Here is a 72089-nt window from a genome sequence, read left to right as displayed (position 1 = left end):
ATACTTTCCAGGCTCTTGTGAACAAGGCCATTAATGCAGAGACAGCTCAACTCACTTACGAGGAGTCTCGTAAGCACAACCGTGATCTGGGTTCTTCCTCCCGCTCTGGCTCTCATAAGCGACGGATTTGGATTCCGAACTCAGCTCTTCCACCTGGATATGCACCGAGGCCATCCAATGTGGCGCCTCACCCAACTCAGCAACGTGCTCCACCCAGGCCTATTAGTGGACCGCTTGCCAATGTAGGTCCATGTCATACCTTAGGAACTTGCTTCACCTGCGGAGAACCAGGACACTATGCACGTGACTGCCCTCAGTCCAGTTATACTCCACCCCAGTCTGAGAGGCCTGTTGGCCGTGAGAAGCCATCAGGCAAGATGATCGGTACCAAGCCAGCCACCACTGAACGAGTATGTGTGCACCACGTCTCAGCTACAGAAGCTCAAGATGACCCGACGTCGTATTGGGAACACTTCTTGTCAATTGTCACCCAGCTTCAGTTCTGTTCGATACTGGAGCATCTCACTCCTTCATATCCGAAGGCTATGCTCAGTTGCATGACATGTCATTTTGTGATATGCCGACTCCACTAATAATCCAGACTCCTGGTTCCAAATGGCAAACCTCCAAGGTAAGCCATGGTAATGAAATCCTTGTTGACAGACATGTATTCCTTGCTTCTTTGATATCTCTCAAGTCTTCAGACATTAACATCATCTTGGGCATGGACTGGATGACAGCTCATCATGCCAAGATCGATTGTTACACCAAATCTGTCCAACTTACACATCCATCTGGCAAAATAGTCACTGTCTCTACTAGAGTTGCAAGGCGTCAACTCTATTCTCTTAATGCCAGCCCTCTTCCAGACCTTGCAGATATTCCGGTAGTCCGTGACTTCCCGGATGTCTTTCCAGAAGAACTGCCAGGTGTCCCACCTGACAGAGATGTAGAGTTTGTCATAGAACTTATCCCAGGAACTGTTCCAATCTCTAGGAGACCATACAAGATGGCACCTTTGGAGTTAGCCGAGCTTAAGAAACAGCTTGATGAGTCCTTGCAAAAGGGTTTCATCTGTCCCAGTTCTTCTCCTTGGGCTTGTCCTGTCCTCTTCGTCAAGAAGCAGGATGGTACGGATCGGATGGTTGTAGATTATCGCCCCGTTAATGTGGTCACGATAAAGAACAAGTATCCGCTCCCCAGGATCAATGACTTGTATGATCAGCTCGCTGGATCCTCAGTCTTTTCCAAGATGGATTTGAGGTTAGGCTACCACCAAATCAAAATCAGAAATGGGGACATCCCCAAAACGACCTTTGTCACTCGTTATGGTCAATACGAGTACACCGTGATGTCTTTCGGCCTAACCAATGCTCCAGCTACTTTCTCCCGCTTGATGAACTCGATCTTCATGGAGTACTTAGATAAGTTCGCCATGCTTTACCTCGATGATATTCTTATTTACTCGAAGAACGAGGAAGAGCATGCTGAACATCTTAGACTTGTGTTAGGAAAACTCAGAGAGTGCCGCCTTTATGCCAAGTTCTACAAGTGTGAATTTTGGTTGCCAGAAGTGACCTATCTGGGCCACGTGATCTCTGGTAAGGGCATTGCTGTCAATCCCGAGAGAGTCAAAGCCGTTCTCGATTGGACTCCACCCGAAACGGTCAAACAAGTTAGGAGTTTCCTTGGTCGCCGCTTCGTTGAAAACTTCTCCAAAGTGGCCAAACCCCTCACGGAACTTCTCAAGAAAGATAAAAGGTTTGAGTGGACCCCACAGTGTGAGCATAGTTTTCAGGAACTGAAAAGACGCCTGACTTCTGCGCCCATACTCATGCCACCGGATTTCACTAAAGACTTTGTTATCTATTGCGATGCTTCGCGTCAAGGACTAGGTTGCATTCTTATGCAGGATCGTCATGTGATTGCCTATGCCTCTCGACAGTTGCATCCACATGAGGAAAATTATCCTACACATGATCTGGAGCTTGCAGCCGTAGTCTATGCACTTAAGACCTGGCGACATTACCTTCTTGGTAACCGTTGCGAAATCTACACTGACCATCAGAGTCTCAAGTATATCTTCACCCAACCGGATCTGAATCTCAGACAGAGGCGTTGGTTGGAGTTGATCTCGGATTACGACTTAGGAATCACCTACACCCCAGGCAAAGCCAATGTCATGGCTGATGCTCTAAGTCGTAAATCCTATTGCAACAACCTCATGTTGAAACAATGTCAACCACCCCTCCATGAGGAATTCTGTAATCTTAACCTTCACATAGCTCCTCATGGTTCCCTTTCTACCTTGGTGGCGAAACCTACCCTTACGAATCAGATCATAGAGGCTCAGAAGCATGATACGGGAATTTCCCGAATCAAGAAAAATATTCCCAAGGGAGTTGCCAACTGTTTCTCTATGGATGAACGAGGTGTTGGGTTCCCAAATGTCAACAGATGCAGCAACTGATCCTTAAGGAGGCCCATGAATCCCCTCTCACGATTCATCCCGGTAGTACAAAGATGTATCAGGACCTACGCCAGAGGTTCTGGTGGACTAGGATGAAGAGATAAATCGCTCAGTATATTCCCAACTGTGACGTTTGTCGTCGCGTTAAGGCAGAGCATCAGAGACCTGCTGGCACCCTTCAACCTTTAGCTATTCCCGAGTGGAAATGGGACAAAGTTGGTATGGACTTCATCACCGGCTTTCCCAGGACCAAGAAAGGAAATAATGCTATCTTCGTAGTCATTGACCGTCTTTCCAAAGTGGCTCACTTCCTACCTGTTCGAGAGAGTATCACTGCTAGTTAGCTCGCTGACTTATATATCTCCCGAATAGTGTCACTCCATGGTGTTCCACTGGAGATCAATTCAGACCGTGGCAGTCTTTTCACCTCTCATTTCTGGGAAAGTTTCCAGAATGCCATGGGAACCCATCTTTCTTTCAGTACCGCTTTCCACCCTCAGTCAAGTGGTCAGGTGGAAAGGGTCAACCAAATTCTCGAAGACATGCTTAGAGCTTGTGTTATCTCATTCGGTATGGATTGGGAGAAGTGTCTTCCTTTCGCCGAGTTTTCTTATAACAATAGCTATCAATCCAATCTTAAGAAAGCTCCTTTTGAGATTCTCTATGGAAGAAGATGTCGAACACCTTTGAACTCGTCAGAAACCGGCGAAAGACAATTCTTTGGACCGGATATGATCTAGGAGGCAGAAGAGCTAGTTCGCATCATTCGTGGGAATTTGAAAACAGCCCAATCTCGTCAAAAGAGCCAGTATGACCATCGTTATAAGGAAGTGGCTTATGAAGTTGGCGACAAGGCTTACCTTTGGGTTACTCCTTTGAAGGGTACCCATCGTTTCGGTATCAAGGGCAAGTTGGCTCCTCGTGACATTGGTCCTTTTCGCATTCTCGCTAAACGAGGAGAGGTTGCCTACCAGTTGGAACTACCCCCACATCTTTCTCGAGTTCATGATGTCTTCCACGTCTCTCAACTCAGGCGTTGCTTCTCGGATCCCATCCGCTGAGTGGACCACGAAATGCTTGATCTCCAAGATAACCTCACTTATCGAGAGTACCCCGTTCGCATTCTGGATCAAGCAGAGTGTGTCACTCGACATCATAACATCAAGTTTCTCAAGGTTCAGTGGTCTCATCATTCCGAGAGAGAAGCTACTTGGGAGCGAGAAGATCGTCTTCGACTTGAGTACCCCGCTTTCTTTCCGCCAACTCCTGAATCTCGGGACGAGATTCTTCCGAGTGGGGGCGAGTTGTCACATCCCTGGTTCTGGTATGACCTAGACTAGCTAGTCATTTGTGCATCATATTTAAATTCCATTTAAATTTTGAAATGGGGATTTGTGAAACCCTCATAACTCATTTCTGGAAATGACCCAAATAAAAAGTGCTCCAAAAAGGGCCAAGAAAATGTTCATGTTGCTCTCTGAAAATGTTGGTCAGAGGTAAAATTCAAACCAATAATTTTAGGAGCCCATAAATATTCATTTTGGCCTTTTGGAATTAATACAATAATTATTTGCCTTGGATATATATATATATATGTGATATATTTTATATATGTCCAAAAATTCCGATTTTTGCTGAAGGGCTTTGGAATAACCCCTTAGGTCCTTGCAAAAATTGTCACAAGAAAATAAAATGATTTAGTATTTTACTAAATTAGAACAAATGCCAGAAAAATAGAAAAGAAAACAAAAAAAGGGAAAACACTTCCCTGGGCCTTACCTGAGGCCTGGCTGTTACAGCCCAGCTGGCCAGCCCACCAGGGGCAGCCCCGTCTTCTACCTCTTGCCAGTATGCAGAGGAGAAGCTGGGCACGACGCACGCGCGCGGCCACCGCGCGCCACCTCCACCCTGCCTGGCTGTCCTCCCGTCGCTTGGACCTCCCTCGCGTCACCACGCACCCCTGGACCTCTCTCACCCTCTCCCGCGCTCCTCCCCTCCTCTGATTTCTCTTCCCCGCAGCGCCACCGAGCGCAGCCGACGCCACCGCTCGCCGTTGCCGCGGCCACTGCCTCCCCCTCGCCCCCTGGACATGCCCAGGAGCTCCACGACGTCGTCTTCGTCATCTCCACCGAGCCAAGCGAGCCGGGGCGCGCCATAGCGACGTCATCACCATCGTCTTCAACCTCTCGGCCGCCGAGATCGCCGGCGCCCGTCCGTCGTCTCCGACTCGTCCCCGAGCCCGCTGACCATCCCGTTGCCTCCGCTGTGAGATTCTGCGTCTGTTCTCCCTCTTCCCGAGCTCGTTTACGCCCCGCAGCCATCGCCCCCTTGTCGACCGAACCGCACCGCCGCCCGAGCTCGGCAGCGGCAACGCTCCGGTGACCATTTGGTCCCAGACGCGTGTCCACCGAGCTTGCTACCCTGCTCTAAGCCTCGCTAGCGCCTCCCCTTGCCCGCGTGCACCCCGCAACACCAACTCCACGCGCACCCGAGCTCCGCCCGCCGCACTCGTCGTCGCCGGCGCCACTACGGCCGCTCCCCGGCCGCGCCACCACCACGACTGGATGCGTACGAGTGTCCGCATCCCGTAGCTGCACTCCGCGTGCCAAATGGCCCCCTGTAGGCAGAACCCGCAGCGCACCGCCGCGTTCGGACTCGCCGGCGGCTAACCGCCGGCGACCGCTGACCTTTGACCGGCGTGGGTTGACCCCACAGCCAAGTTTGACCTCCCCCCTCTCTCTCACTGACTTGCAGGCCCCGCCCGACTAATTACTATAGTTAGCACTAATTAAGTAACTAGGTTAGCTACTACAGTCACTGACTAGTGGGCCCTGCCCAGTTAGTTAGGACTAACTAACTTAGTTAGTTGACTGGGTCACTGACCAGTGGGACCCACTGGTCAGGTTTGACCTGGTCAGCCCCATTGAATCGCTTACGTCATGCTGACGTAGAGCTGACGCAATAATTGTTTTCTGTAATTATTTTAACTCGGGAAATTCCAGAATATTGCCTAAACTTCAAAAAATCATAATAATTCAACCGTAGCTCAGAATGAAATAATTTATATATGAAAAATTATCAGAAAAATGCAAGGAATCCATTTATGTCAGTTACATGCATGAAAAACCAACTTATACATGCTGTATAAGTGAAAACATAATATGGGCATTTTAAATGCTTCACTTTGAATTTGCATTTGAATCTTTGATTCAAATGGGCTTCAACCAATTGGTAGCAACTTGCATTAGCCCAAACACTAGCATTTGCACATGTCATGTTCATGCATCATTTTGTTGCATTTGTTTGTGTGTTGATCGCCGGCACCGTTTCTTCTCGATAGGTTCCACTCCGAAAGGTGTTCCCGAGTACCTGTCAGAGGAGCCGTACCCCTTCGTCGTTCTATCAGGCAAGCAACCCCCCTTGAGCATTTCGATAAATCCCACTCTCTCGCTCCTGCTCCTTATACTGCATTAGGACAACAATGATTCAAACTGCTACTTTCTGCTGCGGTAGTTGAACCCATTCCACTGCATGACCTGTCATTGCCATAGTAAATAGTTGAAACCCACTAGCATGAGTAGGAGTTGCTTGAGCCTTGATGCGCCTACTCATCCATGCTTGATTTCTTTATGCCAGCTATGCTTAGAGTTGTGTCAGGTCTGATTCATCGGGAATGAATCGGAGTGGTGAACATGTCCTACCGATAAAGGCTAAGTGTGTGAACACGTTTTGGTAAAGGTAGCGATGAGAGGCCATGTAGGAGTACATGGTGGGTTGTCTCATTGGAACCGTCCCTAAGCACTGAGTTCTGTGTATGTTATCCAAGTCCAGTTACTACCACACATTGGGTTCCAGTCATCCGGCCCCTCTAGGCTTATTAATCCACTTGATCTCTGTCCAGGAGTTGCAACTAGTTTCTGACGTTTGTAGGTAGTGCTACTTGTCTACCAAGTGGTGTCCGACAGGACGGGCTTGGGACAGACTAGGCACCGTGGCACGGTGTACCAAGTGGCACCCGGATGGTGGGCTTGGGAACCCTGCACACATCGTTTGGGGCCGTACTAGAGACTTCGGCCGAAACTCCTTGCGGATGGAACTCGAATAGGCGATAAACCTGGACGAGAGACTTGTGTGGTTAGTCAGGTCGTGGCCGACACCCTCGCCCGGCTTCCGCTTGAAGGTTGCCGAGGTACATGACGTGTACAGGGCGACAAGTGGCGAGAGCGTGTGTGAAGAAGTACACCCCTGCAGGTTTAACATTATCTATTCGAATAGTCGTGTTCCTCGGATATGGAAACTTGGAGGACTTATGTAGTACATAGACAACTTGAAGTGGATACTCTAAAATATGCAAGATAAGCGTGAGTGCTATGTATGGCCTTCTCGTAGGGAGACGGGAACGAATCCATGGTGGAGTATGGATATGGTGAATATGTGGACTCGTGTGCGTCTTCTTACCTCAAAGAAGTTTCTGATACTCGTTGTATAGGTTAGCCACTGAGTCAAAGCTGGCTTGCTGTTGTTAAAACTCCACCCCCCCCCTTTGTTGATAATGTTGCATATGTAGATAGTTCTCATGTAAGACTTGCTAAGTACCTTCGTACTCACGTTTGCTTATTTATGTTTTGCAGTTGGTTACACTAGTGACTTCGACGAGTAGCTTGTATCCCAGCTACGATCTTGTACCCTTGGGAGGGTCGTGTTTAGTCAAGCTTCTTAGTCTTTTCCTTTTGTAGTTGTCTGTACTCAGACATGTAATGCTTCCGTTGCTTGTATACTCTGAATGATGGGTCATGAGACCCCCGTTTGTATTGAATGCTATGTGGCTCTTCTGGGCCTTTATCTATATGAGTTTGAGTTATGTTGTGATGCCATGTTGTACAGCACATACTTGCATGTTATGCGTACGTGTAACGTGTATTGCTATGTGTGGGATCTGACAACCTAGTTGTTTACCTCTGGTAGCCTCTCTTATGGGGAAATGTAGTCTTGTGCTTCCATGAGCCATAGTAGTCCGCTACAGCCCGGTTCACCGGAGTCCTGCTAGCCCAGCACTACTGCTCCGAAACACTTGAGTGGCCGGCATGTGATTCACTTCGTTCCTGTGTCTCTCCCTTCGGGGAAATGTCACGCGGTGACATCCGGAGTCCTGCCTAGCCTGCTACAGCCCGGGTTCCCGGAGTCCTGTTAGCCCAGTGCTACAGCCCGGATTCATACGCTGTTGACCGACATGCTCGAGGTTGATTCATGTATGCATGTCCCTATAAGTTAGTGCTACTTTGGGTTCACGACTAGTCATGTCGGCCCGGGTTCTCTGTCATATGGATGCTAGCGACACGATCATATACGTGAGCCAAAAGGCGCAAACGGTCCCGGGCCAGGTAAGGTGGCACCCGTGGGAATACCGTGCGTGAGGCCGCAAAGTGATAGGAAGTGTTACATGCTAGATCGGTGTGACTTAGGATCGGGGTCCCGACACACATGTACTAAGTTTCCGGTTAATACAATTCTAGCATGAATAATAAACATTTATCATGATATAAGGAAATATAAATAACAACTTTATTATTGCCTCTAGGGCATATTTCCTTCAGCGCGCCCCCCCTTTCTTCTCCTCTTCCTCTCCCTTCCCTCTTTCCCCCCTCTGGAAAAGGAAAGGGAGTCCAACTAGGATTGGGAGTCCTAGTTGGACTCCCCCCTTTGGCGCGCCCCCTAGGCCGGCCGCCTCCTCCCCTCCTCCTTTATATACGGGGGCGGGGGGCACCCCAAAGGCACTCCAAGATTTGTCTTAGCCGTGTGCGGTGCCCTCCTCCATAGTTAATTACCACCTCGGTCATATTGTCGTAGTGCTTAGGCGAAGCCTTGCGCAGATCACATCACCAACACCGTCGCCATGCCGTCGTGCTGACGGAACTCTCCCTCGACCCTCTACTGAATCAAGAGCTCAAGGGACGTCATCGTGCTGAACGTGTGCTGAACACGGAGGTGTCGTACGTTCGGTACTTGAATCGGTGGGATCGCGAAGATGTTCGACTACATCAACCGCGTTACATAACACTTCCCCCTTCGGTCTACGAGGGTACGTGGAAACACTCTCCCGTCTCGTTGCTATGCTTCTCCTAGATAGATCTTGCGTGATCATAGGAATTTTTTTGAATTACTACGTTCCCCAACAACTACACCTACCTATCATTGCTTTAAATAGCCATTCCAAGTAAATTGTCTTTGTCTGGCCCAATCTTTTGTTTTCTAGTTTTCTATTCTTCTTGTAATGGCTGAAAATAAATAAATCGATGCTATCCAAAAAAAAACCAAAAAAGGGAATCAAACAAATAAAGTTCAAAGCGCAAAGTTCTAAAGCAGCTACTACAAGAAGAATGGGGATAAACTTGTCTTTCCATTCTTCAAACTCTGAAAACAACCTCCCAAAATAAGGCTTCACAAGCTTGCCAGTTTTTACCAAAATAAGGGCATGGTAATCATTGCCTATCTATTTTACTTTTATGTTGTGTCATCACCTTCCTAGAGCACCTACTCAGAGAGCACAGTTAACATTCTTAGTTTAACATGCACATTGTCTAAGTAACATCGGGTGATGCATGAGTGTGATGCTCTATGCTAAATCATAATGTCTAGTCACTGCTTGAACTTCTTCGGTGTCTTGCATTTATGTTTTGCTTCACCAAAGACTACCGGGATACCATGTTGTCATATTGCATCATGTTCATTCTTCTCATGTTGGTGTTTGATATGCTTTATATAACTTGCTAGTTGATTGAAATATTATCATGAGAGAACTTAGTTGTTAAAAAATTTTATTCATGTGATTACGCTCATAGGATAGATGTAAAGTGATCATGGACCAAATTTCTATGCATACACCAAATAAAAGTATTTGTAAATGATTTCTTTGCCGCGTCACCTTATCAACTGAGTTGCTTTAGGACAAGCAATAAGCTAAGCTTTGGGGAGCTGATACGTCTCAAGCGTATCTAACTTTTGAAGCATTTTTGCTACGTTTTTGTCCTCTAACTTGCATAATTTGAATAAAAACTACTCCAGACTGACGCCGTTTCCAGCAAGTTTCCAATGGTGTTATATTTTGTTTTAAAAAGGTGTCCAATAAATTGAGAAAAACATAGGAAATTTTTCCGGGAGAAAAGAGATACAAAGCCAGAAGATGGAGCCACGGGTGCCCCGCGGCTCCAAATGGCTAGACCACATGAGAAGGGGTGGCAGGAGCCCACAAAACCTCCGCTGCACTGCCTCTCGACACCTATATTTTTCTTTTAACTTGAAAAACTTCGATATATTTTTTTTGTAGAATTTTTCACGATACATAGCCGCTGCCAAAATAGTTCACCTTCTTGGAGGGCTGTCTGGAGGATGATCTGGCCTCCAGAGAGTGGGATTCTTTGTCATCATCATCACGATCATGATTTCCCCACACATGTGAGTAATTTCTTTTTAGTCGCATGGGGTGGATTGGAACTGGATGAGATCTCTTAATAGACGCGGAGTTTGATAGTGTCATCCCTATTACCCTGTATGTTCCGAGACAGATATTGCGATGACTTTGCTATACTTAATACTTGACACTAGGGCCCGATTGGCGTGATTTCAGATCTGGACAAGACAAGGGGACTGGCAACCCCCTTGCCAAGTTTGGTGCAAGCATTTGTATCATGTTTGTGTGCAGGTGTTGTTTACATTGTTAGCGTGGTGACTCCTGCTGGTTTGATAATCTTGATTCTTAACTGAGGAAAATACTTTATACGGTTGTGCTACATCACCTTTCCTCTTCGGGGAATCCAACAACTCTTGCAGGAGTAGCATCATTCCATAATCCAACTACAATCATTACATCACTTTTGCTACTAATAAATTCTCCCGAGCAAGAATTTGCTTCCAGGTGTGGTTGAATTAATAACTCAATTTTTAAGGCTTATAAATATTGTTAGAATCCTCTTGTGTTTAATCAATAAATTTGGGTTATAATACTTTCTTCGTAGACTGTCGCGATCCCCTAAACTTGTGGGTTATCACTTCCTCCCCAAGAGCATCGATTAAATGTATGGACCGTCCTCCAAAGGGCCAAGTGAAGCTCAATGTAGATGCATGCTTCGATGTGTATTTCCTCCGTGGCTCTCTGGTCGAGGATTGTTATAGGGAATGATAAAGGTGAGATGGCTGTGGCAGGAAATAAGAAGCTTGACTCGTGCTCGGATGTTCTAACCACGAAGACTATGACGCTCTGTGTTGGCATTACGCAGCATTATTGGCAGGATATAACTGACTAATTGTCAACTCATATAACCTAGAGGTAATCGAGATGATGAAATATGATGTTTTAAAAATAGAGCAGCAACGGTCTTTGCGGATTGCTAACCGATGGCATGCGAGTTTGTTATCTCATCTTTTGAACATTGCCCAAGGTAGGCTAACTGAATTGGTGAAATCAGCATTCAACAAGGTCTACTTTCTGTAGTGAATGGTTTGCTGAGGCCCCTTTATAAAGGTTGTAACTCTATCACTAGTTAATGAAGTGGTTTTAGTGTCAAAAAGAAAAACTCCGCACACATTGTTGTGTTTTTTTTTCAGAGTTTTTTAGGATGTGTTTTCTCTCAGATTACACTCATCATCTGAAAAGTCCACGAAAGGCCCATCTTACTTTTGTTGTTTGCTCAGCGAGTTGAGGTGGAAGAAAGCACTAACACCCATTGCACACATTTTTTATGAGAAACTTGCACCCCTTTATTCACATATCAAGTTCATATGGGATACAAACACCATCAGGTGGATTTGACAGCCACACCAAGCATCCACACCCATCTCGGAGAGAACTCCAAGCCATCATGTGAGCTTGCATATTCTATCCTCTTCTTTCATGTCAAGAGATAGTTTCATCAAATGATTCAGAGCCAAAATTTCATGCACTATTTGACCATATGAACCTCCAATACCTTCCTGTATTGAGTTGATAGCACTCAGGCAATCACTCGCCACACATGCTCATCCTACCAGAAGATCATTTGCCAGAGATAAAGCCTCTCAGTAGGCAAGTGCCCCAAGAGTCTCCGAATCCGTAATATCTTCAAAATTAATGGTCAAAGCTCCTTCAACCATATCATTGTGATTGCATGCAACGACCACAACGCCTCCTTTCTCATCATTCTTTCCCCGTTGCCACATCAACGTTAAATTTACCCATCCCGTGGGGGCCGAATCCAGACAAAAGCATGAGAAGATGCATGATCACTAGCAGCCGTAGGGATGGTCGCTGATGGTTGGTTCTTTGGCTTGTCCGCCAATTGAAGATCAACGATGAAGCTCTCAACAGAACAACAGGTAGACAACAATGATTGATAGATATGCTCATATATAGCTTTCCTTCGCACATGTCTGATCGCCCATAGCGTAACAAACACCTTGATCAATAGATTATGAGGCATATTTTCTATCAACATGAATATCCGGTCCTTCGATTTTATTTCTTGTGCATGAGCCACCACCTCTGCAATGCAACCTCCTTTGAAGATAAGGCCCACACACATTTAGACATGGTACACTCAAGCATCAAATGTTTCCACTAATCCTTATGTCCACATACTACACACTCGTCATTCTCTGTCATGTTCATGTGACGCAGCACGTCATCCGTGGAGATAGAATGTTTGAATGATAGCCACAAGAACACACTGCTCTTTGAAGGTACAGTAACCTGCCATATTGAGGTCCATTGTTTCCTATTTTTTCCCATTAGAGCTCGATGCTGAGCCATCAAGCCAAGATTTCCTAGTTACCTTAGTGTTGACTAGGACATATGCTTGTGCGTTGCAACGGGAAAATAAATTGGCGTGCATGTGCTAGCACGACAACCCATGCTTCGCTAGGCCAAAATGCATACCAGCAACACGACATCCGAACAATGACATGGAGTTGCCAAGGTTTAGACAAAAAAAATACATTCTCCGTACAATTTATGCCTCTAGTTAATAATCGGCGCACGGCATCGCACACAAAATCCTTGCTATCTTTGTAGCCCTAAAATTCTTCCTTCCTTTAACTTTAAAAATACTCATAGTGTCATGCAACGTTTCTTTTCTTGAAAGTTCCGACCCACACACACAATCCTTCCTAGTAAGTTCTTTATTTTAGCCCACACGTCCCTCTTTGCAGGGTGCACCACGTCCTAAATTTGTGTCTTCCCCTCAAAAAAATCCATCGTGTCTTTTATCATGAGTTTAATCGCCCTCTCGTCCGTTGTCATCTTCCCTTTTTCTAGGTGTCTTGTTGATATTACAGCCAACTTCCTAACCTATATAAATGGGTGGGAATCGTCTTAAAGGAGCAAGGAAGGATTATTTCACATAAAATATTGATGTTTTGCAGCGTATTGGACTGGAGATTATGTTTTTCTCATGTGGCTCGCGGCCAGAAAAGCCTAGCAACAATTATTAGATGCTCAAATAGGCCCAGCAATTTGATTAAAAAAAGGCATGCAAGTAGCCTTTAGTACTGTTTAGAAAGGCAGGTAAGTCTGAAAGGAGAGGTCATTGTCTTGATAAGAAAAAAAATAGAAATATAGGTTGTCTGCTTAGTTTCCTTAACACGTACGCTTAATTTCCTTTCCATGTACATCACGTCACGGTTTCTTTTCGTTTGCACATGTATATTCGTCAAACGAAAAATGGACCTTACCAAAAACAAATTATTGTACATGAAAATACTTAGAACGGGACGAAACAAAGCAAAACCAAACCAAAAATACTTATTTCCTTTAATAGTAGGTATAGATATAGATATAGATATAGATTAACATCATGTATGTAGAGCGGACTGAGAAAACTCCCTTGTTATCAAAATGCCATGACAAGAAATCCCCTTGCCTCCTAGTGCTCAGAGGGATGTTCTGATAGTCTAAATATCCATAGGAAGGAAAAGATTCCTGCAACTTTTCTATACCCCATGTCGATGTCGTGGAGTTTATAAAATTTTCCGTCCGCGGGTTCGTATCTTCTCACATAACAATCTGTTTATTGAGTCCATGTTTCGTTGTATCCCTTCCATCTGGCAATGCGCTCCAAATCCGTGACGGACTAGGGCCCAGGCTAGCCGAAAGGAAATCACCTTTGGTCTTCACAAAATTGCACTTAGACTTTTAAGATGGTGCAAAATACGCGAGGCCGAACTGGCTAACAAAGCTAACTTGAACATGAACTTCTATGTAACTCTAAAATCCAATTCCTTCCCACGCTACCAGCAGGTAGTTCGTTACCCTTCTTTACTCCCCCATCAGAATACCCCGCAATAAGGAATTGATGTGCGGCGCAATCCTCCGGGTAATCGGAAACAAGACATGGAGAATGCCCGGATTGCTTGTGCGACTCATCTAATGAAGACACCCTTCCAAAATCCGTTTTTAGACATTTGAATTTCCCGTTTTTAGAGCAACTTCAATGAAGCGACCCATTTCGTTCGCCGTCGTCCGTTTGGGTTGGCACAGACAGAAAAATCGGCCTAGCACGCCGACCCAAACAAACGCGCGTCCGCTTTTCGTCCGTCTGCCGACCCATTCCTGGCCCATTTTTGAGCCGGATTTGTGTCGGCGCGGACACAAGATGGACGCGCGCACGCTCGCCCTCTCTCCTCCCCGAGCCCGCTGGTCGTTGGCATAATGGCCTTTTCCCATCCAACAGCACACCCTCGCCCGCCTGCTTCGTCGCCGACGCCACCGGCCTTTTTTCTGATAGAAAAATGATACATAGATAGTTCTAGTATAGACAGATAAAAGAAAAGAACAACTACTCGTCGTTTTTCGACTCCGACTCGGTAATGTCCTCCTCCGACATCTGAATGTAGGCCCTCTGAGTCCCAGGACGACGCTTCTCCTAGCTTCAGGTTCAATTGAGCGGCCTGCTTCCGCGCACACTTGTCCTCCCGATAGGCGGCTCGCTCCGTCCTCCTTTGCTTGTAGAACTGGCGTTCGTCGAAGATGTCCTGCGGGAAGCGTTCGCACCACACCACCATGGCTTTCACGTCCATCTCGGCGATGGCGAGGCGACGCTGCCGCCTCCGGTGGTCACGACGGTCCTCGTCCGTGAAAAGCCGCGGGAGAGGCGCGAGATCCTGCGCTCGCTGGCTCGACACGTCGGGAAAATTCATCTCCCGACGAGGCCTCAGGAAGCGCCACGCCGTCGCGTCATGCGCGCGGGCCACCTCCTCTATGGTGTCGAAGGTGCCGAGAATGAGGCGTTTCTCGCCAAACCAGATCTCGGAGGAGAAGGCGCCGGAGCGGTGCTCGCGGACTCCGTGAAAATCCGAAACGCCCAGGCGGCGCATCGACATGGTGGCGCAGAGCCGGCGAGGCTAGTGAGAGGGGGCGAGACGAGTGGGCGGCAGACGGTGTGGAGGGAGCACCTTGCCGGCCGCGGCGCGCCAAAACCAGCGTGCCGGAGCGTCAAAACCAGCGCGCGCTAGGCCAATTTTCCCCCGCTCGCGCGAACCTTTCCCGCGCATTGGAGCGTCAAAACCAGGGCGACGACATGGCCGCTGGCATGATCTATGCACATGCGGTCATGAAATGGATCGGCGTGTTGGGTGCACTGCCGATCCAAATCTAAAAGAAGACGGACGCCGGACGGGCGGCTGACCCAAACGAACAAAAAACAGACAAAAACGCCGTCCGTTTAAGTCAGGCCCGTTGGAGTTGCTCTTAAGGATATCTTTAACCTCTTACGCAGGACATTGGGACAGCCTTTACTCAAAGAAGATCGATTCTTTATCCAGATTTATTCTCCGACCACAAACATTTCAGTACTGGTGAAAGACCTACTATTTTTTACTGTACACACGTGTGCCCGCTCGCTGTGCCATTGCCTAGCAGCAGCAGCAGCAGCACCCACCCATCTCTTCTTGGCTGGGCCTGCGACGCAGCGACGCAGCGGCCTGGTGGAAAAGCGCACCCAGCCGGGCCCCGCGCCCCGAGATTCCAAAACGGAAAGGAAGGATCGACCGAGACAGCAGTTGAAAGAAGAAGTTTGGCTTTAGTACTACCCCACAAAAAAAGAAAAGAAAAAAGCATCTGAAAGAAGAAAGAGTCGAATCCGCACGACGCCGGCGGCGGCGATGAGGCCACCACCTCGGGGTGGGTGCGGGGAATTTTCCTCGCCTTTCCCTTCCCCTCCCTTTCCGTTCAATTCCTCCCCTTTTCCCCCCCTCCCTCCCTCCCTCTCCCTTTCCCTCTCGCCCGCGCCGCTGTCTCCCTCTCCTCCGCACGCGCTCCGCCTCTCCGCCCCGCTCCTTGGGGAGGCCCAAAGGGCGTGCCCGCCGCGCTCAACTCCCGCCCGCGCCAAGCGCCAGCACCTCCTTCTCCCCTGCCTGCCATTGGGAGCACCAGCGTCGGCCGGCAGCCGCCCCTGTTCCCCCCCACCAGCTGCGGGCGCGATCAGATCTTTCTAGAGGTACGTTTTTTAATGGCACGAACGGCTCCCTAGATCTTCTGGAATTCCCCCTTTTTTTTTACTATTGCTGCCATGCCAAGATCTCGTGGGTTCCCCGTGGTTCTTTACTGACCGAACCAATCTCTGCGCCTCCTATTCTTTTTTTTTCTGTCTCTGTGCAGAGCCGGCGCCGGGATGGCCAGACTAATGGGCGGCTCTGCTGGCTTCCATGTGCAGGGGGCACACATGCAGGCGTCTCGCCCGCCTTCTCTGTCCTTCAGAACCTGCGCCCAGCTCGAGATCTCCAGGTGAAGTTGCAGCCCTTTCTCACAGGGTCAAGCTGCATGTCACAAATTTTTGCTGTAATAATAAGTAATTCCATGGCCTGCCGCCGTCTAAATTGTAAGCATATATGACCTGGGGTCATGTCTGCCATGATCATTCAGTTTGGTGAGATGTTCACCTTCATCTTTCTTTTTCGATGATTTTTTTTGTCTTCATGAGTATTTTTTTAAGCCAATGTTGAATTTTCTAATGGATCCATCTAAGAAATTGAAAACCTGCTAAAACCTACCAGTTGGTTGCTTGTTGAAACCGCAAGCTTTTGGTGATAAATCCTGAAATGCCGGTCTTCATTGTTTAAGCTGATGACAGCATGTTGGTTATGCTGCAGACTTTGCGCTATCCCTCGTTCCATGGGCGTGAAGGCTGTCAGTGCTTCCCAACAGCATATTAGGCACAGGTTCAGCTCCATCAGAGCCTCTGCCCTCCCATGCATGCAGGATGACACCACGAGGTACTTCGATTTCGTGGTCATCGGCAGTGGTGTCGCTGGCCTAAGGTATGCCCTGGAAGTCTCGAAGCACGGGTCTGTTGCTATCATCACCAAAGCAGAGCCTCATGAGAGCAACACCAACTATGCGCAAGGCGGCGTCAGTGCCGTTCTGTGCCCCAAGGATTCTGTTGAAAGCCATATGCAAGACACAATTGTTGCAGGGGCTTATCTCTGCGACGAGGAGACCGTCAGGGTGAGTTTAGCCTCCGTGTCACAAGCGCTGTGGTTGCTTCTAGTGGATCCTTGCCTGTTATTGGTTCATAACTCTTGGTTGCTAACACCTGTCTTGTCTTTCAGATAGTATGCACAGAAGGTCCTGAGCGTGTCAAGGAGCTAATAGCCATGGGTGCTTCATTTGACCATGGTGAAGATGGCAGGCTGCACCTTGCAAGGGAAGGTGGACATTCTCACAACAGAATCGTCCATTCTGCCGATATGACTGGAAAAGAGATTGAAAGAGCGCTGCTTCAAGCGGTTGAAAATGATGAGAACATATCTGTGTTCGGCCACCACTTCGCCATTGATCTGTTGACCTGTCAGGTTGGTGTTTGTGGTTCGTATGCCAATCATTTGCTGATTCGATGTGTTGCCTCTTTTCGCATTTTCAAACCTTGTGTACTCTAAAGTTCTGTACAAGTCCTAAAGTTGACTGGATGCCAATTTTTGGGGATTGGTCATTTACCATTTATGGCTGAATAGCCATTCCCACCTTTTCCTCGTAGTGACTTAAACAAGCAACAAAATCATGGAATGAGACTTAAACAAGCAACAAAATCATGGAATGAAATAGTTAGTAGCTAAAAGAAGACTGAAGAGTCTTGTCGTTAAACTGTTCTGTTTACAGGAAACAGACTAGAAAGTGATAAGGCACCAATGATAGGTGTCCTGATGTTGTCAGCTTACAAATGTTTGTTGATAGTGACCTCTTAAAAATGCAACCTTTAAATGTTTCACCTAGTGCTAAATTTGCAGGTCACTTTTTTCTATTTTTACACGTGCTGGACTTTTGATTGACAAGCTGGACCTAATTTTTTCTTTTATTTCCACTTTTGATTCCTTTGGTTTCAAACACATCCAACTTCATGGATTTTGTTACTCGAGTTACCCCTGGAGCCAAATAACAATTCATGTTCAATAAATGTGTTTGATATATGTACCACGCCCAACCCGCACCTCCTATTAGAGTTTCCACACAAAGCACAATGATTAAAATGGAGTGTTTTACTGCAGAATAATGGTGAAATCTTTTGTTATGGAGTGGATTCATTGGACACCAAAGCTCAAAAGGTACATCAACTGTAATTCTTACATCCAACCTAGTATCTTTGTCTTCTACTCTTATACTGTTTATCATTTTCAATTTACTCACTTTTTCTACCAAAGATTACTTCCATTTATATCACTTGGGTCTTATCATCTTTCTTTGTATCCAGGTAGTCCGTTTCATCTCAAAAGTAACATTGCTTGCGTCCGGAGGAGCTGGCCATATATACCCCACAACAACCAATCCACCGGTATTTCAAGCACCCAGTCTCCGTTATCTTTTAATATGTTGGATTCTTTTATGCGTGTTTGTTTATCTTTTGTCTCACATTACACCATATGTTTTGAATGCCATATTAAAAGATAATTGCGACATGTCCTCTGATTTATCTTTCATATGAAATAGGTTGTCAAATGCTCATAACTCTCCTAATACTCATTAAATCTTAATGTTTCAGGTGGCTACTGGGGATGGAATCGCAATGTGCCATCGCGCTCAGGCTGTGATATCCAATATGGAGTGAGTTTTCCTTTACTCTAAGATATATTTAATCCCTTGTTCACTGAAGTACTCACTCATGCTTCCCTGATTAATGTTGAACCAGTAGCAACATGTTGATCTCAGTTCCTTTAATTTTCCTTACTCAATTTTGCAACTTTTGCTTGTATCCGAAATTCTGGAGTTGCATACTAAAACATCATTATTTCGCAATGACAGGTTTGTGCAATTCCATCCAACTGCACTATCAGACGAAGGCCTTCCAATAAAGCCAGCTAAAATAAGAGATAATGCATTTCTTGTAACAGAAGCAGTCAGAGGAGATGGAGGAATTCTTTACAACCAATCCATGGAGAGATTTATGCCTTTATACGACGACCGTGCCGAGTTGGCACCAAGGGATGTGGTTGCAAGAAGCATAGATGATCAACTGAAGAAACGTGGAGAGAAGTATGTTCTCTTGGACATCAGCCACAAGCCAAGGGAGAAAATTCTTGCTCATTTTCCAAACATTGCAGCTGAATGCCTGCGGCACGGTCTGGACATCACACAGCAGCCCATACCTGTCGTCCCTGCAGCTCATTACATGTGCGGTGGTGTTCGGGCTGGGTTGCAAGGGGAGACGAGTGTGAAAGGCTTGTATGTCGCTGGTGAGGTTGCTTGCACTGGATTGCACGGTGCTAATCGTCTTGCAAGCAACTCATTGCTGGAAGCATTGGTATTCGCTCAGAGAGCCGTGCAGCCCTCTATCGACCACATGGTGGATGCGGATGCTGACCCTTGTCTCGCGGAGAAATGGGCACGCCCTATGCTCTCTGTCTCCATTAAGGACAATGTACTGTCTGACATCATTGAGAGGACAAAGAAGACCAGGATGGAGCTGCAATCCATAATGTGGGAGTACGTCGGTATAGTGCGGTCGACGAACCGGCTGAAGAATGCAGAATGGAAGATTGGTGATCTAGAGTCAGAGTGGGAGGAATTCTTATTCAGGAGGGGCTGGAAGCCTGCCACAGTGGGGATCGAGGCCTGCGAAATGAGGAACCTCTTCTGCTGCGCAAAGCTGGTTGTGAAGAGCGCGCTTGCGAGGCGGGAGAGCCGTGGCCTGCACTTCACTGAGGACTTCCCTTACCTGGAGGAGAGCAAGAGGAAGCCTACAGTGATCTTCCCTACTGCTATCCAAGAGCTAACATGGAGTTCAAAGCCATTGCAGAGGCAGCTGCAGTGCAAATAGTTGCCACGCCCATATCATGGAGTTTTGGGGCGTGAAGATTCATTAATTTATTAAAATTACTGAATTAGGCTGAAGTAGCCTTTTAATCTTGCAGTATACTAATCCAGCAAAGCTGGAGTTGTAATTGATTCTTCAGTTATAATTAGTCTGAAGTAGCCTGTTGTATCAATGTACTTGCTTATTTTACCATTCACATCAGCTTCAGGTGTTGTAACTTGTCAGGTGTGGCTGGGATCATGTTCTAATATTTCAGATGTATAGGACTGCAGATGATTTGTACTTTATTCCTACGCCCATTTAATAATATACTCCCTAAATATAAGCAGCTAATATGTATATAGACGTATTCAAACTTGATACTGGTTGCTAATATGTCTATAAGCAGCTAATATGTATATAGACGTATTCAAACTTGATACTGGTTGGTAATGTGTATATAGATGTATAAGCAGCTAATATGTATATAGACGCCCATTTAATAATACTCCCATTCAAACTTGATACTGGCTGCTAATATGTATATAGATGTATTTTAGAGTGTAGATTCACTCATTTTGCTCTGTATGTAGTCCGTATTAGAATCTTTAAAAAGGCTTATATTTAGGAACGGGGGGAGTATAAAACTATTGAAGTTGCTTAAGACCGTGTTTATCCAAAACATAGTACACTCTTGAACGACTAGGAGTACTTCAATAATATATCATTACTGGAATATGCTAGCACCTGCTGATGATGACAGATGAAATCAAGAATATGCTAGCACCTGCAATACAAATAAAATAAATAATTCAGCATTGATACCTCCTTGCAGAGATTGAAGAACTTGACAAGTCATGCGATGTGATGTCGGGAAAGCAAGGTTATTTCATGCAAACAGAAAAGAAAACTCTGAAAAGCTTATGACATTTTAGGAACAGTCTGTATTAAACAACCACACTTGGAAGCCCTGAAAACCTATTTAAGCATCGTGAAAGAAAACAAGTGATAAAGGATGTCCATTCATATAGCTGGCATAAGGAATAAATATAGAACTTAAAAAAAAACTCCAGGATAAAATGGCATATCCCTTCTACTTTTTGACCTCTTCTTTGCTTTGTTGCTACAAGTACCCAGCCATCGACTGGTCATTTGCCCGATTATTGGCACATCGACTGGTCATGTTGTCCTCAGTGCTCAGAGCCAGACAGGTTTTTAACAGCGAATGCAAAACACATGCGGTAAGTATGCCAAACATGAACTGAAATGATACATACAGGCATAAGCACTAATACGGTATCATCATCACAGCCAGGTGCTACCAGGAAGCACTCGGCTAATAATATCTTCATAGTAACAATTTGGCGCAATACTAAAGCTTCATGCTCAATGGTCAATTGCAGTGTTTGGACTTCAGAAATCATTTAGGGCAGGAAAGTGAAATTGTTCTGTTCTCTTTCCCTTCGAAAGAATGACCATGAGAGAATAGATTTTTTTTTGAAACTATGACATTTTTTATAGCAAATTCGAAAACTATATAACCTAATGTGTTATTTGCAAAACTATGATCCGGCCCGTCGGCCTCTTTTAGGCCGAAGACCAACTTTTCGGTCAGTACTAGGCCGAAGTAGACTCTTCGATCTCCTAATGGCCGAAGACAGGCATAGCTGGGCGGAAGTGCTGTTTTCGGCTTTGCTCTGGCCGAAGACCACTCTTCGGTCATCTTTTGGCCGAAGAGCGCCTGGCCGGCAATCGATGCATGCGTATCGTACATATGATGCTAGACTGATGCATCGAAGGGCTGATCGGTATTGCATGTGGTTCATGCGTGGCTAATGCATGCATCAGGACCGAGATAGCAATGCATGCATCAGGACTTGGTGCATACGTACTAGCACACACGCATGCCGCCAACGTGCGCACATGTATTGGCGGAGAAGTAATGGCTGAAATACCAGTACAATATACGTACCCGATATAGTCCAGCCGGCAAGCACGCGTATGTATACAAATACGTGCACACAACCAGCCAGCCGGCGAGCTGCCCACGTACTAAACACATGCATCGGCATAGAATCTCGGTGCAGCTAACGTGTGTGCACACGTTCAGGTCGTCTGTGCCGTACGCCGGAGTACGCAGCAGTGTGCTTATGAGCTCTTCGGCCAAAAGATGACCGATGAGTGGTCTTCGGCCCGAGCAAAGCCGAAAACAGCTAAGCCTATTTCGGCCTAGTGCTGACCAAAAAGTTGGTCTTCGGTCTAAAAAAGGCCGACGGGGTCATAGTTTTACAAATAACACTTTAAGTCATATAGTTTCCGAATTTGCTATAAAAAAGATCATAGTTTCAAAAAAAAATCGAGAGAATAACCATGGTAAGTAACGAGTATTTAGCACCAAGTACTCTAAATGTGTCTTTTATCTTGACAACTAAGCAATATCCGTCGATCATTTAAGTAAATGTAACAAGATCAGGCCTCACCAGTACTTGTGACCATGTCAAAGATATTGTGTTCTTCAATTACCCTTCTGCGGCCTATGACGAATATCCTTGTTCTTCATTTCAGTAATCAATTCCTTCGCTTTCATGGAGTCACCGTGATTCAAATAACCCTCAATCATGCACATGTAAACAGTTGTATCACGTGGTACTCCCATATCGATCATCTCATTGAATTTTCCGTGTTCAATAATTACCCTTCTGTGGCCTATTTGGAATATCCTTGTTCTTCATTTTGGTAATAAAATCCTTGACTTTCACAGAATGACCATGGTTCAAATAACCCTCAATCATGCACATGTAAATTTTGTGTCAAGTGGTACTCCCCTATCAATCATCTCATTGAATTTTTCCAGAGCATCATCCATCCTGCCCATCTTGCAAAATGCAGATATGACAGTTAAATAAATGAATTCATTAGGGTTCAACCCCTTCTTCAACATGTCTTCGAAGAAAAGCATCGCCACATCCATCCTTCCATACTTAGCATATGCACTAATCAGTATGTTGAAACAATGGAGGTCGGGTACAACTCCATCTCTTGCCATCCGCTCACAGAGATCAATCATATCAATGAGGGATCCTTCTTTAGCGTACCCATGGAGCAAAACAGAGTATGAGATGACATCAGGTTTTCGTCCGTTCACGGCCATGGAATAAAAAAATTCTACAGCTTCCTTGAATCTTCCATTCTTGCAAAGGCAGGTCATGAGTGAGTTGTAGGTAACAACGCTTGGCATAACACCTTGGCTTCTCATCACTTTCAACAACCTAGCGACTTCTTTCAACTGTCCCAAAGTTGAATATCCTTGGATCAAGCTATTATATGTCACAGCATCTGGTTGGGCACCATTATGAACCATTGATCGAAGAACCACCTCTGCCTTGTCCATTGCTCTTGCTTTGCATAGCGCATTGATAATGGAGCTATATGTCACCTCAGTAGGCACAATCCCCTGTCGTATCATTTCTTGGAATAGATCGCATGCTTTGCTTACTTCACCCTCCTTAAAGAAGCCATCAATTACCATGTTGTATGACATCACGTCAGGGGAGTGGTCAGCGCCTTTTTTGGCCATCATCTGGAGCAGATCAAGCGCAAGCTGGCTCCTCCCATTGTCGCAGAAGCTCTTGAGAATCACTGAGTATGAGATGACATTAGGCAGGTCGTCGGGCATCTTATGGAACAGCACGTTCAGAGCCTCCTCTGTGCGCTTCATGTCACAGAGGCACTTGAACAAGCTGCTGTAGGTAATAACATCCGTCTTGATGCCTGTCTTGAGCAGGCGGCCGAAGAAGGCAAGCCCTAGGTCTGGGCGGCATGCTCGGTGGCAACACTCCATTAGTATGCTGTAGGTGTAAATGGTGGGTGCTGTCGCCTGGCGACAGCCTGCTCGGGCCATGCGGTTGAAGAGATCAATGGCGAGGGCAGGGCTATCGGTGCACGCAGGTGAGGGCGGCGCACGCGCAAGTGCAGCAAATAAGCCGCTGAGTGCACGAGCAGGTTGGCGCAGCATTTCGTCGAACAGTGGTGCGCGAGCTCTGGCCTGAGCGTTCTGAAGCCCAGATTGTCGTGGAGTTCGTCCAGCAGCTCGTGGGCGCGTGAGGAAACGGAGCTAGAGAAAGAGCGGACCTGAAATCGTGACATTGTCGCAGTCTAATTTCTGCAGCAGCGGTGAATGCTGGCGGCAACGACCAAGCCCTGGTTGGAGGAGGGCGGACGGAGGAGACACTGGACAGAGTGGTCTCGCCCGCTTCTTCCTGCAGCCACGGTGAGTGCGAGCGCGCGCCGGCGACGACCAACCGCCGGCGCGTCCAGCGGCGGGAGGACGGTGGACGGAGGAGTGGGATTGGGGAATTTTAGGTTCGATGTGGAAGTGGGAGGTGTTCGTTACAAGCAGTGAGGCAGACGTGCGAAGTCTTTTCTTTTCTTTTTTTCTTTTCGAATCAACGGCCTTTTCATTTAAGTTAATCGGGGAAATTAGGGATACAATTTAGCCATAAACATCTCCTCCTGCTGCTACTAGCCAATATAATCAAGCGCAAAAGTTTGAGAAAAAGCCACTGATTTCTTCTATCTCTTGGAAAATGCCAGCAATCTCTATCTTCCTTTTCCTAGTTCCTTCCATAGTTCTACCGATGTCAGAACGCTTCTTCCTTGACGTAAATATAGGCGTAGAAGGCGAGCCGCGCGGGTGTGCAGATCCAAATAGACGAAAAAACATATTTAAAATAATCTCAATGGTCGTTACAAAATAAAGTTCATTTAATACTATTAAATTATTGTATTAGTTACATATAACTGAAATCCTATTATTTCGCAAAAAGAAAACTGAAATCCTATTAAAAGTTGAGGCTCAAGTCTAATGCCTGCACCTCAATAAAAATTGCAGTAAAAATGCTTTACAAAATATTTTCTTGAATTTTCTTGGGCATTTTGTAGCCAAGGTGAGGCCCATAAAATTTCCAACAATATTTTGATTTTTTTGGTATTTGAATATTTTTTGAGTGAGGTCTACTTTTACTTTTAATTTGATTGTCTTGAAAAAAATCCTCTTTTCCATGGATGTTTTTTGTTCTTTGTTCATTCTATCGAAATTTGGTTTGACATGGCTATCCCTTTTCCACACTATATTTCTTCATGTACAGAAGTACTGACCCCTGTTTTTCGCGGATACGCAAAAATTGTGTATCATTGCATTGATAGAAGTAGTAGAATGAGTACAAATAAAGGTACAACACATCATATGAACGCACACAGGCGTGAACATGGTGCTTGGAGCAGAGAGACAAGGGATGCCCAGGCCGAACAGAGGATACATCATAGCTAAACCTACCAAGCATGAACCAAGAAAGTCAATGCCGAACTAGCAAGAATTCTAACATCGCCTAAGCCAAAACCGAGGACACCGCGAGTAAACAAGATACACCTTCAAGAAGGAAGTCAACTCCGAGACGTCATCACCATCCGGTTCGGAGGAACCAGACCCAGGGTTTCCCCTGAGCTCGAAGAGGGGCACATATGAGGGCCTTGACAATGCCTCCAAGAAGGAAAATGACATCCGCATATGCCGCCGCTGCCAGCATCGATAAGCAGAGCAAGGATTTCTCCTTGGCCCGAGGCTAAGCAATCCCATAGCCGCCGTAACTGGATTCAGAGATGAGGAAGCCCACACTGGTTGGAGCCACCATGTTGGAAGGGGGATTGGCGGGCCTGCACCTGCTATCGGAGGGTGGCACCGCTTCCCGACTCACAAGCGTTAGATCTGGCAAAAAGGAGGGCTTTGAGTCGTACATGGTAGGGCAAGCGGCGCAGCAAACCACGAGGGGGTGGGCGATGACGATTAACAATGCCGGCAAGTAGGGAATGGAAGGACGCGGATCCATGCTGCCGTGGCCATAGCCGTCGGGACGTCGGTGAGCCAGACGAGCTTGAAGGGACCCAGGTATTGGGTCGCCGAGGCCGGAGCTGCCCGGCAGGGGACGCCGTCAGCCATGGGCACCGGAGAGACGCGGGTCCAAGGTTGTCGGGGCCGAAGCAGCGCCAGCAAGCACCCCCCTTGAGGAGCCTCGCGACTGTCACTAGCACCGTAGCCTCGTCGCCTCCACGTGATCCGTCACCGTGGCTCGAGGGGAGGAAGGGACGCCGGGGACGAGGGAGGCCGCCTATGCATGGAAGGCAGGCCGGAATACCCCCACGACCAGCCGTAGGTCGGGGGGGGGGGGGGGGGGGGGGGGGGGAGGGCGCACAAGGCCATGACCTAGCATGGTGCACCCGTCGTCGGACCAGCAGGGACGCAACAACCAGGAGGGTGCGCCCGCGACGCGCGTGAGAAACTCGAGGACGCGAGGGAAGGGGTCGATATTGAGGAAGCACGGGAGGGACGGATCTGCCCCGTCGTGGCCATCCTAGGGCACGACGCGACCTTGCCGGCCGACCCTCCAGCGGCGGAGGGGCGGGTGCCTCCCGGCGGCGGCGGCGGCGCGACAGAAGTGGGCGGAGGGGCGGGTGCCTCCCGGCGGCAGCGGCAGATGGATCTCAGGAGGAGCGCAGGGAAGCAGACGCGCGTGGGGGAGACGGGTCCGCCCCACCGCCGCCATCCCGGGACGCGGCACAGCGGTGGGGGGGGGGGGGGGGGGGGGGGGGGCCTACCCGACGGCGGCTGGGGTTTCCCCCATGCCACCGGAGGAGGCGACGTAGGGGCAGGCGTTCCTTTTGTTGTGCTCACCCCTCTGACCCCTGTTTCCCTGACAAGTAGCAATGGATCTCAGTTCCTTTAATTTCCATCATTATTCAGATTGGCAACTTGTGCTCCCTTGTATCTGGAACTACATAATTTAACACCCTAATTTGCAATGCCAAATTTGTGCAGTTCCAACCAACTGTGCTATCAGACCAATGCCTTCCAGTACAGCCAGCTAAAACGAGAGATTGTGCATTTCTTGTAATTACGGACACAAACAATTCAGTCATTGCCAATCGATCATATACATGAGCAGCATAACAAGGCCTGCACCAAACCATTTGTCCAGAAATGAAAAAATGACAACAGGTTACATTCTTCTAAAGATCTCAGTGTTAGAGATTGTACACGGAGATGAGGGACTTGATGGGAAAAACCATGAATGCCAGGAAAGACACAACGATGGAGCTGTTCACCATTTTTGGAGAAGGATTGCTCCCCCAGCTGTCGTTCTAAGTCCGTTACTCGAGCACCTGCAATACAAATCAAATAAATAATTTCAGCATTGGTCTCTCCTTGCAGAGATTCAAGAACTAATCAGTCGTAACATGTGGTGAAAGCATGTTATCCCATACAAAACAGAACAGAATGAACGAAAAGATACTAACATTTTAGCATACAGCCTGTACGAGACAAGCACACACGAAAGCTCCAGAAAGCTATTTAGGCAATGTCAAACAAAATGGTTGGACATTGACAAAATGTAATTTGTTTTGGGTAATACTATTTATCTCGGATTTAATAGCTGGCAGAAGGAAGAAGAAAAGAAGAACAAAATGAAGTAAGTCCAATGCATTGATCAAATGACATATTTTTCCAGCTTCATGTCCTCTGCTTTGGTTTATTGGTACAAGTGCCAATTTATGATTTGCTTAGTGCTTGCAACCAGGTCTGGTTATCTCACATCAAGAATAAAACACATGAGGTAAATACACGCAACTTAAACCGAAATGATAACTACAACCATAAGGCTAATGACTAATACAGTATCATCATGACGAAGGTGCTACCAGGAAGCACACAGCTACTAATATCTTCACAGAAAACTTTTGGCTCAATACTAAAGCTATATGATCAATGACCAATTTTAGTGTTTCGACTTCAGCACACAGTTATTTATGGCACACAATTATTCTCTTTCTCCCTGAAAGACACAGCAATAACTCTCTATTGCAACTTATCAATAGATAACTCTTTCATTGTCTATCATGTATGATGTTTGAAGAGCACTAATCAGCCAGGTCACAATCCACCCTAAATATTGCAGTGCCTCGATAAGATTCAAACTAAACAATCAACCCAACTACCAATAAAGAGCAACTAACAACCTCAAGGCTTAATTCACGCCTACCAAATTCCAGTGCAAGCTGGAACAATCAGAATAACAACACATTTAAAGAATATCAAGACGATGAGAGCATAACACTATTGTAACGCCCTCGATGCGGCTATAGCTCCCACGTGTCGAGGCACGACTTAGAGACATAACCGCATTGAAAACAGTGTCGCAAGTCAGGCAATCATTACAACATCCCATGTAATACATAATAAAAGGGGGAGATACATAGTTGGCTTACACTCGCCACGTCACATCAAAGTACGTAAATAACATCCATCAAACAAACACTCATGGCCCGACTACGGCGCCAAAATAGAAAAGAACCCAACATGCGACAAGGCCCTGAATCGATCCCCAACTAGGCACCACTACTGATCATCGGGAAAGGAAACATAATAACGCTGAGAGTCCTCGTCGAACTCCCACTTGAGCTCGTACTCGTCACCTGGAGCGAAATCACCTGGACCTGCATCTGGAGTTATAGTATCTGTGAGCCACAGGGACTCAGCAATCTCGCACCCTCGCGATCAAAACTATTTAAGCTTATAGGAATGGATGAGACAAATATATGTGGAGCTGCAGCAAGCGACTAGCATATATGGTGGCTATCTTATACGCAAAAGAGAGCGAGAAGAGGAGGCAAAGCGCGAGCGAGAATCTAGAAGGACAACCTGCGCAAGCATAACTCCAATACCGTGTCCACTTCCCGGACTCCGCCGAGAAGATGCCATCACGGCAACACACACAGTTGATTCATTTTAATTAATTAAGGTTTAGGTTATCTACAACCGGACATTAACAAATTCCCATCTGCCCATAACCGCGGGCACGGCTTTCGAAAGTTCAATCCCTGCAGGGGAGTCCCAACTTAACCCATGACAGGCTCTCACGGTCAACGAAGGAATAGACCTCCACCCGAGACATACCGATCAGACTCGGCAACCCGGTACAACAAGACAATTCGACAGGTTAAAACAAGACCAGCAACACCGCCCGAATATGCCGACAAATCCCGATAGGAGCTGCACATATCTCTTTCTCAGGGCACACTCAGATGAGCCAGACGTCGGGTAAGCCAGCCCAGAGTTGCCCCTGGTAGCCTCGGACATCGCTCAGTGGGACCAACACTCAGAGGAGCACTGGCCCGGGGGGGGGTTAAAATAAGATGACCCTTGAGTCTGCAGAACCCAAGGGAAAGGAAAAAGGCTAGGTGGCAAATGGTAAGACCAATGTTGGGCATTGCTGGAAAAGCTTTAATCAAGGCGAACTATCAAGGGGTTCCCATTATAACCCAACCGCGTAAGGAACGCAAAATCCGGGAACATAACACCGATATGACGGAAACTAGGGCGGCAAGAGTGGAACAAAACACTAGGCAAGAGGCCGAGCCTTCCACCCTTTACCAAGTATATAGATGCATTAAGATAACATAGCAATATAATGATATCCCAACAAGTAAATAAATGTTCCAACAAGGAACGGCCTCCAATCTTCACCTGCAACTAGCAACGCTATAAGAGGGGCTGAGCAAAGCGGTAACATAGCCAATCAACGGTTTGCTAGGACAAGGTGGGTTAGAGGTTGCCATGGCAATTGGGAGGCTGACAAGCAAAAGGTAGGCATCGTAGCATTGGCATAGCAAGAGCGAGCAAACTAGCATAGCAAAGATAGTAGTGATTTCGAGGGTATGATCATCTTGCCTGCACAGTTGTCAGAGTTGACTGGATCCTCACAAGCAAACTCAACGGGCTCCTCGGTAGCGAACTCGTCTCCCGGCTCTACCCAACAAGACAAACAAGCAACAAGGATACAATCAACCACGTGCAAGAACAAGCAATATGATGAAATGATGATATGCTATATGGAATGCGATGAGGGATGCAAAATGCAAGATATGACAGGAAATGCATGAACCTGGCCCCAACTTGGAATTCCAAGGGTGCCACTGGAAAGATGAGATGAAATCGCTTGAAAACGATATAAAGATCATTGGAATCGGAGTTGCGGTTTGGAAATGGCAAGCGTTTTAAGATATGACACCGGTCTGCGATTTACAGCAAGTAGGCATCTAAATGCACTGCAACGAACATGCTACAGCCACCAAACATGACAACAAAATACATGGCAGGGATGCACACAAGATGCTTAACAAAAGACTAGCACTGAGCCACGGCCAATTCATCCAGTATGAGGTTCAAACAAGCATGGCAAAAACGCAAATGCAAAACAAATTCCAGACTTAGTGAAATTAACACTAGTCTGAAATTTCAGATCACGAAGCCCTCTTCGGAGCAGCAAAACAACATGAAACATGACCTGATTAAGACTAGTAAGAACATGGCATGGAGCTACTCAACAAGCTTAACAAAAGACCCAAAGTGACCTGGGGCCAAAAGGGTTCACAAAATATATTAACGGGCACACGAACATAGCTAAAACACAATCAGTTTTCAGACTTCGTGAAAACTGAGACATGCTGAAATATAACTCACGAAGGCATGTAAACAAGCTCGATGCACTCACCATGGTGCAAGTCATAGCAAGGCAGGCATACATCCATTAAGAAGGCACAAAATACAAGCTAGACATGTCAAGAACAATGGCATAGCATGCACGGATCAACTACAACAACGCCGGCAAAATCGCAAACGAGTTGACGATCTACCCAGATTCACCACGAAGCAAAAATAGAGCTCGATTGACTCAAGCTAGGGTGCTCCATAATTGCAAACAAAGACATGGATGGATAGAGCATAACATGATTAACAAAACTCCTTTAATGATCATCCTCAAAAGAGGCACAGATCACTAGGAAACAAGCTGAACATATGGCATCATGAACTAAAATATCCCAGACTTAGTGAAAACAACTAAGTCTCTGAAAATAGATTTCCCGGGTGCCTCTCTTTGCGAGCTTGCACAAGTCACCACACACATCCTAAAAATGCATGGGTTGCACCTCTGGAAAGAAGACAAAATTCTTAACAAAACATATGAAGGACGCACAGGCATAGCATGCACACATTAATCATGGCAAAAATGACAAAAGTCTAAGATGAACTAGCAGATCTGGCAATTCACTCACGAAGCCTCCTTCTAACAGCATTTTGGGCATCAATATGAACTTAAATGAAAATGATGCAATGGAATGAAATGATGTACTCGTCGAGGCGAACATTTTGATATATTATATACCCAAATCGGAGCTACGGATGCAAAGTTACGGGGCCTCGAACATAGCAACTTGGACTAAAAATTTTAGGGACTTAGAAGAATTTGACCTAGGGTTCGTCCCAGATCTGGATCGGCACGCGAACCGAGGAGCTCCGGCGAGGGTTGACTTGCTCCGGCGAGGTCACAAAATCCGGCGGGGAGGAGAGGGAGAGCCGGACCCGGCCGGATCCGGGCCGGATCTGGTGGTGGCGGCCACCGGGGACGCGGGGCGGCGAGCCCGCGGCGGAGGCGGGGTCGGGCTTGCCGGCGGGCGGTCGCGGGCGAGCTTTGCGGCGGCCGGCGCTGCTCCGGCGACCGGACACGAAGAAGGCGGCGGCGGGTGGCTCGGGAGCCAGGCGGCGGCGGATGGCCCGATCGGGCGCGGGAGCGGGCCGGCGCTGGGCCTGCGGGCCCGCGTCGGTGGGAGGCAGCGGCGATGTGGACCGGGCGGCGGGGCGAATCATGACGTGACACGTGGCGGCGGTGGGCTATCCGGACATGTCCACCTCGCGCGGTTTCGTCCGGCGGCGGCGGGAGAGATGGATCTAGGGTTAGGGGTGGTAGAGACCCGGGATTTACGAGGGGGGTGTATATATAGGCATAAGTGGAGCTAGGAGAGTCCAAATGAGGAGCGGTTTTCGGCCACGCGATCGTGATCGAACGCTTTAGGACATGGAGCAGAGTTTGGTGGGTTTTGGGCTAAATTGGAGGGGTGTTGGGCTGCAACACTCACGAGGCCTTTCCGGTCCCTCGGTTAACCGTTGGAGTACCAAACGAAGTCCAAATGGTACGAAACTTGACAGGCGGTCTACCGGTAGTAAACCAAGGCCGCATGACAAGTCTCGATCCAATCCGGAGATGTTTAATCCCCACACACGAAAGAAAGCTAGAAATGGCCACCGGAGGAGAACGAAGCGCCGGAATGCAAAACGGACAACGGGGAAAATGCTCGAATGCATGAGATGAACACGTATGCAAATGCAATGCACATGATGACATGATATGAGATGCATGAAAACGAAAACAACACACAGAGACAAAACCCGAACCCGAGGAAATAAATATAACTTAACGCCGGAAACGGCAAGAGTTGGATACAAATTTGGAAAGTCGTATCTAGTGCGTTACAACTATGCTACACCAACTGATATCAGAGTATCGTACTCTAAACGCTTTCTCCATCATGGTGATAAGCAATACCAACCGACCATTGAAGTGAATGTAATAGGATCAGTCCTCTCACCAGTACGGGTAACCAAGTCAAAGATGATGTGTTCAACAATTACCCTTCCGCGGCCTATGACGAATATCCCTGCTCTTCATTTTGGTAATAAATTCCTCGGCTTTCACAGAATCACCATGATTCAAATAACCCTCAATCATGCACATGTAAATTTTTATGTCAAGTGGTACTCCTCTATCAATCATCTCATTGAATTTTTCCAGAGCATCATCCATCCTGCCCATCTTGCAAAATGCAGATATGACAGTTAAATAAATGAATTCATTAGGGTTCAACCCCTTCTTCAACATGTCTTCGAAGAAAAGCATAGCCACATCCATCCTTCCATACTTAGCATATGCACTAATCAGTATGTTGAAACAATGGAGGTTGGGTACAACTCCATCTCTTGCCATCCGCTCACAGAGATCAATCATATCAACGAGGGATCCTTCTTTAGCGTACCCATGGAGCAAAACAGAGTATGAGATGACATCAGGTTTTTGGCCGTTCACAGCCATGGAATAAAAAATTTCTACAGCTTCCTTGAATCTTCCATTCTTGCAAAGGCAGGTCATGAGTGAGTTGTAGGTAACAACATCTGGTAGAACACCTTGGCTTCTCATCACTTTCAACAACCTAGCGACTTCTTTCAACTGGCCCAAAGTTGAATATCCTTGGATCAAGCAATTATATGTCACAGCATCTGGTTGGACACCATTATGAACCATTGATCGAAGAACCACCTCTGCCTTGTCCATTGCTCTTGCTTTGCACCGCGCATCAATAATGGAGTTATATGTCACCACAGTAGGCACAACCCCATGTTGTATCATGTCATGGAATAGATCGCATGCTTTGCTTATTTCACCCTCCTTGAAGAAACCATCAATTACCATGCTGTATGACACCACGCTGGGGGAGTGGCCAGATCCTTTTTCGGTCATCATCCGGAGCAGGTCAAGCGCGAGCTGGCTCCTACCACTGTCGCAGAAGCTCTTGAGAATCACTGAGTAGGAGATGGCATCAGGCAGGTCGTCGGGCATCTTATGGAGCAGCACGTTCAGAGCCTCCTCTGTGCGCTTCATGTCGCAGAGGCACTTGAATAAGCTGCTGTAGGTAACGACGTCCTTCGTGATGCCTGTCTTGAGGAGGCGGCCGAAGAAGGCAGGCCCAAGATCCGGGCGGCATGCTCGGTGGCAGCAGTCAATTAGTATGTTGTAGGTGTAAATGTCAGGTGCTGTCACCTGGCGACGGCCTGCTTGGGCCATGCGGTTGAAGAGATCAATGGCGAGGGCAGGGGCATTGGTGTAGATGGTGGAGGGCGGCGCACGCGAAAGGGCAGCAAATAAGCCGTTGAGTGCACGTACTGATACTGGGACTGGTTGGCGCAGCATTTCGTCGAACAGTTCGCGCGCGGGCTCTGGGCTGAGCGTCCCGGAGCCCAGACGGCCGTCGAGTTCGTTCAGCAGCTCGTAGGCGCGTGAGGAGAAGGAGCTGGAGAGAGAGCGGACCTGGAGGCGTGACATTGCCGCCCTCTAGTTCCCGCAGCGACGGTGAACGCGGGCGGCAAGGACCAAGTCCTTACTCTGGGGGGAGGAGGATCGGACGGAGGAGACGCTGGACAGAGTGGCCTCGCTGGCTTCTCCCTGCAGCGACGGTGAGCGAGGGCGCGCGCCGGCGAGGACCAACCACCGGCGGGAGGAACGCGGGCGGAGGTGTGGGATTGGGGAATTTCAGATTCGATCTGGAGTTCGGCGCCACCGCGTTTCGATCTTTACTCCCGAGAAACATGCGAGAAGTGTGATTGGCATCGTGCACTCGTAGATAGGGAGTGTGACTTTTCCTTCCGGGAAGCTGGAACCAGTCAACCAAGGGTCCAAGGTCGTCAATTCATTTATCCATGTTTTTAATAATTTGATTATATTTCAATTAATCACTTTGATTTGTAACATGAGTTTATAGTAAAAGAAGAAACCGTAACGTAAGTACTTCTTGTCTTTGGCGACCTTTTTTCGGCCCGTTTGGTGGGATTCATCGATTTCAGTGGTTTTCGTCCTATCAAGTCTAAGGTTCGGTCTTGATTGAAACGAAGAGGCAGCAACGTTATGGTAGGGCATAATGTCCCTCCCATTCCTTATGTGCTCCGTTACGGTTCTATATTGGCGGTGGCGTTCGATGTTTCCGCTTCAGATCCATTTGGTGTTGGCATTTGGGAGCATGTGGCAGTGATGCCAGTGTCAATGGGACGAATAAGCAAATCATGTATAGGCTAGGGATGCGGCCCTGTCGATATTCTTCAAGAGAAGTCTCGATCTCGCTCCTCGAAGAAAGTGTGTATTGCGGTTCAAAAGCGTGTGAATGATTGGAAATTCAGGATTCTTCCTCGATCTGCTCGGTCCCCTTGTTCTCTCTTTCTTCGGTGGTGGCACCGTCGGCTGTGAGAAGAGTTTTGGAATGTCCATGGGTTCGTCGAAGGAGAAGGTTTTGCATGTTCTTCATGTTGTTTCTTTGTTTGACAATAGCTTCTCTAGACTCCTCGGGAGCATATGTATCGTTATACTACTAGCTACTATTTTCCTTGATGAAATTTAGATATGAGATGCCCTCTAGCCGTCTCTTTAGAAAGATAAGTACTCATATTATGTTTTAAAAAAATATGAATGGAATGGAAAGGATATATAATCAAATAGAAAACATTCGGGATGTTCTCAGCTAAGTTGTGATGCCAATGTGGATGTTGTCAGTTATGTGGCTCATTTGCTTACTTTTAATATGGAGGGTGCCTTGTCTAGTGAATGGAGGTGGATCCGCTTAGTTTTTTCATTGATGCTGTGGCAAACTATGCTCGAATGAAAGAAAATATTACGAAAATCATCCATATTGTACTTAGTGTCCAAGCTGAACTTTGAGTTAAATTGACACAATTTCTAACACTATATAGTGTGATTGCATAACAAAGAAATATGTATATATTTCTATTTTCAAATACAATTAAATTGTTGGTTATAATGGAAAAAAATAGTTGCTAAACTATATGTCTAAAGATGTGCCAATAACAATGCACGCTTAAAGTCAACCGAGTTACCCATAGAAGTAAAAAAATATAAAACAAGCTTGTGAATGGTTTTTGACTTGGCCCAAAAAAAGGTGAAATAGGCGTAGATGTATGGGTAGTCTCATTCCTGAAGATGCAATGTTGAAGCACCGCAAGATCGTGAACCTACTCGGCACGAGGGTGCGGCCTTCATGGACGAGTGCATCGCGAAGAATTCGCAAGTCCTCACCAAGAACCAGAGGTGATTTACCGTACCTCCACCCTGGACAAGTGCCCGTGCAAAACTCTGCAACTTAGCTGAACTTCATCGAGGTGCCCAAGCTGTTAGAATCGCCAAAAATGATGAAATACACTGAAAAAATCACGAGAATACATTGGAAACTGACTGCAACTTTTACGGGGCCAGTTTTGGGCACTTCCTTGCCTTTTGGGTCTTCCTCGTGCAACCTAGAGGCCATTAGCACCATCTCATTGCTTCCTGATTGGGCCATAGGATGTCAAGTGGTGGAACATAGGATCAGTCTAGCGAGCGGCCGGCCTAAAATTGCAAGTTTTGTTTCTTAATAATCTATAACCTAAAATCTAAAAAGTGTCTGGCCACCAACTAACAGACTCGGGCGGATGATTCGTGGATGTTCGATCGCGCCAGCGATCGCGCCCAGATCCGCCAGGTGCCACCTGGTCTGGATTGGTCGCGCATCGCGGTCGTGGGCGGTTTTGTCCACATGTGGACGTGAGAGGCCCACCTGTAAGCGGTTGAGGAGGAGAGTAGTGGGGGTCGTGGGCGGCGGTTTTCGAAATCTGTGCCTGAAATCCCTCGCCCGCAGCGTGCTCTCTCCCCCATTCCGTCTTCGTCTTCCTCCTCGCCATCCACTCCACCAAACGGGCGTCGCGGCGGAGTGCTCAGATTGGCGGCGGCTTGCGGGTGGTTCTCCTCGCGGGGGAATCGCCGGTGCTCCTCGCTGTCGGAGGTATGCTCGCCCTCCACTTCTACATGCTTTTCCTCCCTCTCTCTATCTTGCGAAGCGCGGATGGTTCCGAAATGCGAGGGGAATGCTCTCTAGGGTTCGGGAACGGCGCGAACTACCCCTGCTTATCCTCGATTTTCATCACGCTGAGTTCCCTTCTCCTATCTCGTAGCACGTGCCCAACGGTGGTCGGGATCTACAAGGTGGCCTGAAATCCCTCGCCGCAGCGAGCTCTCTCCCCATTCCGTATTTGTCTTCCTCCTCGCCATCCTCTCCACCGAATGGGGCGTCGCGGCGGAGTGCTCAGTTTGGCGGCGGCTTGCGGGTGGTTCTCCTCGCGGGGGAATCGCTGGAGGCGTAGTTCACAGCACGGGGGTGGCTGGCCAGGGTCAACGTGTAGTTGGCCAGGGTCAACGTGTAGTTGGCCAGGGTACGCGGTAGTCGTTAGGTAGAAGGGATGCATGTCCACGGCGCCCGCTGCGCGATTTTAGGGCGATTTGGCTGTTTAGTTCATGTTGCGTTCAATTCTGCAGAGATTTTTGAGATCTGTTCATGATTCTTAGTCATTCTACAAGTTGTATTAGATGTGCGCAATGTTTGTGTGCAATGCATTGGCTGATTTTGTAGTTGGTGTTCAGAGATTCAAGTGGTTAGTTGCACAAAATTCTCCTCAGTTGGCTGCGTCCATATAGTACTTGGCTGAGCATATGCTCTGAAGTTGCAGCAGTTGTTTTGGTCAGTTGGCTCATTGTTTTTATACTAGGTGGTTGTCTATACGGTGTTCAGTTGCACAAGTTGCCTGCTCAGTTGGATGCATCACTTTACTAGTTGGATGTTCATATGTTATACACTTGTGCCAGTTGCTGTACTTAGTTGGTTTTGCTGTTTCCCCCTCTACTGTGTGCAACTAGGGACTCTTGTTTGTGCAATTTTAGCACCAATGCTTGCCAGTTTTCCAATATAGTCTACCCAATCCACCAGCCTTGTGGTGGCTGTGGTGGTTTCTGTGTTATTCTCCTGCTTTGTGCAACTAGGACCCCTTGATTTGTGCAAATTAGTACCAATGCTTGCCAATTTTCCATTTTAATTTTTCTCAATGTGCAAGTCTTTTGTTGTGGATGTGGTTGTTTTCATGTGTCTCCCCTCATGTGCAACTAGGGACGCCTTTTCAGAATAAGTTATCTTACTGAGCTTGTTGCCTTTAGTTAACTTTTTCTGCCTAGGTATTACTTGTCACAGTTGGCAAGTAATACCTAGGCAGAAAAAAGTTAGTTGGCTTATTTGATGTCCAGTTTGCATAAGGTTTACTGTCCAGTTGGCTGCATCATTGTAGTAGTTGGTTGTCCACATCTTCTAAATATGTTTTTTTGTTGTATTTTCTGCCGCAGGGCAAAAATGGTTATAATAGGAGGAGATGCGGATGGCAATGAAGGAGATGTATTTTTTTCACTTTTTTTAGTTGTTTTCAACTTATGCATGTATGCTAATGTCTTTTTTTTCATGTTTTCTTTTGGTTGCTTAATCAGTGTTCTGGAAGTCAGCTGCTCCGCCGGAACTCAAAGCGTCTTGCTAATCGCCAGCCACGACCTGTGCGGAGTGTTGAGCAGGGAGAGGATGTTGAGGTAAGTGGCATGCTAATGACACAAGTCCAATTTATTTGGTTTTGTTTGGTTCATATAACATTTTTTTTGTTTTTTCCCGTGCTCATGTTTTTTATTTTTTTCTTAGGATGCTGATCAGTTCCGTGTTGTAAAGAGGACTAGACGTGCAACACTTGGTAAGGGAGCTGAGTCATCTTCTAGGATAAGTAAAATGTCGAATATAAGTGTTTTTCTCGCTTTTTTAGATAGTGATGAAATTATGCAGCAGTTCGCACCATTATTTTTGTTTTTAGTTTGTCAATAACAACCTTTTGTAGTTGAGATCTCTAGTCATATTCGATTTAAATACAGTTGACATTAGTTGGCATTAGTTGGCATCTTGTAGTTGACTAGTTGGCATCTTTCATAGTTGACATCAGTGGTCATTTTTTGTGCAGGCAGCATTTGCTGGAAAAGCTGTCGCATCTTCCGCAGCAGATGCTGAGGTATGTGGGTTTTTTGTGTGTGTTTATGATCTATTTGAATAGTTCTTTGCAAACCTTTTTTTTAGTTGCTGTTTTTCTTGTTTGCAATATCATTTCTTATTGTTGCACATCCACTAGAACTTTTTGTAGCTGCGAGGTCTCGTACTTTTTTTTAAGGTTGCACACTGGCAGTCTTGCAGTTGTCCTCATGAGATTTATTAGTTGCACAAATACATCATATTAGTTGGCATGATCTATTTTATGAATATATAGCTCATTCTAGTACTGATCCAGATGATGATTGCTAGTTTTTTTTTCATTCTTGTTTTTTCTCTTGTGTTTAATGTTTCTGTAATATTTCCATTTTCTCATCAACAGGCCAGCGGTGAAGGAGTTGAGGTGGCTGCAGGGGAAGGTGTGGAGCGACCATCACAAGCAGGCAGGATAAGGGCATCACCAGCGCGGTTTGCAAATTTCAACACCTCTCTAACCCCACCACAGAAGTCGGAGCTAGTTTCGAGGTTGTTCGGGGGGCTATTGAACTTATCAGACACACTTCCAGCGGACCTCACTAAGTTCCTAGTGCAGTCCTACCAGCCACAGACCTCTGAAATGGTTTTCCCAGGAAGGGGAAGGATCCGTGTCGATGCTGACAGTGTTCAGAGGGTATTTGATCTCCCAAACAAGGGTCAAAAAGTCAGATATTTAGTTGACAAGGATGCCACTAGGAGATTCAGAGAGGCTTTCAACATAACTGGAAATTCTCATCCCCAGATCACTACATGGCTCAAGATGATTCAGGATATGCCTGGAAGAACGAAAGACACATTCTTTATGGCCTCACTTGCGGTTGCCTTCAGCACTTTTCTAGCACCAACCACGGCCTTGAAGCTCAGCCCAAAGTGTTATGGACTTGTGCTAGATCATCAAATGCTAAAGAATACAAACATCTGCCTCTTTGTAGCAGAACACATTAACGAAGCTTTTCGGAACATGGACCAGGAGAAGCAAACTGTCTGCTGCTGCTTGCATCACTTGATGGTTAGTGAAAATGACCACTTTTTCCATCTGTTCTTGTTCTTTCTGTACAGTTATAGTTTGCTGAAATACTAATAACAATAACTGAACTTGGCTTTTTCTTTTTGTTTGGGTCTGGTGCAGATACTATACCTTGATGCGTTCGTACATGACATCCCAGTAAGCAACTGCGCGATACAATCGAATGCATGGGATAGCACTCTAATTGCCAAGGTGATCAAGAAGGATACTATCTCTCCTGGTGTGTTCGGCAAATTACAAGTGAGTTCTTTTTTGTTTTTTTCCAACATTGTCTTCCTTCTATGTTCTTTTGGTGTCTGGTCACTTTTTTGGAAATTGCGCAGAAAACTGTCATCAGTTGGCACAACAATGCATGTAGTTGCACAGCTTATAGCTTTAAGTTTGGCAATCTGCACACATGTTCATTTTAAATTGGCACACCATCTTTTTTAAGTTGCATAGTTTTACTAATCTTGTTGCATAGATGTGTTGCATCAGTTGGTAGAAACCTTTTTTAGGTGCCATGTGGGTTGCACAGTTTGTGTGTCTTTGTTCAGTTGCATATATGTATAGTTGAATTTGTCTACCCCAGTATCTTGTTGTAGTTGCACAGGTTGTAATGTGTGGTTTCGTTCAACACACAAATCTATTTCGATAACCTTTGTTATTTTCTGTTTCTCTTTTTTTCACATCAGCTTAAAGAGGAGTATAGAGGCACGGAGCAGACACCACTGTTTGGTGGAATTTTGCAAGCTGAAGCATTCGTGGCATCCAAGTTACCAATAACCTACAATCCGCAGGTTAGTGTTTTGCATACAAAAACTTGTACCACTTACCAATTTTTTTCTATTGGCTGGGATGTATGTTCAGTTGGACATGTATAACTTTTGTAGTTGCGAGAATACAGAATTCAGCTGGCTGTGATGTATGTTCAGTTGCACATATAAGTTTCTGTAGTTGCACATGTTCTATTGGACAGTCAAAGTGTTCGTTTACAACCATTGTCATCAACTTTCGGCAGAATGCATGTTTTTTAGTTTGTGCCACAGTGCATGTGTGGTTGGCTAGAATCATGTTTTTAGTTGGCCATAAATTGTGTATTAGTCGTTTTTGCTTATCACATCATGGTCGGTTACAGACATTTTTACTTTTTTTTTCTAACTGAATAAGTATTGAATCTTTTTTGTGTTGATGTAGAAAAAGGCAAAGATTGCGAAAGTGGTCAATGAGCTGTGCAAGGCTGTAACTGAACAGGTTGGCACCTTCATTGAAGCAGTTGCCAAGATCGATGACGAGGAACCAGATATTGATCCTTACGTACAGCAGTCATCAATGCAAACTGGGGCGTCACTCCGTGCTCCAAAAAGAAAGAGACGGGGGTCAACTATACAGGAAGAAGAAGAGTTTGTTGAGGATGAGTCAGAAAAAGATGAGGAAATGGAAGCAGCGATAGATGCTGACGACGACGAGGACACAGATGCGGATGAATCAGAGGAGGAGGAGGATAAGGATGAGGATGACAATGAAGAAGATGCAGAGGAGGAGGAGGACGAAGAGGAAGAGGAGGAGGAGGAGGACAAACAAGAAGAGGACAAAGGAGAGGAGGAGGACAAGGAAGAAGATGTTGGAAATATGCCCTAGAGGCAATAATAAATTAGTTATTATTATATTTCCTTGTTCATGATAATTGTTTATTATCCATGCTATAATTGTATTGATAGGAAACTCAGATACATGTGTGGATACATAGACAACACCATGTCCCTAGTAAGCCTCTAGTTGACTAGCTCGTTGATCAATAGATGGTTATGGTTTCCTAACCATGGACATTGGATGTCGTTGATAACGGGATCACATCATTAGGAGAATGATGTGATGGACAAGACCCAATCCTAAGCATAGCACTAGATCGTGTAGTTCATATGCTATAGCTTTTCTAATGTCAAGTATCATTTCCTTAGACCATGAGATTGTGCAACTCCCGGATACCGTAGGAATGCTTTGGGTGTATCAAACGTCACAACGTAACTGGGTGACTATAAAGGTGCATTACAGGTATCTCCGAAAGTGTCTGTTGGGTTGGCACGAATCGAGACTGGGATTTGTCACTCCGTGTAAGCGGAGAGGTATCTCTGGGCCCACTCGGTAGGACATCATCATATGCGCAATGTGACCAAAGAGTTGATCACGGGATGATGTGTTACGGAACGAGTAAAGAGACTTGCCGGTAACGAGATTGAACAAGGTATAGGGATACCGACGATCGAATCTCGGGCAAGTACAATACCGCTAGACAAAGGGAATTGCATACGGGATTGATTAAGTCCTTGACATCGTGGTTCATCCGATGAGATCATCGTGGAACATGTGGGAGCCAACATGGGTATCTAGATCCCGCTGTTGGTTATTGACCGGAGAACGTCTCGGTCATGTCTGCATGTCTTCCGAACCCGTAGGGTCTACACACTTAAAGGTTCGGTGACGCTAGGGTTATAGAGATATTAGTATGCGGTAACCCGAAAGTTGTTCGGAGTCCCGGATGAGATCCCGGACGTCACGAGGAGTTCCGGAATGGTCTGGAGGTAAAGAATTATATATAGGAAGTGCTATTTCGGCCATTGGGACAAGTTTCGGGGTCACCGGTATTGTACCGGGACCACCGGAAGGGTCCCGGGGGTCCACCGGGTGGGGCCACCTGCCCCGGGGGGCCACATGGGCTGTAGGGGGTGTGCCTTGGCCTATATGGGCCAAGGGCACCAGCCCCTAGAGGCCCATGCGCCAAGAGAAGAGAAAAAGGGGAGAGTCCTAAAAGGGGAAGGCACCTCCGAGGTGCCTTAGGGAGGATGGACTCCTCCCCACCCTTGGCCGCACCCTTCCTTGGAGGAAGGGGCAAGGGCTGCGCCTCCCCCCTCTCCCTTGGCCCTATATATAGTGGGGAAAAGGAGGAGCAACCATACCTAAGGCCTGGCGCCTCCCTCTCCCTCCCGTGACACATCTACCTCCTCCCGCAGCGCTTAGCGAAGCCCTGTTGGAATCCCGCTACTTCCACCACGCCGTCGTGCTGCTGGATCTCCATCAACCTCTCCCTCTCTCCTTGCTGGATCAAGGCATGGGAGACATCACCGGGCTGTACGTGTGTTGAACGCGGAGGTGCCGTGCGTTCGGCACTTGATCATCGGTGATTTGAATCACGACGAGTACGACTTCATCAACCCCGTTCACTTGAACGCTTCCGCTTAGCGATCTACAAGGGTATGTAGATGCACTCTCCTTCCCCTCGTTGCTAGTCTCTCCATAGATAGATCTTGGTGACACGTAGGAAAATTTTGAATTTCTGCTACGTTCCCCAACAGTGGCATCATGAGCTAGATCTATGCGTAGTTTCTATGCACGAGTAGAACACAAAGTAGTTGTGGGCGTTGATTTTGTTCAATATGCTTGCCGTTACTAGTCTTATCTTGATTCGGCGGCATCGTGGGATGAAGCGGCCCGGACCGACCTTACACGTACTCTTACGTGAGACTGGTTCCACCGGCTGATATGCACTAGTTGCATAAGGTGGCTAGCGGGTGTCTGTCTCTCCTACTTTAGTCGGATCGGATTCGATGAAAAGGGTCCTTATGAAGGGTAAATAGCAATTGGCATATCATATTGTGGTTTTGCGTAGGTAAGAAACGTTCTTGCTAGAAACCCATAGCAGCCACGTAAAACATGCAAACAACAATTAGAGGACGTCTAACTTGTTTTTGCAGGGTATGCTATGTGATGTGATATGGCCAAAAGGATGTGATGAATGATATATGTGATGTATGAGATTGATCATGTTCTTGTAATAGATGATCATGGAGCCCCAAGATGGAGATCAAAGGAGCTATATGATATTGGCCATATCATGTCACTATTATTTGATTGCATATGATGTTTATCATATTTATACATCTTATTTGCTTAGAACGATGGTAGTAAATAAGATGATCCCTCATTAAAATTTCAAGAAGTGTTCTCCCCTAACTGTGCACCATTGCTACAGTTCGTCGTTTCGAAGCACGCCGTGATGATCGGGTGTGATAGATCCTTACGTTCACATACAACGGGTGTAAGACAGTTTTACACATGCAAAAACACTTAGAGTTAACTTGACGAGACTAGCATGTACAGACATGGCCTCGGAACACAGAAGACCGAAAGGTCGAGCATGAGTCGTATAGAAGATACGATCAACATGAAGATGTTCACCGACGTTGACTAGTCCGTCTCACGTGATGATCGGACACGGCCTAATTGACTCGGATCATGTAATCACTTAGATGACTAGAGGGATGTCTATCTGAGTGGGAGTTCATAAGATGAACTTAATTATCCTGAACATAGTCAAAAGGTTTTTGCAAATTATGTCGTAGCTCGTGCTTTAGTTCTACTGTTTAGATATGTTCCTAGAGAAAATTTAGTTGAAAGTTGATAGTAGCAATTATGCGGACTAGGTCCGTAAACTGAGGATTGTCCTCATTGCTTCTCAGAAGGCTTATGTCCTTAATGCACCGCTCAGTGTGCTGAATCTCGAACGTTGTTTGTGGATGTTGCGAACATCTGACATACACATTTTGATAACTACGTGATAGTTCAGTTAAACGGTTTAGAGTTGACGCACCAAAGACGTTTTGAAACGTCGCGAGACATATGAGATGTTTCGAGGGCTGAAATTGGGATTTCAGGCTCGTGCCCACATCAAGAGGTATAAGACCTCCGACGATTTTCTTAGCCTGCAAACTAAGGGAGAAAAGCTCAATTGTTGAGCTTGTGCTCAGATTGTCTGAGTACAACAATCGCTTGAATCAAGTGGGAGTTGATCTTCCAGATGAGATAGTGATGTTTCTCCGAAGTCATTACCACCAAGCTGCTTGAGCTTCGTGATGAACTATAATATATCAGGGACATATATGATGATCCTTGAGATATTCGCGATGTTTGACACCACGAAAGTAGAAATCAAAAAGGAGCATCAATTGTTGATGGTTGGTGAAACCACTAGTTTCAAGAAGGGCAAGGGCACGAAGGGATACTTCATAAAACGGCAATTCAGCTGCTGCTCTAGTGAAGAAACCCAAGGTTGAACCCAAACCCGAGACTAAGTGCTTCTGTAATAAAGGGAACAGCCACTGGAGCAGAATTACCCTAGATACTTGGTAGATTAGAAGGCTGGCAAGGTCGATAGAAGTATATTGGATATACATTATGTTAATGTGTACTTTACTAGTACTCCTAGTAGCACCAGGGTATTAGATACCGGTTCGGTTGCTAAGTGTTAGTAACTCGAAATAAAAGCTACGGAATAAATGGAGACTAGCTAAAGGTAAGCTGACGATATGTGTTGGAAGTGTTCTCAATGTTGATATGATCAAGCATCGCACGCTCCCTCTACCATCGAGATTGGTGTTTGCGTTGAGCATAGACATGATTGGATTATGTCTATCGCAATACGGTTATTCATTTAAGGAGAATAATGGTTACTCTGTTTATTTGAATAATACCTTCAATGGTCTTACACCTAAAATGAATGGTTTATTGAATCTCGATCGTAGTGATACACATGTTCATGCCAAAAGATAGTAATGATAGTACCACCTACTTGTGGCACTGACACGTAAGTCATATCGGTATAAAACGCATGAAGAAGCTCCATGTTGATGGATCTTTGGGCTCACTCGTTTTTGAAAAGTTTGGGACATGCGAACCATGTCTATTGGTATATATGCATGAAGAAACTCCATGCAAATGGACGTTTTGTACTCGCTTGATTTTGAATCACTTGAGACATGCAAATCATACCACATGGGCAAGATGACTGAAAGCCTCGTTTTCAGTAAAATGGAAATAGAAAGCAACTTGTTGGAAGTAATACATTCTGATGTGTGCAGTCCAATGAGTGCTGAGGCGTGTAGTGGATATCGTTATGTTCTTACTTCACAGATGATTTGAGTAGATGTTGAGTATATTTACTTGATGAATCACGAGTCTGAATTATTGAAAGGTTCAAGTAATTTCAGGGTGAAGTTGAAAGATCGTCGTGACAAGAGGATAAAATATCTATGATATGATCATAGAGATGAATATCTGAATTACGAGTTTGGCACAGAATTAAGACATTGTGGAAATTGTTTCACAACTAATACATCCTGGAACACCATAGTGTGATGGTGTGTCCGAACATCATAACTGCACCCTATTGGATATGATGCATACCATGATGTCTCTTATCGAATTACCACAATAGTTTATGGGTTAGGCATTAGAGACAACCACATTCACTTTAAAAGGGGCACCACGTAATTCCGATGAGGTGACACCGTATGAACTATGGTTTAGAGAAACCTAAGCTGTCATTTCTTAAAAGTTCGGGGCTGCAACGCTTATGTGAAAAGGTTTCAGGCTGATAAGCTCAAACCCAAAGCGGATAAATGCATCTTCATAGGACACCCAAAACAGTTGGGTATACCTCCTGTCTCAGATTCGAAAGCAATAAGGGATTGTTTACAGAATCGGGTCCTTTCTCGAGGAAAAGTTTCTCTCGAAAGAATTGAGTGGGAGGATGGTGGAGACTTGATGAGGTTATTGAACCGTCACTTCAACTAGTGTATAGCAGGGCACAAAGAGTTGTTCCTGTGGCACCTACACCAATTGAAGTGGAAGCTTATGATATTAATCATGAGACTTCGGATCAAGTCACTCCCAAACCTCGTGGGATGACAAGGATGCGTAGTACTTAAGAGTGGTACGTAATCCTGTCTTGGAAGTCATGTTGCTGGAATACAATGAACCTACGAGCTATGGAGAAGCGATGGTGGGCCCGGATTCCGATAAATGGCTCGAGGCCATATAATCCGAGAGAGGATCCATATATGAAACCAAAGTGGGAGACTGTTGGAAATATGCCCTAGAGGCAATAATAAATTATTTATTATTATATTTCCTTGTTCATGATAATCGTTTATTATCCATGCTATAATTGTATTGATAGGAAACTCAGATACATGTGTGGATACATAGACAACACCATGTCCCTAGTAAGCCTCTAGTTGACTAGCTCGTTGATCAATAGATGGTTATGGTTTCCTAACCATGGACATTGGATGTCGTTGATAACGGGATCACATCATTAGGAGAATGATGTGATGGACAAGACCCAATCCTAAGCATAGCACTAGATCGTGTAGTTCATATGCTATAGCTTTTCTAATGTCAAGTATCATTTCCTTAGACCATGAGATTGTGCAACTCCCGGATACCGTAGGAATGCTTTGGGTGTATCAAACGTCACAACGTAACTGGGTGACTATAAAGGTGCATTACAGGTATCTCCGAAAGTGTCTGTTGGGTTGGCACGAATCGAGACTGGGATTTGTCACTCCGTGTAAGCGGAGAGGTATCTCTGGGCCCACTCGGTAGGACATCATCATATGTGCAATGTGACCAAATAGTTGATCACGGGATGATGTGTTACGGAACGAGTAAAGAGACTTGCCGGTAACGAGATTGAACAAGGTATAGGGATACCGACGATCGAATCTCGGGCAAGTACAATACCGCTAGACAAAGGGAATTGCATACGGGATTGATTAAGTCCTTGACATCGTGGTTCATCCGATGAGATCATTGTGGAACATGTGGGAGCCAACATGGGTATCCAGATCCCGCTGTTGGTTATTGACCGGAGAACTTCTCGGTCATGTCTGCATGTCTTCCGAACCCGTAGGGTCTACACACTTAAAGGTTCGGTGACGCTAGGGTTATAGAGATATTAGTATGCGGTAACCCGAAAGTTGTTCGGAGTCCCGGATGAGATCCCGGACGTCACGAGGAGTTCCAGAATGGTCCGGAGGTAAAGAATTATATATAGGAAGTGCTATTTCGGCCATCGGGACAAGTTTCGGGGTCACCGGTATTGTACCGGGACCACCGGAAGGGTCCCGGGGGTCCACCGGGTGGGGCCACCTGCCCCGGGGGGCCACATGGGCTGTAGGGGGTGTGCCTTGGCCTATATGGGCCAAGGGCACCAGCCCCTAGAGGCCCATGCGCCAAGAGAAGAGAAAAAGGGGAGAGTCCTAAAAGGGGAAGGCACCTCCGAGGTGCCTTAGGAAGGATGGACTCCTCCCCACCCTTGGCCGCACCCTTCCTTGGAGGAAGGGGCAAGGGCTGCGCCTCCCCCCTCTCCCTTGGCCCTATATATAGTGGGGAAAAGGAGGAGCAACCATACCTAAGGCCTGGCGCCTCCCTCTCCCTCCCGTGACACATCTACCTCCTCCCGCAGTGCTTAGCGAAGCCCTGTTGGAATCCCGCTACTTCCACCACGCCGTCGTGCTGCTGGATCTCCATCAACCTCTCCCTCTCTCCTTGCTGGATCAAGGCATGGGAGACGTCACCGGGCTGTACGTGTGTTGAACGTGGAGGTGCCGTGCGTTCGGCACTTGATCATCAGTGATTTGAATCACGACGAGTACGACTTCATCAACCCCGTTCACTTGAACGCTTCCGCTTAGCGATCTACAAGGGTATGTAGATGCACTCTCCTTCCCCTCGTTGCTAGTCTCTCCATAGATAGATCTTGGTGACACGTAGGAAAATTTTGAATTTCTGCTACGTTCCCCAACAGAAGATAGTGAGGCAGAGGAGGAGGAAGAAGAAGGTGAGGCCAAAGAGGGGGACAGGGACAAAGGGGCAGCAGTTGATGGCAGTGAGAGGGGAGAAGACAAAGGTGCAGCAGCTGATGGCAGTGAGAGGGAAGAAGACGATGATGAAGAAGACGAGGATGGTTATGGTGATGATAAAGGGGGATCCAATGAAGGCAGCGACATCAGCGATGACGATGATGATGACAACACCCCTGGTTCTGGTGGTACATGTGGCAACACATCCAGGAGGACTAGCACTTCTGCCAGCCCTGCCAGCAGCAGCAATTCATTGAGTAGCAGGAGCACACTACAGATGTTGATTGACAAAACTTGCTGGAAAGATAAGGATTTGCCGATGTCAAAGAAAAATGACGAAGCAGAGTCTCAGGGCAGCATTGATATGTTCAAGCTCTGCAACTTGAAGCCAGCTTTGCCAACCACCTTTCCTGTGCCAGATTTCAGCGACAAAGATATGTGTGAGAAGATCAACTTTGCCATTGATAAGAGCCTATTCTTATCAAGTGATGCTAAAAAGAATCAAATTGACATGGAGGAAGCAGGAAAGGGTCTTGACTGGGTTCATTCAAAGGAAAAATACAAGGAATATTTAAAGCAGCTCCCAGACCTAAGCTCCAGCAAGAGCAAGGCAGAATCCATGGCAAATTCTCACGTGGTCCAGAAGCCTAAAGCAGTTTCAATGAAGAAGAATCTGCAGTTGCCTCAAACCAAGGAGAAGATGATGAGTGCAGATGCTGAAGTAAATATGGTCAAGGAAGCTGTGTTTCAAACTGATATGCCAACTGTAGTGAGCAGAGAGCCAACCAATGTCACAGAAGTTCAACAGATCAAGGGGAAGACTCCCCTTTCAACAGTCCCACCAAAACCACCTAAGCAGAAGATTGTCAAGTTTGCCAGGGGCATAAAGGGGGAACAGGCCACAAAAGGTTTGGGGTTCAGAGACGAGAGAGAACTGCGAGCCGCAACCATTGATGCAGGGGTGCCAAGTTCTGCTAGGTTGCTGCCAACTCAGACTGGAAAGATGCCAACTACAGATACCAGTGTGCCAACTGATGTGTCAGTTAGCAGCATGGTCACAGTCAAAACCACCACAGCTGGTCAGGAAGGCACCACTGCAACTGCAAGCCCCAAGGTGCTTACTCATAGAGATGCTTCAATGCCAAACACAAAAGGAGGTGATCCAACTATCAAAGTATCGTCCCCAAGAGCTAGCACACAGCAGCCAAGCAAGCCTGCATCACCAAGAGCTGACTTTTAGCAACCATTAACACAAGAGGAGGTGTTCAACATTATAAATAGGTGCAAGCCTCCAAGGCCGCCAACTACAACACTATTGCGAACCAAGTCAGTGAATGATGCACCCGTGTTTGTGCCGCAAGGAGATGCCCTGGTCCTTGAACCCTTACGAAGATCAAAGTCTTATCATAGTGACGGGTTCTGTGATGCACCATCTTTTGACCTCGGCATAGATGGTGATGCTCCAGCACCTGCTCCAGCAGCAGAAACAACGGAAGCCAGTGTGATTTGCATTGATGAGTGTGAGTTGGACCCAGCAGCTGTGAATGAAGGATGTGATGCTGCTGATGCTGGCAAGGCAATAGCTCAAGAGCTAGATGTTGGTTCACCAGAGAATTGCCACACCCCGATATGCGTAGAACCAGAACTTGGCACGAGCAGTTCTTCGGGACCACCTCTTGCACGAATACAGAGGAGGGTAAGAAGGCCCGCAGCATCTCAAAGGTCTCCATTCATTGACTACAAGAAGAAGAAGACGTTCAACTCCAATGAGGCAGTGAACAAGCTTTACGCTGCCCTCTTGTATTGGGTAAGGCATCACAAAGGAGCAAATGATGGATCTACCAGGTAAACTAACTCCTCACAGCCTACATACATATCTTTTTCAGTTGCACAGGACCAGCCACTTAGTTGCACAGAAAGCATAGCATGTTGCACAGAACAGGGCTTTTAGTTGCACACTGTTCTGTTTTCAATTTCATGCACATTTTTTTGCTGCTATGACCCTTCGAGCTAACTTGTCTTTTTATTGCTTTCAAAAAATAATCAGCCCTGAGATAATCAGGTATGGTGCTTTCTACATTTCTTTAAAGGAGTTAGTTGATTCGATGAAGCCGGTTCAATGGTTGTCAAAAATTGTTATTGAGACTGGAATCTTACACATCATGGCTAACTTACCAGAAGGGTCAAAGAAGGTTGTTATGCCACTGAGGTTTTCTGTAAGTTTTTCCAAAACCTTCTTTTTACCCTCATCTTTGTTCTGTAGCACTTTTTTTCGTTGACCATTTGAGGGAGGCCTTTCACCTACTAAGGAGTTTTGAGCCATGTTTTATAATGTCTACAGATAAATTTACAGCAAGGGATCCACAATGTGAATGAGATAAACAAGAAGTTTGATTATAAGAACCGTCTCGACAAGAAAGACTTGGTGAGTGTTGTGCCCACATGATCCATCTCTTTTTAGTTGGCACCCACAGCATGTTCAGTTGCACATGATACATTTGTTAGTTGGCAAATACTTGTTGCAACCTGTTTTTAACTTGACCAAGTCATTTACTGTTTTTCTTAGCTACAGCCTGTATTTGTGTCTGAAATCGTTCACGCTTGCAGGTCATGCTGCCAGTGCTCGAGTGCGCTGATGTAACCGATAAGGACGGAGGGAGGCATTATTGGGTCTTCAGTGTCAACTTGAGGGACGGACGCTTCGAAGTTCTTGATTCAAGCAGGAAGTTGGACAACATTGAGCTGATGAACACTGCCTCTACCATCGCGGGGGCAGTACGCTAGCTATGGAGGAAGCATTACCCAAAGTTCAGCATCGCGCATTTCCAGATTATTGACATTGACGTAACAAAGCAGCTCGGCATGTAAGACATTAAGAATGGCATTCTTCTCAATTTCTCACCATCAATTTGTAGTTTTTACAATTTTTCTACTTGTGCAATCTTTAGTTTTTCAATACACAGAACTAGTCTGCAATCTGTTTATCATTTTTATGAGTTTCTAATGGATTATCTAGCCAGTTACAGAGTGGCACATAAGTAGTTGCACACTGACACATAAGCAGTTGCACAGTAGAACATAAGCAGTTGCACAGAGTGCATTATCTTTATTGGTTTTAATTTTATGTGACAATTTTTTTTGCCCATCGTAGTAATGAGTGTGGGTTGTTCGCACTGCTTAACGCCACCGAGTGGAATGGTAGCCAACTTCCCAACTTCGACCCCAAGGAAGTACTTAACATCAGGAAGAAGCTGGCATATGACTGGGTCACCAGCGTGCACAACACCGCCCCATGGAGGAAGTTGCTGAGATACGACAAGGACTAGGTCAGTACTATTTTCTTTTTTTCTGCTCCATGGAGGAAGTTGCTGGTTTGCACATTTTTTAAGCAGATTTTGTAGTTGCACACTACTAGTAATTCCGTTTGTAACTCAATATCATCACTTTTTTTGATACATTAGGAGGACTGGACATACAATTGTTCAACAACTAAATATTTTAACCAGTTGCCAACAAAGGCACAAATAGCAACTTTTTTTACACAGTGCATGAACTAATTCAAGGAGCATAAATTAGATAAAGAGGAATCATAGATGCTGAATGTGTCCACTTGGTCCCAACATTGCTAAAAAAATATCATTCTTTTCCTTTTATGTTCCAAAGTTACAAATGAGGAAATAGAATCATAGGAGCCTGAGTGGACACACATCAGCAGTGTGCTCTGTAGATTGGCAATGGCTGCATTTGTTTTTCTTCTTTGGGTGTAGCTCCAGCGCCGATTTTTACCGTCGACTCTTTGCCCTACCCTTTGTAGTAGACCTTGGAGGATCCCTGGGCACAAAATCATCAGAAGCTTGTGCAAGGGATGCAGCCTCCAACAGGGCAGTAGGACCATCACGATCACCTGTGTAATAATCATATAAAAAGTTTAGTATTTTTGTTATTGTGCAACCAACACTAATGTTCTGTGCAACCACACAGCACATTTTTGTGCAACTAACTGGTTGTTGTGTGCAAGTTAAGTTGAAAAAAACACCTGTAGTAGCACGGCCCGTCATGGTACTTGGATTGTAATCGCCTATGGGCAGAACATGAAAAACAAGTTAGATTTTTAGCTTGATCCTCAAACTAACATAGTGCACGCAACTAGGCAGCATGTTCTGTTCAACTGGGCACTATGATATGTGCAACTAAAGTCACACACCTTAGTTTTTGTTTGGAGTCGGTGAAGGTACTTACCTGGGTGATGAGCCCCCTGAGTCCTACCTGTAGGTCCATTGGGAGTAGCACGCAGGGCACTGCTAGTTGGGCCTGGCGGGGGAGGAGGTCTTTGAGGGTTGGCATCACCTATAGGCAGAACACGACAAACAAATTAGTTGTGTTTATCTTTTGATGCTCGAACTAACACAGCGTGCGTAACTAGGTAGCCTGTTCGGTGCAACTGAGCACCATGATGTGTGCAACTGGAGTTACAGACCTAGTTTAATGAGGAGTTGGTGGAAGGTAATTACCTGGACGATGAGCCCCCTGAGTGCTGCCTGTAGGGCCATTGGGAGAAGCACGCGGGGGAGGGGGTGGCGGAGGATGCCGTGTACAGCCAGGAGGGGGAGGAGGTCCTTGAGGGTTGACATCACCTATATCTAGAACAGGAAACATAAGTTAGTTGTGTTATCTTTGATGCTTGAACTAACACAGCGTGTGCAACTAGGCAACATGTTCTGTCCAACTGACTACCATGGTGTGTGCAACTGGGCACAAGGATGTGTGCAACTGAAGTTACACAGCTAGTTAGATCAGGAGTTGGGGCAGGTAATTACCTGGATGATGAGCCCCCTGATTGCTGCCTGGAGGTGGAGGAGGTCCTCGAGGGTTGCCATCATCTGATGGCCTCGTGGAAGCAGTCGGTTTTTTCTTTTTCTTGGACTTGTTCAGGTGGCCGATCTCGGTACGTGCTGCACGCATATGCTTGTATACAATAGCTTGTGCTGGATCAGAACCACTCGCAAACTTTGCTAGTTTCCGAAAATCGTATATCATGTTCATCTCCCTTATCTACTTCTTTGATTGAGGAGGCATTTCATCTGGTTGCTCATAACCAGTCCCTGGCGCACTAGGTACAGCAGTAGGTGTCCACCGTCTTAGCAGGTACCTTACCGGTATGACATCGACTCCAATATGGGTGAACACCTTGAGGATGTGGCAACAGAGGATGCCGTCCTTGTCCATTTTACAGCACTCACACAAATAGAAACCCTCCTCCACCCTTGTCTGCACCAAGTAGTTTCGAGAACCATATTTGGCAACAAATTCCTGGTTCGGCCTGAGCTCAAATATATCAGCACCAAGTTGGAATGCATTATAACGTCCAATCAGCTCAAACTCTTCTCTGAACTTGCGGTAAAGGTCCATAGTATAGGTTTTGTAAGCTTGCTTCTCTATTGGGAAGTTGGACCACAACTCAATCTCAAGGTGTTCTATCCTGTAATCATTGCAGCCTTCCTTGGCAAGGATATGGTTCTGGATTTTTTCATATTGCTTGACGAAGTTCAGCATTGAGTTGTGTGGGTTCACATATCTTTTCAGGACGGCGTTGAACCCCTCACTACGCTATGTAGACTGGAGGAAGGGAAAGAACTTGTGTTTGAAGTAGCACGGCACCCAAGTTGACCTGTATTCGTACAACTTCTCAAAGTGCATGTGTGTCATGGCCTCGTACTTCATCATTAACCCAGCCCAATTCTGCTCAAACTCGTCTATAGTGAAGCTGAAGTCAACACACTTGTTGAAATCATCAGAGAGTCCTGGATTCCGGCACAGCAGCCAACCAACTTTTTCCTGAGCCTTTTTCATGATGTGCCATCGACAACAGCGGTGCACGGTGGTTGGAAAGATGCTCTGTATTGACTGCCTCATCGCACCATCCTGATCGGTGATGAAGTTGTCAGGAGGTTTGCCATCCATAGCCTCTAGGAATGCTCCAAAGACCTAATCAAAGCTCGATGCCAACTCCTGCCTCACAAACACGCAACCCAGCATGAAAGATTGGCCATGTCGGTTTATTCCTATGAAGGGCGCGAACGACATATTGTACATGTTGGTCATGTAGGTGGTGTCAAACGATATGCAATCGTGGTACGCCTCCGCATAAGCTTTTCGAGCTAAGCCATACACCCAAAATATGTTGAAAACTCTGTCCTCTTCATCATATTTCACCTTATAGAAGAAGTCTGGATCGGTTCTTTGTATATCTTTGAAGTGCGCAATTGTCTCAATCAGATCACCCTCCTTTGTGTCATCTCTACGGAAACTTGTACAAAGATTTGTTATTGCCTTTGGTCCAAACGACACCATCATCTCAGATCCATAGATCTCTGCCATTACATGCACCATTCGTCCTGCATAATACAAAAGGAATACAAAAACAAACAGTATATCCTTTTTTTTAGTTGCACGAATGTGCACATCCAGCTGCACAGTAATAGGACATGTGTTGGCACAGAAGATAATCGCAGGAAATGGGCACCTAGCTACACCTTTTTAAAAACACTTTGCAGTTTTTGCATACAGGACATTGTGTAGTTGCATAGTAAAGACAATGTAGTTGCACAACAAGCACCAAAAGTGATATACAAACATCATGGGAAGTTGGATAGCAGTTGCACAGTTAAGACATTTCAGTTGCACAGTAGTACCATAACAGTTGCACACTGGACTGCCTAGAGGGAAACTTAATTCTTTAAGGGATATAGAAAAACACCACACATGTAGTCAAGTTGCAGTTATACAAGATGCGTAAAAACTCCTTTTCATCAGGTGAGATGCCTTGGTGGGATCTCAAATATTTGGACAATGAAGGTTTGTTCACGAGCGGATGATTGTGGTCACAAACAAAGTGTGTCACCTCCCTGTGACGCCCGAACAATTAAGCTACAGCAAACCCCTACTAATGATGCCACGTCATCACATTACTGTTGCTAATCCTCATGTTATCCAGATCACAATTCTAATTCTAATTCAAATTAAAGTCCAATTTTCAAATTTCTCAAACATGCAAAATAAAATGCTCAAAGGATGGAAAATAATTCCTGGATATTTGTCATGTTGGAACCAACCTCATTTGAATTCCCAAAATGCCCTTGGAAATTTATTCAGTGGATCATCATCCAATTATCTCATCTTTTCAATTTCTAAAAATAGTTGAACACTTCCAAATGCTTTGAAACTTTTGTACCAACACAGAATATTGCGATGTATTTTTGTGCCAAGTTTTGTATTAAACAAAACTAATTTAGTAGCTCAAGTAAAATGCAAAGTAGTAAAGAGATAAATAAAACATAAAAATAAAAAGGGTAAAAGGCCTATTCTACTAGGCACTAAGGCCCATCTAGCAAACAGGCCGGCCCAGCCACCTCACCCATCCCCTCCTCACGCTACAGAGGGCAGGGGAGGGCGTGGCGGCCATCCGCCGGCCATGGCCACCCCAAGCCGTGCGTGGCGGCCATCGGTCGCGCCCCTCCCCCTACAAAACCCCCGGGTCAAACCCTATCCCTCCCGCACTCCCTCTCCCTCTCCCTCTCGTTCCTCCCTCCAGATCCGCCGCACCCGAGCTGGGAGCTCGCCGCGCCACCACCGTCAGCATGCTCTGGCGCCACCCCGGGCTGTAGCAGGGCATCCAAGAGCTCCCTCTCCCTCGCCTACGTCGTCTACCCCTTCTCGTCGAGCCACACGACGCCGAACGGCCCCGTGACGCCGCCCCCAACCTCAACTTCCTCGTCGGGCTCCGGCAGCCAGTGTCGACCCGTGCCACCTCGAGCTCCTTCGGCGTCCCCGGGCCTTCTCGTCAACGTTGTGAACACCTGTGCGAATCCCCTTACCTGCTGCTTGACCCGTTGCTCCTAGCTACTGCCACCATTGATGTCGAGCTATGCTGCCACCGCTACGCCTTGCGCCATAGCTATAGCACCACTCCACCTCAACCAAGCACGCCCACGTGGTCGTGGTCTTCTGCTGGTGCTGACCATACCGCTGCCTTGCTCATTTTTGTCGTGAAACGACAAACCCGAGCACCCCGCGCTCCGTCCATGGCCTGCTGTCGCTACAGCCCTCACCTCTGCCCCTCCTCCCACTTTTGCCGGCGCGTCCATGTACGCCCGCGATCACCCGGCGCTGCGTGCTGCTTGCTGTCATAGCCGCGCGCCCACGCCCTGACTCGTCGAGGCCGCGCCCTGCGCGTCACTCCAGCCGCGCCCGTCGGGGGCCTGGCCGCGCCCACCAGGGCCGCTGCTGCCCGGGGCCGCGCCCCTACTCGTCCGTGCAACTGCCTCTCCGCAGTCGCCCACGCCCGCGAGCACCGGGGCTCGCTCATGCCTGCCTGCTGCCGCGTCCACCGCTACTTTGTTGCTGATGTACTGCTGCTAGTTACTATAGTTGGTACTAGTTAGCTTTTCTAATTCTACACTAAATAGCCCTCTAAACAGCCTCTAAACTGCGGTTAAACAACTGTTAACAAGGATAAGAAAAATATGAGTAGTTAGTATACTTGACAAACTCCATTTTATCCCACTGGGCCAAATCCTTTCGGTGTGTGGTTTAATTCCTATGAAAATCACTAAGTTCTATGTTCTGTTAATAGAAAAGCCGAAAACAGCTTTAATTTCATAGCTACTTTAGAGCTGTTGATGATCAAGCAAATGCACTCTAACAGAGATGAAAGTGCCACTATCTTGTAGATCACAGAAAAATGCTCAAAATTGATATAAGGCACAAAATCATAGGATGTACAGAACAATAGTTGTAGCACTTTGAAAACAGCCAAGTAATGTTTAAAACTGGAGAATTCTCAGACTTAGGAAAATTTCAAGGATTTTTCCGAGTATTGTTAAATCTTTAATAAATTCGTATAAAATAATCCGTAACCCGAATGAAAAAGTTTTCTACATGAAAGTTGCTCAGAACGACGAGACGAATCCGAATATGCAGCCCGTTCGTCCGCCACACATCCCTAGCATAGCGAACACGCAACTTTCCCTTCCAGTTCATCTGTCCGAAAACGTGAAACACCGGGGATATTTTCTCGGATGTTTTCCCCCTTCACCGGTACCACCTCATACCTCGTTAGGGCACCCCTAGCACCGCTACTTCTCTTGTCATGCATCGTTATGCATCTGTTTGCATTATATTTATTGTTTCTTCCCCCCTCTTCTCTCGCTAGACACCGAGACCGACGCCGCTGCTACCCAGTACGACTACGGTGTTGACGACCCCTCTCTCTTGCCAGAGCAACCAGGCAAGCCCCCCCCCCCATTGATCACCAGATATCGCCTACTCTCCTCTATACTGCTTGCATTAGAGTAGTGTAGCATGTTACTGCTTTCCGTTAATCCTATTCTGATGCATAGCCTGTCATTGTTGCTACAACTGTTGATACCTTACCTGCAATCCTAAATGCTTAGTATAGGATGCTAGATTATCATCAGTGGCCCTACACTCTTGTCCGTCTGCCATGCTATACTACTGGGCCGTGATCACTTCGGAAGGTGATCACGGGCATATGCTATATACTTTATACTGTTACATTACTTATGATATTGTTCGGAGATGGGGGCCAAAGGGGCAGGTGGCTCCATCCCGGTAGAGGTGGGCCTGGGTTCCCGACGGCCCCTGACTGTTACTTTGTGGCGGAGTGACAGGGCAGGTTGAGTCCACCTAGGAGAGAGGTGGGCCTGGCCCTGGTCAGCGTTCGCGGATACTTAACACGTTTAACGAGATCTTGGTATTTGATCTGAGTCTGGCCACTGGCTTATACGCACTAACCATCTACGCGGGGACAGTTATGGGCACTCGACATCGTGGTATCAGTCGAAGCCTTCGTGACGTCATCGACTGAGCGGCGCGCGCCGGGTTGGACCGCGTAACGCAACTTCCTTTTGTAATGGAGGTTGCTAGGTCTGCTCACCGTCCGCGTTCGCAACGTGCAGGTGTGCAAAGGGCGATGGGCCCAGACCCCTGTGCCATAGGATTTAGACCGGCGTGCTGACCTCCCTGTTGTGCCTAGGTAGGGCTGCGACGTGTTGATCTTCCGAGGCCAGGCATGACCCAGGAAAGTGTGTCCGGCCAAATGGGATCGAGCGTGTTGGGTTATGTGGTGCACCCCTGCAGGGAAGTTAATCTATTCAAATAGCCGTGATCTTCGGTAACAGGACGACTTGGAGTTGTACCTTGACCTTATGACAACTAGAACCGGATACTTAATAAAACACACCCTTCCAAGTGCCAGGTACAACCGGTGGTTGCTCTCTCACAGGGCGACGAGGGGAGGATCATCGGTTAGGGTTATGCTATGCGATGCTACTTGGAGGACTTCAGTCTACTCTCTTCTACATGCTGCAAGACGGAGGCTGCCAGAAGCATAGTCTTCGACAAGATTAGCTATCCCCCTCTTATTCTGGCTTTCTGCAGTTCAGTCCACCGATATGGCCTTTACACATATACCCATGCATATGTAGTGTAGCTCCTTGCTTGCGAGTACTTTGGATGAGTACTCACGGTTGCTTCTCCTTCTTTTCCCTCTATCCCTTCTACCTGGTTGTCGCAACCAGATGTTGGAGCCCAAGATCCAGACGCCACCGTCGACGACGACTGCTACTACACCGGAGGTGCCTACTACTACGTGCTGCCCGTTGACGACGACCAGGAGTAGTTAGGAGGATCCCAGGCAGGAGGCCTGCGCCTCTTCCGATCTGTATCCCAGTTTGTGCTAGCCTTCTTAAGGCAACTTGTTTAACTTATGTCTGTACTCAGATATTGTTGCTTCCGCTGACTCGTCTACGATCGAGCTCTTGTATTCGAGCCCTCGAGGCCCCTGGCTTGTAATATGATGCTTGTATGACTTATTTTATTTGTAGAGTTGTGTTGTGATATCTTCCCGTGAGTCCCTGATCTTGATCGTACACGTTTGCGTGTATGATTAGTGTATGATTGAATCGGGGGCGTCACAAGTTGGTATCAGAGCCGACTGCCTGTAGGAATCCCCCTTCCACACTCCTTGGCCGAAGTTGAGTCTAGACATTAGAAAACTTTTACTAACATGGTTGTGTGCCTTACGGGCCCACGTCGCCATGTGGGTGGTATTAGGATCTTTTACTCCTCGATGTTTACTCTGGGATTCTGATCTCTCTTCTATTCGGGTTAAATGATTTTTCTAAAATCTAACTTTAGGTTCTTGAAAATACTTCTCCCGGAGAGCCCCTTCAGTCCAGATGATCGCCTACTGCACCAGAAAATTTTGAAGATACTCTCTGATGTTTCCCAAAGACCCTTGTGCCCTTCGCCGTTGCAATTCCATACCACCGATAAATCCCTATGGAAAGCTACATACACTTGTCGTCCATAACTTCATTTCCAATTTGATCTTGTTATTACAAGATACCCTGAAATACTTCGGATATTCCGAGAATCCTTTGTGTCTGCTACCTTGCAGCTCCTCTTCCTCGTGAATACCCCTACGGATAATTCATCGCACTTACCGATTATCCGCTCATCCCCAGTTGTTCAGGTGTTTCGCAAAATTCTTCAAAATGCCATTTGCTCTTCCGAAATCCTTAGTAGCCTATTGCTCTTGATCTTCTTTACCTGCTTGCATAATGGTTACTTCCATATTTCTAGCAGTATTCATTAAAATACTTTGTGATCGACATTCTGATCTTGTTGATTCAACAGGTGTGTGAATGCACACAATCATCAGTTATTCCCTGAAAATTATCCTTCCGGCTCAGACGTCGTTCCGGACATGAGCTGGATCTCGACCAATCAAATTGCCATTGATTGTACCCTTAAGGCTATTCAACTTATCCATCCCTAATCAGAGCATTGCTTCTGATCCCCTGGTTTGGAAATCTTAATTCCTTTTGCATTTGAGCTTGACTTAGTCAGTTGTTTCTATAATCAGATCTCCTTGCATTCTTTCTTCTTCTGGTTGAGTACCGATGCTCACATCAAATCCCTTAGGGTCCGCCAGGTACTTTGTTGGATTATTATTTTTCTAACGTCGTCCTTCGTATTCATTAACCTTGTGCACCTTTCCTCAGATACATAATGCCTTTGGTAAATTGTATCCCCTGCTTTTGTCAACCATGCTCTGCTCCCGAGCTTGAGTTATTTACTCCGAAGTTTGTGGTATATATTCCTAGATGCCCCTATGGATTGAACCAACGCCTTCCCTAATCTATGTGAGCCCGGAAGACTTCACGGCCCATACTCATCTGGTATTTCACCAGGTAAAACTTTCAAAAACTAATTTCATTTATGAAACACGAGAAGTGAATGGAAGGTTATACATTGAAGAAGTGGGAGTCGACCTTGAACTTTGTGTTCATGCCCATGGAAACGATGTATACCTTATCATGGAAGCTTCTCTTCAAATAATCATCCCCTTGTTATAAGTTCATCTTGTATCTGTGGACATGGTTCCGACCATGTTTCTCCTGATTCCATTTCTCGTGCAAATTTGAGCACTTGTCTTCTGCAGAGCATTACCCTAGTCCAACCTCTAATATGATGTGTCGTCGAGTATTACCCCCTGGTATCTCGAGATTATCATGGAACTGCCTACTTCTTATGAGTTCTTCATCAAGTGCTACATTCTCACTGATTCCAATTTTTCACGGGCTCTGAGTTATTAAACACTCAAAGACACCGATAACCGACTGAAGTCCGCACCGCGATTAAGCAAATCTTGGTAACCTTCGTGACTTACGAGTTTGAACTCGATCACGTCATTCCTAGCCTGCTTGGTTATATCCTTGTCATGCCAATTTTAACTGTGCTATCTGGTCCTTCTTTCTAGAGCAAAAATTTCGAGGTGAGCTAATCTTACGTCGATCTTCCTCGTCATAACAATTGTCCTTGAATGACAAGCTTGATTTCAAGTTTGTGTCGTACCCATGGTTCCAATAACCTTTCGCTTCATCATTCCTTTGACTTGATGTCATCGCCGCCCGATTACATCTTCATGAAACCTCTCGACAAATGTGTCGTGATCATAATCAACACTATGAGCGTTTCCAGGATATCAATTGAATTCATGATGAGAAATACCATCCTTTCCCTCGATGATTTGTATTATCATCGACCACTTATTGCCTTCCGTTCGACACAAACTTGTTCGTGTTTTGTGTATACCTTGAGATCCTTGCTACCCAGCATTTGTTCTCCTTTACCTTGGAGTATTACCATCTTTTATGTCAAGAATGTTGATAGAATTTGACCACCTCTTAAGAAATTCTTGATATATTAATACTTACCGCCGTCTCCATTCATCTCTTGGTCCCCGTGTTGTTTCCAATCGGAATACCGACTATTGAACTATGAGGTGTAAAATTCCAAACTTCTAGCAACCCTATTGCTTGTAAGTTAATGAATGATAGTTTCATTCTTTGTGTATTGGTTATTGAATCACCATTCTAAACATTGATCATGCTACCTAAGCCCATATTATGGGTGCACCTTTCAACCAATGTTTAATTGTGTGTGTTTTCCTTGAGCATACATCATTATACCATTTGATTTGACAAATGTTATCTCCTTGTTCACATGATTGTGGAAATCCATCTTTTGGAAATCTCGATGAATTGTCGTTTAGTTCATCAGCCACCCCCTCATCCTCTCCTTGGTTTAATGATGAACTCTGGTTTCAGAACTCGCTTCCCTAGATCATTTCCTAGAATCTCACAATGTCATCTCGTCAAATTGTGTTGCACCTTTTCTTCTCAGGCATCCTGATGTCTGAGGTATCCTGACACCAATCAGATCTGAATCTCGGTCAGATATGATGGTTGGGACATATTTCCAAAAGTTATAACATTGGTCTCTACATAACCCGGTAAGGTGGTGTCTTTGCTTAGCACCCCTAGCCAAAGGACCTATTCTTATAGTTTCCTTTTTGGCAAGGTTAGCCATTCTTCCATGAGGAAATTGTAAGACCTATTCTGTAAGTTGTTCCTGATGGATCCTTTGTGTATCCAAAGTCCGACCTTGCTTGAAGGCCATGTCAATGCTTCTCGAAGCATGTCTGTGTTACTCCGATTATCAATAAAAACAATTGAAGCACAATGCTAAATTTTCTTAATCAAATTATCCAAACATCGTTGTATGGGTAATGTCATGAAATTTCTCTCCCCTTTCCTAAAGGGTTCTCTACAATTATATCCTGTCATGGGTATCATGCTCTGCTTGTCCTTGGAAATGATATACCCCTGAAATATGTGTTTAAACACATATTCCCTTCCATTGTTCTGTTTAATCTGAAGATCACCTTTTCCTTTCCATTGTTTTGTTTAACCTTTCTGGTGTTCTATATGATCTAAGCAGTAATATTCTCCTGCTTATGTAAGCACCACGGTGTACAATTCTGTCAGCAAGACCCTGTTACTATTGTTGATGACATTCCGGTAGCCACCGATGGACGAGAACTTTGCCTATTGGTCCGCCTCGTTCAACGAGCAGGAAAATGGTTCTCTTCGATCGTCCCTCGCCCTTGGTACCGACGTTGTTGCCGACATAACTGACAGGCTACCCTCTGACATGACTTGTTATCGTCACCGTGCAAGATGTCTCCGCTCCTTCTACTTTTAACCCACACGGTGGGCCCATAACCCACAGTTCCACAGGATCAAAACCTGACTCTCCTGTACATCCCTGTTTCAAAGTTACCCCTTGTGCTTGGTTTCGTATGTAATTCGTGAGCCACCTTCCTATTGATCTATTCTGGTATCAGACGCAATACTTATTCTCGTTACCCTGAAACCCTTTCACCTTCTAAGTAGGCATCAAACGATTGCCTGGCCACTTGAAACCCCTTATTGTACCTTATTACTATGCTCTCGATGTTTTCCTAAGTTTCAACTCGAGAGATACCTTGAGCCAAAATCCCTAAGATGATACCGAATATCAGTCCTTGCAGGCATCTGTCCTTGTAGTTTTCCCCATATCCTTTCATAAGTACGATGAAGATCCCGAAGAAAGGATGATGTCTTCATCATGTTGACCTGAAGCAGAGAAATGAAGACAACAATGTAATGGATCGACCTATTCGAGAAGAGCAACCAAGACCGAGAAGATTCGTTAGAATTTCGTAACCAGACCTTTCCCCCTTACTCCCCTCTTAAATCTCGGGACGAGATTTCTTATAGTGGAGGAGAATTGTGACGCCCGGACAATTAAGCTACAGTAAAACCCTACTAATGATGCCACATCATCACATTACTGTTGCTAATCCTCACGTTATCCAGATCACAATTCTAATTCTAATTCAAATTAAAGTCCAATTTTCAAATTTCTCAAACATGCAAAATAAAATGCTCAAAGGATGGAAAATAATTCCTGGATATTTGTCATGTTGGAACCAACCTCATTTGAATTCCCAAAATGCCCTTGGAAATTTATTTAGTGGATCATCATCCAATTATCTCATCTTTTCAATTTCTAAAAATAGTTGAACACTCCCAAATGCTTTGAAACTTTTGTACCAACACAGAATATTGCGATGTATTTTTGTGCCAAGTTTTGTATTAAACAAAACTAATTTAGTAGCTCAAGTAAAATGCAAAGTAGTAAAGAGATAAATAAAACATAAAAATAAAAAGGGTAAAAGGCCTATTCTACTAGGCACTAAGGCCCATCTAGCAAACAGGCCGGCCCAGCCACCTCACCCATCCCCTCCTCACGCTACAGAGGACAGGGGAGGGCGTGGCGGCCATCCACCGGCCATGGCCACCCCAGGTCGTGCGTGGCGGCCATCGGTCGCGCCCCCCCCCCCCCTACAAAACCCCCGGGTCGAACCCTAGCCCTCCCCCACTCCCTCTCCCTCTCCCTCTCGTTCCTCCCTCCAGATCCGCCGCACCCGAGCTGGGAGCTCGCCGCGCCACCACCGTCAGCATGCTCTGGCGCCACCCCGGGCTGTAGCAGGGCATCCAGGAGCTCCCTCTCCCTCGCCTACGTCGTCTACCCCTCCCTGTCGAGCCACACGACGCCGAACGGCCCCGTGACGCCGCCCCCAACCTCGACTTCCTCGTCGGGCTCCGGCAGCCAGTGTCGACCCGTGCCACCTCGAGCTCCTCCAGCGTCCCCGGGCCTTCTCGTCAACGCTGTGAGCACCTACGCGAATCCCCTTACCTGCTGCTTGACCCGTTGCTCCTAGCTACTGCCACCATTGATGTCGAGCTATGCTGCCACCGCTACGCCTTGCGCCATAGCTATAGCACCGCTCCAGCTCAACCAAGCACGCCCACGTGGTCGTGGTCTTCTGCTGGTGCTGACCATACCGCTGCCTTGCTCATTTTTGTCGTGAAACGACAAACCCGAGCACCCCGTGCTCCGTCCATGGCCTGCCGTCGCTACAGCCCTCACCTCTGCCCCCCCCCCCACTTTTGCCGGCGCGTCCATGTACGCCCGCGATCACCTGGCGCTGCGTGCTGCTTGCTATCATAGCCGCGCGCCCACGCCCTGACTCGTCGAGGCCGCGCCCTGCGCGCCACTCCAGCCGCGCCCGTCGGGGGCCTGGCCGCGCCCACCAGGGCCGCTGCTGCCCGGGGCTGCGCCCCTACTCGTCCGTGCAACTGCCTCTCCGAAGTCGCCCGCGCCCGCGAGCGCCGGGGCTCGCTCATGCCCGCCTGCTGCCGCGTCCACCGCTACTTTGTTGCTGATGTACTGCTGCTAGTTACTATAGTTGGTACTAGTTAGCTTTTCTAATTCTACACTAAATAGCCCTCTAAACAGCCTCTAAACTACGGTTAAACAACTGTTAACAAGGATAAGAAAAATATGAGTAGTTAGTATACTTGACAAACTCCATTTTATCCCACTGGGCCAAATCCTTTCGGTGTGTGGTTTAATTCCTATGAAAATCACTAAGTTCTATGTTCTGTTAATAGAAAAGCCGAAAACAGCTTTAATTTCATAGCTACTTTAGAGCTGTTGATGATCAAGCAAATGCACTCTAACAGAGATGAAAGTGCTACTATCTTGTAGATCACAGAAAAATGCTCAAAATTGATATAAGGCACAAAATCATAGGATGTACAGAACAATAGTTGTAGCATTTTGAAAACAGCCAAGTAATGTTTAAAACTGGCGAATTCTCAGACTTAGGAAAATTTCAAGGATTTTTCCGAGTATTGTTAAATCTTTAATAAATTCGTATAAAATAATCCGTAACCCGAATGAAAAAGTTTTCTACATGAAAGTTGCTCAGAACGACGAGACGAATCCGAATATGCAGCCCGTTCGTCCGCCACACATCCCTAGCATAGCGAACACGCAACTTTCCCTTCCAGTTCATCTGTCCGAAAACGTGAAACACTGGGGATATTTTCTCGGATGTTTTCCCCCTTCACCGGTACCACCTCATCGTTAGGGCACCCCTAGCACCGCTACTTCTCTTGTCATGCATCGTTATGCATCTGTTTGCATTATATTTATTGTTTCTTCCCCCCTCTTCTCTCGCTAGACACCGAGACCGACGCCGCTGCTACCCAGTACGACTACGGTGTTGACGACCCCTCTCTCTTGCCAGAGCAACCAGGCAAGCCCCCCCCCCATTGATCACCAGATATCGCCTACTCTCCTCTATACTGCTTGCATTAGAGTAGTGTAGCATGTTACTGCTTTCCGTTAATCCTATTCTGATGCATAGCCTGTCATTGTTGCTACAACTGTTGATACCTTACCTGCAATCCTAAATGCTTAGTATAGGATGCTAGATTATCATCAGTGGCCCTACACTCTTGTCCGTCTGCCATGCTATACTACTGGGCCGTGATCACTTCGGAAGGTGATCACGGGCATATGCTATATACTTTATACTGTTACATTACTTATGATATTGTTCGGAGATGGGGGCCAAAGGGGCAGGTGGCTCCATCCCGGTAGAGGTGGGCCTGGGTTCCCGACGGCCCCTGACTGTTACTTTGTGGCGGAGTGACAGGGCAGGTTGAGTCCACCTAGGAGAGAGGTGGGCCTGGCCCTGGTCAGCGTTCGCGGATACTTAACACGTTTAACGAGATCTTGGTATTTAATCTGAGTCTGGCCACTGGCTTATACGCACTAACCATCTACGCGGGGACAGTTATGGGCACTCGACATCGTGGTATCAGCCGAAGCCTTCGTGACGTCAGCGACTGAGCGGCGCGCGCCGGGTTGGACCGCGTAACACAACTTCCTTTGTAATGGAGGTTGCTAGGTCTGCTCACCGTCCGCGTTCGCAACGTGCAGGTGTGCAAAGGGCGATGGGCCCAGACCCCTGTGCCATAGGATTTAGACCGGCGTGCTGACCTCCCTGTTGTGCCTAGGTAGGGCTGCGACGTGTTGATCTTCCGAGGCCGGGCATGACCCAGGAAAGTGTGTCCGGCCAAATGGGATCGAGCGTGTTGGGTTATGTGGTGCACCCCTGCAGGAAAGTTAATCTATTCGAATAGCCGTGATCTTCGGTAACAGGACGACTTGGAGTTGTACCTTGACCTTATGACAACTAGAACCGGATACTTAATAAAACACACCCTTCCAAGTGCCAGATACAACCGGTGGTCGCTCTCTCACAGGGCGACGAGGGGAGGATCATCGGTTAGGGTTATGCTATGCGATGCTACTTGGAGGACTTCAGTCTACTCTCTTCTACATGCTGCAAGACGGAGGCTGCCAGAAGCATAGTCTTCGACAAGATTAGCTATCCCCCTCTTATTCTGGCTTTCTGCAGTTCAGTCCACCGATATGGCCTTTACACATATACCCATGCATATGTAGTGTAGCTCCTTGCTTGCGAGTACTTTGGATGAGTACTCACGGTTGCTTCTCCTTCTTTTCCCTCTATCCCTTCTACCTGGTTATCGCAACCAGATGTTGGAGCCCAGGATCCAGACGCCACCGTCGATGATGACTCCTACTACACCGGAGGTGCCTACTACTACGTGCTGCCCGCTGACGATGACCAGGAGTAGTTAGGAGGATCCCAGGCAGGAGGCCTGCGCCTCTTCCGATCTGTATCCCAGTTTGTGCTAGCCTTCTTAAGGCAACTTGTTTAACTTATGTTTGTACTCAGATATTGTTGCTTCCGCTGACTCGTCTATGATCGAGCTCTTGTATTCGAGCCCTTGAGGCCCCTGGCTTGTAATATGATGCTTGTATGACTTATTTTATTTGTAGAGTTGTGTTGTGATATCTTCCCGTGAGTCCCTGATCTTGATCGTACACGTTTGCGTGTATGATTAGTGTACGATTGAATCGGGGGCCTCACACTCCCATCGCCCATCTATCAGCTTCACCAACATTTTTGCCTTGCATTCAGTCTGCTTTATTGTCTCGCGTTTGCGCTTCTTCTTCTTCTTCTTATTCTTCTTCTTACTAGTACCAGCCTCCTCTTCAGCAAATATTGGAGGTTCTTCTTCCATCTCCTCATCACTGTCAACAGATTTTGGATCTGGAATAGGGTCCAGGACAGGAGGACGCTCAGCTCCTCCATCATCAGCTTTCGGCTTCTTGAACTTGTTGCAGCAAAACTGTTGTTTTATCAATTCATTGGTGCGGGGTGCCCGTCTAGAGGTGTTCATCTTGGTAGAGAAACCCATCCGTAGTGCATAGCTGTTGTAGTGATCCTTAGCAATTTGAAGGCTGTCAAACCTCATGCCAACATAGGGTTCCATAGGTTGAGAACCAGCCTCATCATCTCCTTCTTCTCCTTGCACAGCTCCGTCAACAGCCCCAGCTCCTAGCTCAGTCCTGGTTGGACCATGAACATTTGCCTCGGTTCCCGTGTCATCAAGAGTATGGCTCTCTGACTGCAAAGACACCACTACAGGGGCACCACGGGCTAATGACTGGCCTGCCACATTGTCATGGCTCGTAGGGTTACCATCACGACTTGCCTGCGTGTAGTAAACAGATCGACCATTTTCTGTCCAATTTCCTTGTTGTATGCTGGGTTGCTGCTGATCCATATCATGAGGAAGCTCATTGAGATCAGGGGGCAACTCATTGAGATCAAGCATTTTTTTCCTTTTTTTGGATGCTGCCACACACTCCCTGCACATATATAAAAGAAGAAATTGATGTCATCAGTTGGTAACCACAGAAAAGAGTGTTTCAAACAAACTAAAAACTTAGTAAATAGGCAGTTGCACACCATTTTGTGATATTCTTAGTTCCAAAAGCAACATGACTGTAGCATAATCTTTCTTATAACAGTTATGAATTTTTTGTTTGCACAGAGTTGTTATATTAGTTGCACAATTTGCAGCAAATAGCTGGCAAGAGCATGACTTCTTTTTACTACAGAGTTTTTTGACTTTTTCCTTTTTTGTTTTGTTGCAATGATCTGTAGGTTTCCGTTTCGCAATGAGCTCTTTTCAGATTTTTCTGCACATAATTGGATGTTACATTTGAGAAGGGAAATCCAGGTGAAAGAACAAAGAAGAATTGGAGGACAGATTATAGTTATATGTTTTTCATCGCCGTTTATGTTTCTAGTTTTGGTATATTTGAACATATTAATATGGTTTGCAATAGGTCTGGGACCAGAATATATGTGTGGGGCAATATTATATGTGTGAATATGTTAATATGGTTTGTGGCTTCATTAGCCATGGACAAAAGTTCTTGTGTTTTTTGCTGTTGCACTACAGATTTCTGGTTTTCGCTAGAATAGACGTCTCAATTGTCAGGATGCATGTTTCCACTTGGCCAGCATAAATATTCAGTTGGACATTCAATGTTTTTAGTTGGCTACAATAGATGTCTCAGCCGGCCAGGTTGCATTTTATTTCAGTTTTTGGCCAACATGCATGTTCAGTTGGACAGTTAATGCATTCAGTTGGCTAGAATAGATGTCTCAGTTGGCCACGATACATTTTCTCAGTTTTTGGCCAACATGCATGTTTAGTTGGCCAGAAAACATGTTTTTATTTGCACATATACTACAGTTTTGTTAAAGTGTTCACTCACAAACATCTATTGCCAAATATACATGTTTAGTTGGTCAGGATACATATTTAGTTGGCCAGAATACATGTTTTTTAGTTGGCCAGAAAACACGTGGGGTACAATGCATGTTTTAGTTTTGGCTAGCATGCATGCCGAGTTGCCAGAATATAGGTTCAGTTGGCTGGGATGCATGTTCAGTTGCACATTTATGAATTTTTCATTGCACATATCTATTGGGCAGTCAATTTTTGTTTATTTTGCAAACAATAACTACAAGCTGGTAGAATGCATGTCTAGTTTTTGGCTACAATGCTTTGTCGAGTTGGCTTTAATCATGTTTTAATTGGACAGAGAACTTATTTTTAGTTGGCTTGTTTAACACATCCAGGTGGTAGAAACTTGTTTGGCATGCATCAAGTAGTTTTTGGCTTGTTTAACACATCCAGGAGTAACATCAAGTAGGCTGGTGTGATGTGCCAGATTCACCTCTTTTTTGAAGCAGCTTCTCCATGGATTTGTCCTAGATATACGGAGAAGGGGGTTTACATATGCCTATGCAGTAAAAGAAGGGGGGAAGTGAAGAGGGCAGAGGGGGGTTACCTACTTGATCTTACTGCCTGGTATGGCTCTGACCACCCTGCCCTTAGATCTTTCTTTTTTGAAGCAGCTCCTTCTACTTTGGGGCTCCCATGGCGACTGTGTAGGAGGAGGAAGAAGGGCTGAGGGCAATTCTGTTGGATCTGCTTCTGGCGTGGAGAAGAAGAAGAAGACAGCGTGGGAGGGGCTGAGGCGTGGGGGCGAGCGGGGCGTGGGTGCGAGCTGGGGACAGCTGGCCACATGGGGCGGTTTCTGTTGGTGGCCGCTTGATCGGTCTGTTTTGGTGGCCAGTCGATCGATCGGGGTAGGTGGCCTTCCTTTTCTGTTTCACGGGGGACAGGGGGTTTCCCTTTCAGCCGGCCGCTCAGTTGCACTAGTGGGCAGCCGGTCGCCCACTAGACGCGTCCAATCTATAAATAGCAATTACCTAGTGTATGTCTTTTTTGTCAGTTAGTGGATGTTTTTGTTAGCATTAAATGTGTACAGCAAATGCGTACAGACTAGTCTGTGAAACACATTTATTTTCGTCTCTTAAATTTTTAAAAAGTTATATATTTTAAACCACACGTTGGAATTCAAATCCATTTTCACCTTTGGATTCATCGCGACGAGATCTTCGAAACTAGGTCCCGCATGGGTATGTTTTGATGAATTTTTTTATGCCAAGTTTGGTGCTATATGGTGCAACTAAAGTACTGCATTGTGCATATAGAATACATTGCCACGCTAACTGAGTATATGTGTGTGTACTAGTCCTGTCAACTAAATATCAATGCGTGTGCAACTAGTGTCCTGCCAACTAAACATCAATGTGTGTGCAACTAGACTATATTACAAGCCAACTAAGCATACGTGTGTGCAACTAGTCTTCCTGTTAACTAAACATCAATATGTGTGCAACTAGACTACGTTACAAGTCAACTAAACATCAATGTGTGTGCAACTAGACTATATTACAAGCTATGACAATTCATATGCGACTATGCGGACCAGATTGTGCAACTCTGTGGCCATGCATGTGCCAACTAGAACTACTATGTGTGCAACTACAATTACTGTAGATGCAGCTCCAGAAAACTGGGTTTGGAAAAAAATGTACCATACAATACTAAACTTGCACAAAGCAGTACTGAAGTTGCACAATATAGCGCCAAAGTTGGCATCAAAAAAATTTCGTCGAAACATACTCATAGGAGATCTAGTTTCAAAGATCTCGTCGCAAAGAATTCAACAGTGAAGACGGATCTGAATTTCAACACGTGGTTTGAAAGATATGACTTTTTAAAAATTCGGAAAACCAAAATAATTGTACGTGAAGCTGTTTCTTTTAAATTAGACTAATCAGTGTGAACACATTAAATACTGATAACGACATGCACTAACAGACAAAAATACAACTCATGCATGACAAAAAAGTTCGGCCGCTCGTTCTCTCCTGTTAGCGTGCGGCTACTTTTTAGATTTTGGGTCGAACATAATGCGAATCGATAGATCGATCGAACGCTCGTGGAGGTAAGGAACATGTGAGTCCCGAGAACAAAACCGGCGCTCGTGCGGCATGATCCACACCTGTCAGACCGCCGTAGCTACTCCGGCCGGCCTCAGAGGCAGACTGGCCCGAGGAGTGATGAGTGCCGGAGAGCCAGTAACAAGATAGATGGCGCACAATGGGAGGTCGACTCCGACGAGCGATGGACACGATCACAAGTGCAAGGGCACATCGACTCCTCCCGTGGGAACACCACTCCCGTCCGACGGATGGTGGCCCCTTGTTGTTGATGCTCCAGCTAGCTATAGTCACACGAAAAATATCCACAAGTGCCTGACCTGGGCAAGGCCGCAACCCGGAGGCCACAAGTAGCAACAAAACCATCAACAACGAGGGCTACGGGTGATGGGTGACAACTAGGTGAGTTGTTCTCGATAATTTGTAGACAAATTGTGCAATTACTTGATGATTGTGCACGACTTCAATTATGCTACTCCTTTTTTCCATCTATATAGGGCCTAATGCGTTTTTTGAGGCTAACTTTAACCAAATATTAGAGCAATAATATATGACATGCAACTTACACAAAGCACATCGTTAAATTCGTGTGTGAAAGGAGCTTTCAATGATATAATTTTCACATTATGCATGTCATATACTATTAATCTTGTCAATAGTCAAAGGCGGTCTTAAAAAACGCATTAGGCCCTATATAGATGGAAGGAGGGAGTAGCTGAAATTTCAGAATTGAGTAGTTCTTTTATTGAAACTAGAGTAAACGTTAGTGTGTGTGTGTGTGTCGCACATGACGATTATCCAAATATCTGATATTTGTGATGTTTGGTACACCAAATTAAACTTTAGTTTGAGGATATCACTTATGGTTAGTGTTTCGGTTTGCTGGGGATTTTGAGATCAATCGAAAATCAGACGATTAATCGATTTTATCGATCGACTATTGATTGGTCGG

General features: G+C 46.2%; 2 protein-coding genes and 2 pseudogenes across 2 annotated transcripts; 1 reads left to right on the top strand and 3 right to left on the bottom strand.

The window, feature by feature from the left end:
* The first annotated feature begins 15687 nt into the window (after nt 1-15687).
* Nucleotides 15688-19957, top strand: AO (L-aspartate oxidase). The gene is made up of 8 exons (XM_087526661.1): nt 15688-15933; nt 16095-16220; nt 16586-16940; nt 17045-17287; nt 17978-18034; nt 18181-18261; nt 18469-18530; nt 18729-19957. The coding sequence occupies exons 2-8, from the start codon at nt 16108-16110 to the stop codon at nt 19741-19743; spliced, it is 1926 nt and encodes a 641-aa protein (XP_087382787.1). The 5' UTR covers nt 15688-15933; nt 16095-16107; the 3' UTR covers nt 19744-19957.
* A 209-nt stretch (nt 19958-20166) lies between these two features.
* LOC125517584 (uncharacterized) lies at nt 20167-24132 on the bottom strand. The gene is made up of 3 exons (XM_087526662.1): nt 22541-24132; nt 22200-22384; nt 20167-20506 (listed from the first exon to the last, which is right to left on the bottom strand). The coding sequence occupies exons 1-2, from the start codon at nt 23732-23734 to the stop codon at nt 22235-22237; spliced, it is 1344 nt and encodes a 447-aa protein (XP_087382788.1). The 5' UTR covers nt 23735-24132; the 3' UTR covers nt 20167-20506; nt 22200-22234.
* Nucleotides 24133-32048: 7916 nt separating this feature from the next.
* On the bottom strand, nt 32049-34074 carry LOC125527658 (uncharacterized; annotated as a pseudogene).
* A 17675-nt stretch (nt 34075-51749) lies between these two features.
* Nucleotides 51750-69872, bottom strand: LOC125516550 (uncharacterized; annotated as a pseudogene).
* Nucleotides 69873-72089: the final 2217 nt, after the last annotated feature.

The sequence above is a fragment of the Triticum urartu genome, chromosome 6A (genome assembly GCF_056163025.1).
Source record: "Triticum urartu cultivar PI428250 chromosome 6A, HENAU_Tu73, whole genome shotgun sequence".
Classification (NCBI taxonomy): Eukaryota; Viridiplantae; Streptophyta; class Magnoliopsida; order Poales; family Poaceae; genus Triticum; species Triticum urartu.
This window is presented reverse-complemented; position numbering and strand designations above follow the sequence as displayed.

Coding starts and splice junctions, on each gene's coding strand:
- AO (XM_087526661.1), top strand. CDS start 16,108: ATGGCCAGACTAATGGGCGGCTCTGCTGGCTTCCATGTGCAGGGGGCA. Junction 16,941..17,044: donor GCGACGAGGAGACCGTCAGG/GTGAGTTTAGCC, acceptor CTTGTCTTTCAG/ATAGTATGCACAGAAGGTCC. Junction 18,262..18,468: donor CCACAACAACCAATCCACCG/GTATTTCAAGCA, acceptor TTAATGTTTCAG/GTGGCTACTGGGGATGGAAT.
- LOC125517584 (XM_087526662.1), bottom strand. CDS start 23,734: ATGCTGCGCCAACCTGCTCGTGCACTCAGCGGCTTATTTGCTGCACTT. Junction 22,385..22,540: donor ATGAGATGATTGATAGGGGA/GTACCACTTGAC, acceptor AAATTCAATGAG/ATGATCGATATGGGAGTACC.